The sequence below is a fragment of the Rutidosis leptorrhynchoides genome, chromosome 1 (assembly GCF_046630445.1).
Source record: "Rutidosis leptorrhynchoides isolate AG116_Rl617_1_P2 chromosome 1, CSIRO_AGI_Rlap_v1, whole genome shotgun sequence".
Taxonomy (NCBI): Eukaryota; Viridiplantae; Streptophyta; class Magnoliopsida; order Asterales; family Asteraceae; genus Rutidosis; species Rutidosis leptorrhynchoides.
Genome location: NC_092333.1, coordinates 685,495,524 through 685,567,612, shown reverse-complemented (window position 1 = coordinate 685,567,612; position 72,089 = coordinate 685,495,524). Strand labels below are relative to the sequence as shown.

Here is a 72,089-nt window from a genome sequence, read left to right as displayed (position 1 = left end):
TGACAATTAATTATAATTATATTAATGATAATTAAAATGCTAATTATAATCATAATCATGGTAATAATAATAAGAGTAATAATAATATGATGATTTTAATAATTACAATAATAATGATCTTAATAAATTTAATAATGATAATAATAATAAAAATAGTAATAATAATTTTAATTAAAAAAAAAAGTAATTTTTAGTAATCCAAATCATAATTTAGTTTACATTTTTAATTCAAATAATTATAAATTTTTGTTAATATAATTCCATTCATTATATACATATCTATACACAATTAATTGTTCGTGAATCGTCGGACATGGTCAAAGGGTAACTGATTATCCGAATATAGTTTTCAAACTTTCTAGACTCAATATAACAGTTTTTGCTTATCGTGTCGGAAACATATAGAGATTAGGGTTTAAATTTGGTCGGAAATTTCCGGGTCGTTACAGTACCCACCCGTTAAAGAAATTTCGTCCTCGAAATTTGATCGAGATTGTCATGACTAACAATAAAATATTTTCATGACAGATATGAGGTAATAATGGAGATTTATCATTATTGAGGGATATAGATAAAACGATTCGATCAAATGAAGCGCACAAGTGAAGCTATCACAAAAGAGTGAAATGAGTAAATAAATATATTCGTTTCAACTGATGACGTAGTTACTATTGACTTTTGGGATTTAATGGATTTTAAGAAAATCTTACGTAATAAGATTTGGTTCTTCGGCGATTTAGAAAAAAAAAATTTAGGATCTTCTTTGATTTAACGAGGCAATCTGTTTCGATTTCACTGTCGGATATTTCACTATAATTCCACCCCCTTCTCTTCCTTACTTTTCGCAACTCACACTTTTATTCCTTCTTCCTTAATTCATACTTTAAAGCATTCATCAATATGCTCCATCCAGTCCTGATTCTTGATATACTCCTAACTTTCGTATCTATAATTCTTCTTTTTCATCTACCGCCAGAAGAATCTATTTACTTCTACTATACTCTTGTGTTCATAGTATTTCTAGTTCTCCCGTGTCTCTATATTACTATCTGCATTGATTTACACGGTTTGTAGTTTCGGGGTTGCTATTGGGTTTTATGTTCTTCATTATTTTTCGGAGTTTCATGCTTTCGTTCTCTCTTCCCGACTTCGAGTCACGCGAGTAATGGTCCGGAATTCGTAGGTACGAAGTTTGGAATGAACATAGCTAATGCTTTTAGAAGGAAATGGTAATGACACGATTTTGATTTGTCTAATTACTAGAATATCCTGGAAAAGACCGAATCATCAAGAAATATTTTCTTAATATTTTTGGAATTTGAATAGAATGTGAGAGCCGTATAACATGGCACATGATGATGGTACTGTGAATCATCACATTCCATTAGAAACTTAACATAACTTACTGTAATATAATGAAGTTGATCAAGTTTCATTATATTATACTAATTCATGCGTCAGTTCCTAACACTACTTCAAAACATTCATATTTTAAATTCGAAGGTTTCAGAATTTAGAAACTAACACAGTTTCTTTTATGATGTGATACAGATAGCGCGAGAAGATAGATGATTTTCGATAAGAATAGTTATAAAAATATCTTCAGAAACATTGAGGATATTTGTAATGAAAGATATAATAATATCTTGGAACTTCTAATGCCGAAGGATGATGATGAAGAATAGTGTCAGCAAAAGTTTTAGAGTAAGGAGTAGGGTATGTACTAAGGATTTCAGCAGGCACTGAATCTTTTAAATTCTTTGAAGTCAAACTTATTCTTTGTGATTTGTCCACGGCTTACTTCATAGTTTCGCATAATCCGCTTTTTGATACTAAATTTTCTATTGAGTGTTTCCAATACTCCGTTCTTTATCATCAACTTTTGGCTATTAAGACCATTTACAACATGCTGCTTCATCAGCATTCTCAAAATTAACGGATCTGGGTCATCGGTTATCAAACTGAGGTGGTTTCAGGAGAATTGTGTTTTTAGATGGTTAAACGCTGATGATGGAATATAAAAGATTCTCCGGTAACGACAGCGAAAGAATAACGTGTATATATATCGAAACTAACCTTCCTGAGAAGTCGAGGTTAACTTGCTGGAGCTGTGACAAAATTGGCTAATTTGAAAAAGGATTGCAAAGTTATTTTGGGTAATAATAACACTAAAGAAATTAACACTGCTGCGTGTTAAACGTTGACTCAGTCTCCGAGAGTCTTACAGGAGCATAAGTCTTTTCTTCCGTAGATGAAACGCGGTTGGTTCATCCTCTCGATTGAGGGGTTTTCAAGAATCATGAAGATTTGAACACGCATTGTAATTGTCGAGATACAAATGAGGTTTAAGGTGAAATCAAGTGGCAAGCTTGAAGAATTATTTAGTTTCATATGCTATAATCAATATTTTAATTTAATTCATTTTAATTGTCCAAAGTTAGCAGTCCAATAGTCTGATGGTTCAATGATTCATATATAATTTAATATATAATATTCGAATTACATAATACGTATCGTGACCCGTGTACCGGTCTCGGTGTCGATCACAACTCAAAGTATATATATATTTTGGAATCAACTCCGACCCTGTATAGCCAACTCCAACATTCACATATAGAGTGTCTATGGTTGTTCCGGAATATATATATAGATGGGTCGATATGATAGGTCGAAACCTTGTATACGTGTCCCGTTATTTAAAGTGCGTAAAATAAATAACAGAACTTAAATGACAATAAACTAAATTGCGATAAAATGTAATACGGAATTAACAGTTAGCTGGGAACAGTTAACTAGGAACAGTTAGCGTGGAATCCTTAACAGATTTCAATTAGTTAATTCGTGTGTTTCTAACAATTTTTAATTTGTCCAATGTTTCTTCTTTATGCCACTTGTTGGATTCTGATAGGTAAAAATCCAAATTTGAAATTGAAATGGAAATGGTAAATCTGGGGTGAACAGATACGTATATCGGTGATTGTAAGTAGGATAGCAAATTTCCGTTGAATCAAATTCGAAGAATGTACAGTGTAACTTATTAATGTGAATTCTAAATATTCCTCGGGTACTACCCACCCGTTAAAATATTTTCATCACTAACGGTTTGTACAAAAGAATTTTTAATTACAATCTTTATGAAAATATACTTGCATATATATTTTCATCGGATGTAATCATGGATTTAATGAGTCAATAAGATATTATACTCATTTGATTTATTGTTAGCACTTGATTACATGATCTCTAAAACATTAGAGATTACATAATTGCCATATCAAATGAAGGTAAATGAGGTAGAACAATACGTAGAACGAAAATAATGTAGATAGAACAATACGTAGAACGGGGATTATGCTTGAGGTATAGTTTGTGACGTGGAGATTTACGACGCGGTTGTGATTTGGGAATAATAAGGATACCGTTGACATTGATGATGGTGGTGCTGATTATGCTGCTGGTGTTCGTAACCTTCGTACCAGTTTCTCCAAAGTCGTCACACGAGCGCGTAGTTTGTTAATTCCTTCTAGTTCTACAGGATGATTGACGGTTGAAGCGAGCGAATAAACAAGATTTGTGATATGGGATATTATGTAATCGTGACGAGATATTCTAGGAATGGGCGAGAAAATGATGTTTCGAATAGGTTCGCCGGTAAGTGCTTCAGGTTCATTGCCAAGGGGTAATTGGATGGATGGAAAGGATCTTCAATGTGAAATGATTTCCGGATATCGGATGATATTCTAACTATATAGAATATCTATATGTAATACTAAAGATTTCGTAGGCTACAAAAGATGTTACGGCATATATCAGGCAAATCTACAGATACGCCAAGATAGGAATTATTAGATACGCTAAGATATGAATTTCGTCTATACACTATCGATGCACTAAATGCAGTAGAGCGTCTCTAGACTTGAGAATGATAGGCAGGCAATTTCCTAAGGATAATAAGCAGATGATTTCCGACTAGAAATAATAAGCAAAATTTTTGACAGGCAGACACGGTCAAAGTCCAGACTCACTAATGTATCCTAACAACTACCAGTTAGACACACTAATGGGAGACCTGGTTCTCTAAGACCAACGCTCTGATACCAACTGTAGAAACCCGAACTAATCCTCCCGGACGGAGTCTTCAACAGTTGGTTCCATTGCGATGATCGACTCCAAGTAAGGTCCTTAACATGAGCAAATGCACAGCGGAAGACTTAATTCATACCTGAGAATAAACATGCTTTAAAAGTCAACATAAAGTTGGTGAGATATATAGGTTTGATGCTAGCAGCGTTATAACTATGGACCACAAGATTTAAAGTTTATAAACATAATACACTCGCAAGTGTATGAAAAGCATTCTAAGCAGTGGGCACCCGGTAACTAGCCTTAACAAGAGTGTGTACCCCTGAGTTATAATAATATGTGCACCGAATCAAGTGCGTTCCGTTAACCTCGAAGTACTAAACACCCGTTCTTCTAGATTACTAGAACAACATCTGGGTGGGGGTGTAAAACCCGATAGATCTATCTTTAGGATTCGCGCCTACCAGTTCATAAACCAATAGTTAAAGTTACCAAGCTAGGGGATTTTTGATTCAAACCCATGTAGAACGTAATTTTAGTCACTTGTGTCCATAACGTAAATCATTTATAAAAATTAGCGCATGTATTCTCAGCCCAAAAATATTTAAAGTTTAAAAGGGACTATATACTCACCATACTGTATTTTGTAGTAAAAATACATATAACACCATTAATCACGCATAAGGTTGGCCTCGGATTCACGAACCTTGAAAAGCTTTTTCAAAAAAAAATGTCCCAAGCAGGGATCGAACCCGCGACGCCTTGAATATGCATAACCCATCTAGACCAACTGAGCTAATGCTCCTTTTCTGTTTTAATGTAGCACTAAATTTTATTAACCCGTTTCTTATTCATTTCGGCCCAATCTTAATATCTCGGCCCAACTAGCTAAGAATGTTTTATGGCCCGTCATCTTACTAAGCCCCATATTGCAATTCATTAAAATCCCATGTGGCCCAAGAACATCAAATAATTAAAAGGGTTTACAGTATGTGTCGATGTCCCCTTTCTATTTTTTTTTAAACAATCAAATTAAAAAGGAATCCTAGGCGTGCTTTGTAACTTTTCTTTATAAACCGACCGAAATTTCATAATCACAGTTTTGTTATCATCTCTTTTCTCATTCACGTTTTTAAATATTATAGAAACATTAATTAACAGATCCCGTTTGGAAAAAGATGGGGTTTGGTTTTCGTTTGGCTTCAACAGACAACAACTCAGTAGCAGCCGTTTTCTTTTCGAACTCTAATGGGTTTGGTTTGGTTGTGGTGACGAGGAAGTAGGAAAAACCATCGCAGGAACTGCTGCAATTACAAAGAAATATAGCAGCATGTCTACAAGGTTTTAAGTGATGGTTTGGGTTGTTTGATCCGTGAAGAAAATAGAAATAAATAACAGCGGTATGCGAGTAATAAGAAAGTGTTTATGGTGATTGAAGTGGGTTTGTGGTGGTGATTTGAGAGAAAGCCGATGGTAGTGGTTTAGTGGTTGCTATGGAGGTTTAATGTTGCCTTTGTTTCTAACTATCGTCCAACACAAAATTACAGTTGAGTAGTAATGGTAGTTTTTAATGGAAATTGTGTTGAGTTGTTTTGGGTTCACGAAGTGATAAACAAGAAACAGAAAAATACGACAGGTGGTGGTTTTGGTCATGATGAGGAAGAGGTTAGAGAGATATGGAGAGGTACAAGATGATGGTTTACAAGTTATTTAAAACAGAAACCATGGTGCAGTTTGGGTTGAAGATCGATGATAAGTTTATGTGATTTTGTTTAGAATCTGTAGCCTTAATAGTAATCGAGTTCAGGTGATATTTCATAGAAGACGGGTCGATAGTGGCTGTAGCAGGTAAACCATCATGGTGTTTGCAAGAAAATGGTGATCGTGAGTGTTGTAAAGAGTTTCGTAGGTGATGATTGTTTGATGAGTGAAAACTTGTAGGTAGATGATGATAGTGGGTGTACATATAATCATATACAGAAAGAGGTGGTAATTGGTGATTGTTTGTAGGAATGAAGGATTGCCGTGGATGGTTATTCGTGATCATGAAACAGAAGAGGGATAGATAAAGAGAGAGAGAGGAGATAATAATTCATAACTTACAAAAGTTCTTAATTTAATAAGATGAGATGTAGTTCACGGACGAATAGAATACAGTTATATATAATAATATTTTACTCTTATACGTCAATCATTTGAGATTGTGAGAAAGGATACAAGAAGAAACAGTAAGCCAAACAGCGTTTCGATTATCTACAGAATGATTGCAATCATAAACAAATTATGATTCTAAAGTCGTATATACAATTTTATATAAATAAATTCATGACAATTAATTATAATTATATTAATGATAATTAAAATGCTAATTATAATCATAATCATGGTAATAATAATAAGAGTAATAATAATATGATGATTTTAATAATTACAATAATAATGATCTTAATAAATTTAATAATGATAATAATAATAAAAATAGTAATAATAATTTTAATTAAAAAAAAAAGTAATTTTTAGTAATCCAAATCATAATTTAGTTTACATTTTTAATTCAAATAATTATAAATTTTTGTTAATATAATTCCATTCATTATATACATATCTATACACAATTAATTGTTCGTGAATCGTCGGACATGGTCAAAGGGTAACTGATTATCCGAATATAGTTTTCAAACTTTCTAGACTCAATATAACAGTTTTTGCTTATCGTGTCGGAAACATATAGAGATTAGGGTTTAAATTTGGTCGGAAATTTCCGGGTCGTTACATTCTCCGATCTGATAGAGGTGGTGAATATCTTAATGATGAATTTCGTGATCATCTACGGGGTTGTGGGATAATCTCACAATTAGCTCCTCCTAGAACACCACAACATAATGGTGTGGCTGAAAGGAGGAATCGAACATTACTTGATATGGTTCGATCCATGATGAGCCGCACAATACTTCCAATCAGTTTTTGGGGTTACGCCCTACAAACTGCCGCAAAGATCCTTAACCTCATCCCAACCAAGAAAGTTTCCAAAACACCTTATGAGATATGGCATGGTAAAACTGTGTCTCTCTCATATCTAAGAATCTGGGGTTGTGAGGCTTACGTTCGTCGTGAAGCTCAAGATAAACTTGAACCCAGATCTGAAAAGTGTTTATTTGTTGGTTACCCTACTGATTCTTTTGGATATTTGTTTTACAACCCTACCGAGAACAAAGTCTTTGTGTCTCGAAAGGGAGTCTTCCTTGAAAAGGATTTCATATCAAAAGAAACCAGTGGGAGCAAAATAGACCTTGAAGAAATTCAAGAATCAACCGACATGGAAACCGATATTGAAACTGATTCTCCTCAAGAGGTCGACGAACCTGCTGTTGAGAGAGAAACTGACCTACAGCCACCACCCATACGTAGATCTGATAGAGTTCGTCAAACACCAAAGAAATATAGTTTACACATATTTGAGGGTGATGATGAAAATATAGATTCTGATGAACCTATTACCTATCAGGAAGCGATAACAGGCCCTGAGTCTGCCAAATAGAAGGAGGCTATGGACAACGAGATCCAATCCATGCATGATAATCAAGTCTGGACCTTGATTGATCATATACCAGGTATTAAAACCATTGGGTGTAAGTGGGTCTTCAAGAAGAAGACCGATATGGATGGAAATGTACACACATTCAAAGCCAGACTGGTGGCTAAGGGTTACACGCAACAATATGGTGTAGACTATGATGAAACTTTTTCACCAGTAGCTATGTTGAAATCTATTAGAATACTTCTTGCCATAGCTGCATTTTATGACTATGAGATATGGCAAATGGATGTAAAAACAGCTTTCCTTAATGGTAAACTAACAGAGGATGTGTTTATGACACAACCTGAGGGTTATGTACATCCTAAGTATCCTAATAGTGTGTGCAAGCTTCAAAGGTCCATTTATGGACTTAAACAAGCTTCTCGTACCTGGAATCTTTGCTTTAATGAGAAGATCAAAGAATTTGGTTTTATTAGAGGCGAAGATGAGCCATGTGTCTATGTTAGGTCTAGTGGGAGTGTTGTAGTCTTCCTTGTACTATATGTCGATGACATATTACTCATGGGAAACGATATCCCGACATTGAAAGATGTCAAAGCTTGGCTAGGGAAATGTTTCTCCATGAAAGACATAGGAGATGCATCATATATTTTGGGTATAAAGATCTATCGAGATAGGTCAAGGAGATTAATTGGGCTAAACCAAAGTGCATATATAGATAAGATACTGAAGAAATTCGGTATGCATAACTCCAAGAAAGGGTGCATTCCTATGAACTCTGGAATGATATTGAGCAAGTCTCAATGTCCTAATTCTGACTTGGAATCGGCTACCATGAGTCGGACTCCATATGCTTCAGCTATAGGATCGATCATGTATGCGATGATATGCACTAGGCCTGACGTGTCGTATGCACTAAGCATGACTAGTCGTTATCAGGCCAATCCTGGTGATGCTCATTGGATAGCAGTCAAGAACATTCTAAAGTATCTTAGGAGGACTAAAGAGATGTTCTTGGTCTATGGTGGGAATGACGAGCTGAGCGTCAAAGGATACTCTGACGCTAGTTTCCAATCAGATAGAGATGATTGCTCTTCACAATCAGGATTTGTATTTATGTTGAACGGCGGAGCCGTCACATGGAGAAGTGGCAAGCAAAGTACTATTACTGATTCTACGACAGAAGCCGAGTATATAGCGGTAAATGAAGCTGCTAAAGAGGCCATGTGGATAAAGAAATTCATCGGGGATCTAGAAGTGGTTCCTACAATCCATGATCCTATTGAGATTTTCTGCGACAATGTGAGTGCAGTTGTCTTGGCTCAAGAACCGAGGTCACAAAAGTGCACACGGCACATACTCAGAAAGTACCATTACATCCGTCAACTTGTAGCAGAAAATGACATATTATTAAGTAGAGTAGACACGACTAAGAACTTGGCTGATCCTTTCACCAAGCCTTTGCCACAGACTAAGCATGATGCTCATAGCATGTCTATTGACATTCGTGTCATCGATGATAAAGTTTGATTGTATTTATTATGTTAAGTTTGAAACTTTAAACATTGGGCAATAATATATGTTGCAATTGATCTGATGATTAATATATTGATATTATATTATACGCACGATGCGATCATTTTATTGTATATTGCCATGTTTCATTTTGCATGTTTTAACTTCCAATGAATATTATTTCATAAACTTCCACAGTCGATCATTCTCTAAGGAAGAGAGAATTGAATTAAGGCTGCTATGAAGTGTAGTAATATAGGCTTATATGAAACTACATTCATGAGGAACTTAATAGTTGATTCAAGGTTCTGGAATGACCACACTTAGACATTACTTCATGGTTTTAAGTCACAAGTAAGCTCTAAGATGGCAATATCATTTATCCTATAGTGGATATGTATGAGGAATCCTGACACAAACTATATTCTACTTTGACCTGTATTTAACGTTGTGCGTAAATGCCAGTCATAAGGGTGCAGATCAGGTACAATATGGGATGTGGTGGATGTCTATACAGTTGAAGCAATTTGTTCCTTCTTCTCATAGCAAGTTGAAGCGATATCTCTGGGCCCCTCGTTGATTTGTGCTGCATTAAATGCATGGCCATGCTACGACTGAATTGATGCAATAGCAGTCTATTTGATCACCACAAATCTCTATCGGGAAACATAATCTTGAATGATGATGATTGACACTTAACCATGTCACACGTTCATATAGATATCTTGAACAAAAGGATGACTGATATAAATCAAAATATAGGAGTGTAACGTAGCAGACTAGTTGTTACACACGGTGTGTCTTTTAAGACATGCCAATATTATTAATGTCAGTGCAAGTGGGAGTCTGTTAGAAATATGTTCTCGGGTTGGCTACGGTTCGATCGTGGTTTGACCGTGGTACATATATTCCAAAGATATGCCCATGACATTAAATAATAAAAGTCCATTTATCCTATTCGGTCACACACAAAGGCCAATCGTAAATTGTTTGATATACCTTCTAATCGGAAATTAATTTATTAATCATTAGTTAATGGTTTAATAAATTAAGTAAGTTTTTTTTATGTGTGTACATATACTTACAAATCTAAATATATAAGATTTGATTTGATATAAATAAGATTTGATTTGATTTGTAAATCTTATTTTATATAAAGATTTGTACTATAATCATATTTTATATAATATATAAGATTTGATTTGATATAAATAAGATTTGATTTGATTTGTAAATCGTATTTTATATAAAGATTTGATTTTGCAAATCTTTTAAAATCTTTCCAAATCTTTATATTTGTATTAGATGTATCAATTTTATTCTATATAATACCAAGTCTTGGTATTAAAAATATATATGTAACTTGATATACAAAAACACACATACAAAATGCTATTTCTCTTTCTCATTTTCAAGTAACCAAAATACTTTATAATTGGGTTCGGGTTTTGGTGGAAATAAGGAAAAGAAAAGATCCGTTAAGTAGAAGGTATAGATCGAAGCAAGGTTGGAACTTTGGGTGTCTACCGTTTAGAGGAACTTTTCTTTGGGTTTTCAAATTCGATCTTCAAAAGAGCTACAAAGGTTGTATTCTAATCTTCTCTTGTTCAGTTTCGTTAATTTGTTTTGTTTACTAAAGTTTTGTACAATAATCCGTGAAAGAGTATGATTTTGTAAAGTTTTAAAAATGCTTCCGCTCGCTTTGAATTTGTATCATACTCCAACATACACAACTTTCAACATTTTTAGTATGAAATGAGTTGATATAATTTTGATAAGAATAAAAGTTATAAGACTTTTATCATATTTATTTCAATAGCCACTTGAGATTTTAATAAACGGGCAAATGTTTAAGGTTTCTTCTTTCAGAGTAATCGGAGAGGAGAATGTACATTGCTTAACCAGTTTTTCGTGATCGTTTGTTACGTTTTCTATAATAATTTCAAAATATGTTGTTGGTAAAATTTAAACTTAATCATAACTAGTTGTGGAGCCCTCGCTTCGCGCCGGGGGCTCCATTTTGAATGCGAGTTAAAAAAAAAAGTCTTGATCTATTTTGTAAAAAAGAATTTTTTCTCGACATCTAACATTGAAGGGTTGTTCCTTTTGTGAAAGTTGTTTATTTTAGCGTTAAAGTTAGTTGATCTATTTTGTAAAAAAAATGTTTTTCGACATCTTTTGGTAGCATTGAAGGGTTGTTCCTTTTAAGAAAGTTATTTCTTTTATCGTTGAAAACAAAAAAAAAGTAGCGCAGTAGTGGCCTATGTGGGTCCTACTGTTTGAGCGCAATGCACAAGTCGGTAAAGCAAGGTGGGTGTTATTATTTAGTATTTTCGGTGTTAGTGATGGGATAAATAATAAGTTAGAATATATGTATAAAGTGGGGGTTTGATTTGTATTTCAATGGAAGTTAAGGGGTTAGGTCTGTGAAAAGTGAAAAATTGAATAGTACTATTCATAACAAATAAGACAAATTTTGTCTATTAGTTATATTGGTAATGGTAATTAGTGACCATACTACTCTTTATCATGTAAAAATTGTTAAGGTGATCTTAGAAATTTAAGTCCAATCTGAAAAAAAGTCTTTTTAGGTGAGCTATATTTGCTAATCCAACTTAAAATGTGCTAAGACTGTTTCTAACCCTGCATGTGACATCACAGGCAGATTTGTACTTTTTGGCTCAAAAAGTGCATCTGCATGTGACATGGCAGTGTCAAATTTTGACCCCCCAATAACTCAAGTGTCAAATGCCAGTGTCAAATTCAGTAGGGTCCACCCGTTTTTTTTTTTTTTCAAATGATTTAAAATGGTAAATAAATACAACAAAATAAAATAAATTACATTAAAATGGTAAATAAATACAACAAAATAAAATAAATAACATTAATAAAAAAATACATAATTAATTTTTGATAAGAATTTAAAAGTACATAGACTGACGATTACATAGATTCAAAAATAAAAAATAAAAAAACTAATTCGAATTGCGAAAAGTCGGTGGAAGGTTCCAAATGTGCTCGACTAAATCCTCGGTGAGTTGGTTGTGCAAATCTCGATCCCTTATTTCTCTTGCGATGATATCTCGATCCCTGTTTCGTATACGTTCCATACCATTTTCCATTTCTTCGGTAGTGAATCTTTCTTCCCATTTAGAAAGTGCAAAACCGTTATCTTCAAGTATCATGTTATGTAATATGATACAACATTCCATCACTCTTCGCATCCTGTTAACGCTCATACTTCGTGAAGCTAGGCGTATAATATGAAAACGACCTTGAAGAACCCCAAATGCCCTCTCTACATCCTTTCGGGCACTAGCTTGAAATCTTGTAAACTTAATCGTTGGTTCTTCAGTAGGACATGAATATCCTTTAACTAAAGTTGCCCAATCAGGATATATATCATCCGCAAGGTAATATCCTTTGCTATATTCATGCCCATTTACCTCAAATGGTGCGGATGGAAATGTTCCGTTCTTAAGTTTATCAAATATAGGTGATTGGTTCAAAACGTTGATATCATTGTTGGAACCCGCCATCCCAAAAAAAGCATGCCAAATCTACAAGTCATAAGAAGCAACAGCTTCAAGCATAAGGGTCGGTTTCTTGTGATCACCCCTAGTATATTGTCCTTTTAAAGCAACAGGACAATTCCTCCACTCCCGGTGCATACAATCTCCTCGTGAGCACTATACAATCTAGCAACATCGTGTGCATTCGGAGATCGCATGTATTCTTTTTTGTACAATGTAATAATACACATACAAAAGTAATCTAGACATATTATTGATGTTTGCTCACTCATTTGCAAATATTGATCCCACATATCGGGAGCGGTGCCATACGCCAATTGACGTATAGCCGACGTACATTTTTTTAAAGTAGTAAATGTAGGCCTACCGATAGCATCAAATCGTTGAGAAAAGTAAGTAAAATATTCTGGCATATTATCACTTTGGAAAGTAGTAATACCTTGCACTATCTGGAGAAATAATTGTATGCACATGCGAAAACGACGTTTAAATTTTTTGTGTGGATATTTTGGCGTCTCACAAAAATAATCATCCCACAAACGTTGTGCAGCAACCTCCCGTTCCCTAGGGATGTAACCTCTAACTCTCAGAATAGATAGTGCCGATTCGACTTCGGAATCATCATCTTCTATTTCTTGAATTAATTGAACAATCCGCAAATCTTCGGAGTCAGAATTAGACCCCCGTAACCTCGAACCCATTTATAAACTAATAGACTTTTGTAAAAAAAATAAAAAGTAGAAAGAAATAGAGTGAGTAAGAATGAATTGTGTGAAAAATGATATGATTGTTGGGGTTTAAATAGGAGTAAAATGGAGTAAAAATTGAATTTAAAAAAAAAAAAAAACCAAAAAACGGGTATATATCCGTTGGGTAACGGATATATTACCCCACCCAATCAGATCAAGCCAGCACACCATTTGAAGCCCGTTTTTTTCAGTCAAATCGTCGACTGACGCCCCCCAACGTCAAAAACTGACGCCCCGTTAATGGCGTCAGGGGCGTCACTTCCTGCCAGCGAGTCTGACGCGGGCCCATCTGACGCCGCGTTGGAAAGAATCTAATGGAAAATCACATCACATTTCTGTTTTCATGTCTTATATAAAGAAAACAATTGAAAGTTCTAATTATGTCTACTATCTTTTGACGTATACTACATTTTTACGTAGAGCTGTAGACATCGTAGGACAAAGTTCACTTTTACAGTTTTTTCTATATTTTGCATTTAAAAGAAAGAGATTCTCTTAAATAATCATTAGTACAAATTGATTAATATACAATTACAAAGGGAGAACAATATTAGATAAAAAAAAAAAAAGTTAGCAAAAGTCGGTGAAGAGTGATTTGGCAAAACAGAAAACCATTTTGACACCAAGATTTTGGTTTTGCTCTCTTGCTTCCTACTACACACCCTTTCCCCCTTTCACTCATTTCCTTTTTTTTAAGCAAACAATCTTTTATTAGATTAATATTAATATTAATATTATGTACAATGGGGATCTATAGCTAAACAGCCAGAAACAAACAGAAGGTATGAACATTAATTTTGACAGAATGGAGTAGATTATTAACATTTTTAGGCGTCAAATTCTTCTTCTATCATTGATCAGCGATCATCGAACATACTTGAGATTATTCGATTCCTTCTTTATTTGGAGGGTTTGCATCAAAGATCTTTGGGTTTGTTAACCAATTTTGCCAATCTAGGTTACCTTTTTTCCACCGACAAGAGATCCATTCAAACTTTTTCGATTGAATGTCAGCAACCATTTTCGCGTAGCGTACACGACTTTTTCCCAAAAACACGTTCATTGCGGTTCTTCCAAATTATATATCTAGTTGTCCCCTTTCACTCATTTCATTACTAATTAGTTACTCCCTCCGTCCTCCCATAATTATCCACATTAGTATTTTGAAATGTCATGTTTTAAGTGTCCACTATGTATTTCAATCAATCAGAATAAGTTATTCTGAGAGAGGGATGAAATCTGATTAGTGAACAATGAAGTTATTGAGATTTTCTAAAACCGTGTACAAAAAAATTGTGCATTTATAATAGAACATACGTAGTATTAATTATTTAGTTACTATTAAGACATACGACCGAGAGAGAAAGGCTCCGCATTCTCCAGCGACAACTTCTAAAGAATGTCTTCATTTATTTTTTACTTTTTTTTCTTTTCATAACATGACATTTGTAAGAACTGGCATTGCCGGTTTAAACACCAACAGTATGCACATTTTCGATCCAATAAGTATATCCATTCACGTATCCATTTTCAGAAAGACAAATAAGTAATGAGCATAAGCAAGACTTAGTGTCAGACAAAATGGTAAATGGTTCATGGGTTTGGCATTGGTAAATGGTTCATGGGTTTGGCATTGGTCAAGGGATGATATAGGGGCTCGAAATGCTTCGTTGTTATCAAACTTGGAACTTGAACTTCAACACGTTCAAATGTCGAATCGAGAAGATAGATGGGTGTTTGCTCTTAATTCGGATGGGTTATATACCGTCAAAGACACGAGGGTTAATATCGATAAACAGTTGCTACCATGTTTACAAGTCGCTACCACATGGATAAAGTTGGTCCCGAAGAAACTTAATGTATTTTGGTGGAGATTCAAGCTCGATTCTCTTCCTCTACGTTGGAACCTTTCCTCTAGAGGTTTAGAGTTAACGTCGATATCATGCCCAGTATGCTCACAGGGAGTCGAAGATCAAAATCACTTGTTTTTTGATTGTGAGATTGCTAGTGACATATTGAGGTTGACACGTGTTTGGCTAAACTGCGGATTACCTCACTGCATTTCATGGATAGACGTCACAAACTGGATCGATGGTTCGTCTATGTCAAACGATAACAAGTTGCGGCTGACCGTGGTCATCATCACTCTCTTTTGGGCGCTTTGGCGATTTAGGAACGGCATTGTATTCAATGATATTGTAATTCGTAGATGTAGTTTGTTTGATTCCATTCAATTGTTTTCTTTTCGTTGGTTGAGAAACAGAGGTCATAGAGTTTTTAACTGGAACTCGTGGCTTCAAAACCCGTTGTATTTTTCTCTCTTAGCGCCTTGCTAGAGAGCGTTTTTTATTTCATATTCTATTGCCGTTAAAAAAAAAATTGAGCATAAGCATTCCAATTGAAAGAGAGTATTAATTGAAGGTATATATTTTTAGCTTTAATCAAAAGAAACCGATACCACTAAATTTAGTCAATTACGGAGTATAAAAGTTTAAAATCGAAAAAAACCTATGTTAGTAATTTAAAATATTAAAATATAAGATTATATTAAACGATGCCTTTAAAATTTTCATTCTATACCGTATATATTTCAAATAGAGCAAGCTATACCTCGTGCAAAAACAGCTGTAATATTTAAAGAAATTTATTAAATTATGTTCTTGTCTAATCCAAGAAAGTTAATAACGGAATAATGGCACTAATTACAACAACTGTAATATGATGAATTTAATAAATACATCGCAACACCTTTCTAATTTAAGGTCTACATCTTGTCCCAAAGAGTAAAGACAAAGAAAATTGAACCTTACAGTTGAATTTGATGCTCCTGACAACTAAAATGGTCATGTTTATTTTTATGGGATGTCTATTTTTATAAGGACATTTGGAGATTTGGAGATTGATTTTTCTTATTGTAGTCATTGTGTTTAGGGTAAAGATTAAGGTAGGCAACTATCGAGGCATTGCCTGAGTGATATAAGTTCTGGGTTGGATATGAGTCATAGTTGGCGCAGCTTCGAATTCAAGAGAAAGTTTTTTCAAAGATTATGTTGTGGTAAATAAAGGTGTATGCTCTAAGTCACCCGGTTCAATCCAAAGCACATCGGGTAACCAATGTGGCGATGATGTGTTAAGAGTTTCCTCCTAACGCGCGTGTGTGTGACAAACTGATTTAAATTTAAGTACCTAGAACGAGACCAAAAAAAAGACCTTTAGACTCTAACGAACAATAATAATAACCTATTTAAAAAAAAACGTCAACTAACGTCATATCAATAAACATAAAGACTATAGAATTAGAATTACATACCGTATTTGCTAACATATGATTCTTGAAGTTCTTCACGCATTCTTGTTAGCAAGTTGTTTAATCATCTCTTGACAATTTATACTCTCTAAAATTTCATTCTCAATGGTCAACATCGTCAATCCACTCGGCCTTATATCTTATCATATAAATAGAATGGCAAATTGTCCAGAAAGGTAACATAAAAATCACTTTTTCCCGATAACGGGTATATCAATTTTTTCTTTGCCCATAAAGGAGTGTGATTTCAGTTTAATGCTTAGAAAGGTGTGTGATTGCAAAATGGTTGCAATTGAGGTATAATTTGACACCTTAGAATTTTTTTTGTATTTTTTTGTTGACATGTAATTCCATGTCATTTTTTATATATTTTTTTAATTCCGTATCAATTTTTTAATTCTATCTTCATATTCTTCAATTACAAGCTCAAAATAAAACCATTATTAAAATCACAAATCAGTTAATATCAGCAAAAAATTCGCAACAAATTCCGGCCAAAAATATTGAATGTCATTTTTCTCGTCATTACATCAACAAGACGAACAACAACAAATTGGATATGAAAAACTTTAATATGAACAACAATGATCAACATGAACAAGAATAATATGAACAGCAACAATTCTTGTTCCTTTTCAAACCCATTAAATGGTGAACAACAACGATATGAGCAACCACAGTATGAATAAACAACCATCGTTATCAACAACCTGAAAGTAATCAACTGTCAATCTGATTAACAACCCGGAAGTAGCCAACCGTCAACCGTTATCAACAAGGAAGTAAGAACTAGATCTGATATGGACGATTTTAGATGAACAACTACAATCGAAATCTAAAAACTAGATTCGAAATTAATACACTTTATATGAACAACTACAATCGAAATCGAAATGGACGAGATCTGATTCCGGTGTTGTTATCTGATTCCGGTGACCATCATCTGATTCCGGTGTTGTTCATCTGATTCCATGAAACTACACTCCTACTAAGATTTTGTTCAGGACCATTTTAAGCGACTTGAATCGGGAACGAATTCAAATAAGAGTTAATCTCCAGTGTTCTTAATTGAAGATAATTTCATATATGAGTTAAAATATTTGGATCCTGAACATTCTGAATGATTTAAACGAAGGAGTATAAGTAAAAATTAAATTAAATAAAAATTAATGATGTGGCAATAGACATACACACATGGAATATACACATCACCAAAAAGAAAAATTAAAATTGCCAAATGTCAAAAATTACCCCAATTGCAACCATTTTGCAAGCACACACCCTTCTAAACATTAAATTAAAATTACACTCCTTTATGGGCAAAGAAAAAAATCGATATACCATTTATCGAAAAAAGTAGTTATTATGTTACCTTTTCTAAGCAATTTTCCCTAAATAGAACAACATACAAATCAAAAATCAGAAGTTATTAAGATTCACCAACAATCAAAGATATCAAAGACGCTAACATAAAAACACATAATCATCTACATTATACAACATCTATAACTTCGATGAATTCAAATAAAAGTAATTAAGTAACAAATAGAATACAGAAAGACAATGGTGAGTACTGAGTGCCAACATAACTACAAACTACTTAAATTAGGCATTATCATAATTCATAAATTGTAAATTGTAAATGACTTCAATAAACCATGTTGTAAATTCATTGATTAACAATTAACAAACAATTTTGAAATACGAAGTAAACATTTGCATAATTGTTTTAGAAAATTAAATAACACTTACTAATACATGTAACAATAATAGAGATGAGAGATCGATAAAAGTCATGAAACAAATCCATGAAGCGGAAGTAGAAGGCAGAACGGCCAGAACCAATTGAGAGTTTAAGACGATGAAGCAAGTTGAGCGACCGTAGCTTATTGCTTAAGCTTGAAGCCTGGAACTGTCGTTGCTTTTTCTTATTTTTGGGCCTTAGTATAGCCGGTGACAAATGAGAGTATTTAATGTCGAAATAGCCGCTCGAAAAAAAAGATTACGGTAGGTAGAAAAAAATTAAAGAAAAAAAGGGTAATTTTTAATGTTTGAATATAGTAAAAACTAGAAACAAGTCCGACGGCGCGATGTTGCGTGTGCATTTTGGTTGGCTATTTGTGGACCACCACTGCCAACAACATCTAGACTATCACTTCTGACGGTCGAAATTTCCGGAACCAATTATAATTTTGAGTGGTGGTTGTGGTTGGTAGATAAAATGACAAAAAGCAAGTGAGAATGTAGGTGGGGAACCATTATAAATATCTAGAAATCGTTAACCGACAGCGTAATATTAGTGTCTGTAAATGTTAACGTAATGTAATTGCGCCTAGGATAGCATTTATATGATTAAATTGCAGTTGCATACATACAAAAGATAGAGTGAGCACATTTGATGTTGGGCGCACATTTTGAAAATAAAGAGATAGATCCAAATCACAACTATAATGGACCGGAATGCAAGTCAACCTTATAACGGTCAATTTGACATCAGATACCATGATAACTGTAACGCCCCTAACTTACAAAGCTCTAATAATTGATATACAAAGGAACTCAAAGGACAAAAGGGCGTTAACCGTATTCAAAGTCAAACCATAATCTAAGTCAAAATCAACCGACGTTAAACTAACGGTACTAAAGTTAAAAAAAAAAAAAAAAAAAAAAAAAAATAAGGCAAATGTGCTAAGTCCACTTCATGTCCACACTCTTCCCTCGTTCCTAACCCCCATCTGGTAATTAGTTCAGGCGCAACTAGATCGTGCTAACCTTCAGAATAACGACCATGAGGAGACTATTCGTTCGCTACGGGCACAGTGCGCCGAATCGGAGCAGCGAGCGAGGTCGGCTGCTCACGAGTTCGAGGTGTTAAAGGCAGGTCTTCCTCGCATAGTGGATCACGCTTTAAATCGCTCCGCCGTAAATGATCGCCATGAGAGTGCTTTAAAAGCTATACAGGATGTCGAGCGCCTTCACTTTTGAGATATCGTGAAAGAACATATTCAGGTGCCCACCATCCTTCCTAAAGCTATCCGAAATTGCCTCATTCCTGGGGCGTGGAAAGTCGCTAGGGAAGCTTACAGAGCCTTGCACCACATCCCTATTCCCCGGCTCGAGGAGTTGTTACGCATTCCGCGAGTGACGGCGCGAGAGTTAGTAGACTCTAAGTTGTAATTTTGCTTTGTAATGTCATAATGCGTTACGACGCGCGTAACATTTTGTACTATGTGTATATTTCGGAATAAATAGAAAATGTATTATCGTGATGTAAACTTGTGACACGCTTACTGCTTGTATTCTTGATTCATTACTGGTAATCATTGTTATTTTGTACTCTCGGCGTGTCGTCGCTAACCTTTATGTGTGCTGATGTGCACTCAACACACACTTGGATCGCGCGCTCATAGTCGCTTCAAAGAGCCTTCCAAACGTTAGTTTCGGACTGTGGTCAAGCGCGACCAACGCTTTTTTGTTTATAGTCATGGCTTGCAGATCCCTAGGTCTGCTCGGGTGGAACTAGGTCAACCCAATGACCGTCGCTCTCCGGTAATTAGTCTAGTCTGTCGCCAAACAGACTTCTGCCGCGTGGGAGCTAGGGAAAGTCATCACTTAAGTAGGCAGGAATGCGCTAGTATTTTACTGTGCGCGCGCAGTTCAAATCATAAAGCTATTCAGCTCCGAGAGGCACATGAAATCATAACCGAAAATGACTTAATGCTTTAATATAATCGAAAAATGAGTTTACAATAGTGCAGCACACGGTCGACCTACAAAGGCGCGTTGTTTAGTAATTACATGTAAATCTAGACAAAGTAGGTGATTGATCAAGTCTCCTATTTTCTATATTACATGTAGCATTTTTTAAGCACGGTAGCATGCCGGGTCCGCTTGATTGGATTTCCCTTAAGCTCTTCCAGTTTGTAAGTTTCAGTGTTACTGATCCCAATGACCTTGTAAGGTCCTTCCCAGTTTGGCCCTAACTTCCTAGTGTTTTGGGCCCTGCTTGCTTGGTTGTTGCGCCGCACAAGATCTCCCACCTTGTAAGTTCTTGCCCTTACACGCTTGTCGTAGTATATTGCAATGCGCTGTTTGTTTACGGCTTCTCGGATTGCTGCCATTTCCCTGCGCTCCTCCGCGTAATTTAGATTAGTGCGCAACCTTTCGTCGTTTTCGCCCTCGCTGTATGACAAAATTCTTTCTGTTGGAACTGTTATTTTCGCCGGGATTACTGCCTCTGAACCGTATACCAAACTGAACGGTGTCTCTCCTGTGCTGTTCTTGTGCGTTGTTCTGTGCGCCCATAGGACTTTTGGTAACTCATCCACCCATCCACTGCGCTTCATTCCCAACCTTTCTTTGATGGCATGCACAATATCTCTATTCGTAACCTCACATTGACCATTAGCCTGAGGGTGCGCAACGGAGGTGAAGCGTTGTTTGATATTCAAATCCCGGCACCAGCTATGGAAGGGGTTACCTTCAAATTGTGTACCATTATCACTAACAATCTCGTTAGGTACACCGAATCTGCATACGATGATTTCCCAAAAAAAATCTCTGATCTGCTTACTGGTGATGGTGCGCAATGGCTTCGCTTCCACCCATTTGGTGAAGAAGTCGATAGCGACCACTAGGTATTCGGCGTTTCCCGCGCCCTTTGGGAAAGGTCCCACTATGTCAATAGCCCATTTGCAAAATGGTCACGGCGATGTAATAGGTATCATAGGGTGTTGAGGCGCTCTGCTAACGGGTGCGTGCAACTGGCACTCCTGACAAACTCTTATCCTTTCAGCTGTGTCAGCGTACATTCTGGGCCAATAATACCCTAATCGCTTGACCCTCTCGGTGACTGTCCTCCACCCAGACTGCAACCCGCAGGATCCCTTGTGAATCTCATCGATGATCATAGCAGCTTCTTTAGGTCCTACGCAGCATAGGGATGCACCTAAATAAGACTTTCGATATAGGACTTCTCCTCGTAATTCGTAGTTCGGCACTTTCACCTTGATCTTCATCGCTTCCTTCTCCCCTTCGGGCAAAGACCCAGTTCGCAAGAATTCTATGATGTCTATCATCCAAGTCGCTTCTTCTTCTTCAACGGACGCAATCGTGGTTTCTGGCTCTGTGGACTTCTTGAAGACTTACTCTACTAATATTTTCTTTTCCAGATGATTGAAGGTGAGGGCCGCCAGCTTACTGAGTACATCCGCCTGCTTGTTCTGGCTCCTGAGGATTTGGTTGATCCTGAAGTCAACGAACGTATCGGCTAGAGAGTGGACCAGAGCCAGGTATGATTGCATAGATTTGTCGTTGGCGTCAAATGTGCCATTTATCTGGTTGGCGACTAGCTGTAAATCCACGAAAGCTTGCAGCTTCTTTACTCCTAACTCTCGAGCTATACGCATCCCTGCCAATATCGCTTCGTACTCTGCCTCGTTGTTTGTCACTTTAAAGTTGAACCATAACGCATATGTATGCTCTTCATGATGCGGACTGGTGAGGATTAACCCTGCGCCTGTACCTTCAGAGCTTGCTGCACCGTCGGTATAGAGCTCCCATAATTCGAGTGGAGGTACGGGAAGTTTGTAACGACCCGAATTTTTCGACTTATATTTTTGTGCTCTATACTTTCACGAAACTGCGTATTTGTGCATACTGAGCTATATTATATTCTGGGATCATTATTCATGTTGATTACTTTCGTTCATATTTTAAAACGTGTTATTAAGTATGTACTTACATAACTTGATCCTCGAATGCTTTCATGACCATTAGTGTCACCGGACGTTTAGAACGAGCTATGTACCTTGTACACGATTAATTTTGGTCATAATTGAAATATTATGACTACGTAAAACTAATTGTTATTTTCTAATGACGATTACTTGGCTTATTAGTTGCTTAATTACGCTTAGTAATTTACTAATGCACACTAGTTAGTCTTGTTGGACTTTCTACCTTATTGGACTTAAGCCCACCCTACTCTAGTTAATGGACCATTAAAATTTGCCCAACTTTAATGGATTATGACCCATTAAGAAGTAGGACAAAAACCCATTTATATGAGCCAACATACTAGCATTTTTGTTAACCATTACCACACATGTTGCATGGGATCCCAACAATAAGCACCACCTTTAGACCACCACTAAGCAAAAATCAAAAGTTGTCCCCCTTTTGTCCCCCCCCCCCAAACCCACGGCCAAACACCTCCACCAACAATATAAATATCAAGCTCATTTATCCCATTTCACACTTGATCTCATTCACATTTTACACACAACTGCTCTCTAATTCTCTCTTTAGTCTTTCTCACACTAAAAATTGTAAGTTTTAAATTTTCTTCTTTTTCTTCTTTTCTTCTTATACACGACATCATCATCATCTTCATAAGATCAAGCTTTTTAGCTTCTTGATCTTGTTATATCTTGAAGATTCAAACTTTGATTTGAATCCTTCAAGAACATGAAAGATTCAAGCTTTCTAGCTTTGAATCTTCATTATTTTGATGGATCTAAGCTTTATAGCTTAAGATCACTTTATTTTTGTTAAAAGATCAAAACTTATGTTTATGATCTTCATGTAACTTGTAGATCTAGATTTTTGCTTTAAGGATCTTCAAGAACATTAAAGATCCAAGCTTTCTAGCTTAGGGTTTCATTATTTTGTTTAGATCTTAGATTTTTAGCTTATGGTCTCATTACTTTTACTAGATCTTAGTTTTCTAGCTTATGGTCTCATTAATCTTGTAAAAATCCAAGCTTTCTAGCTTAGGGTTTCTTAATACTTTAGATCTAAGCTATTATTGTAGATCTCATTTACTTGGAACCTTTTATGATTTTTATGGTGATAAAAATCAAGTATTCATCATCTCATATGATGAAGATGCATAAACTTGTGTCAAAAGGACAAATGTTGAAGCTTTATTGTGTTTATGCAATAAAGAGACAACCTTGATGTTCAAAACTTGTAGAATGTTAGCTTTTACTCTTAGTTGTTTGTTGATGGCTGTAACTTTGTCAAAGTGATGCTAAAACATCAAAGAGTTGTACACTTGAAGCTTACACGCATCAAGGATGAGAACCGTGATGAGCATCAGGCACCAAGAAACCCACCGGAGCACTTGTTTGCTGTTTTTCGGGATCTGATCGGACTTCTGGGGCTTCTGGAAAGTTGATTTCAAGATAGTTCGGTTCGAGTAGATGACTTTCCGTTTAAGACTCGCCTAAATCCGATATACGGTTTAGGATTTATAGCCTTCCGAAAGTCACTACGCCTTTGTAACGTGCTGAAAATTCTGACCTACTCGCGCTTGAACCGTCGCCACGGTCAAACGACATCGAGTTAGGATCTAAAAATTGGATAGCGGTACGAGTACTCACATACGGAGCCTTGACCACTAACCACACGTCTTTTCAATTTGTATAGAGATCGTAGCAGCTGTCCGAAGTCAGCCTTTTGTTTCGATCTCTATTCTTGTTGAAAACTTACTTTATCTTTTACGAATGATGATGATGATGATGATGATACTTAAACTTAATTTATTTACTTTTAAACTTTTGGGGACAATTTACTGACCTAGTAACCTTTGACTTAGGTTGAGGACCTTTCGGAACGACTTACTACTTGTATACTTTTCATAGCGACTTTTACCGCACATTCACTATGAGTTATAGCTCCCTTTTTACTTTAACTATTTTTGGGACTGAGAATACATGCGCTATTTATGTTTTACATAATAGACACGAGTACTTAAACTTTATATATGTGTGGGTGACATAACGGCACAAAGATTCTGAAAGGACCCGTCCTAATCCACCTGGACGAAATCTTCAACAGTTAGTCCCATTGCGATGATCGACTCCAAATAATATCTTTAAAATGAGCAAATGCACAACGGAATGTTTCTTTCATACAATATTGTATTTTGTAGTAAAAATACATATGACGACATTGAATAAGTGTAGGGTTGGCCTCGAATTCACGAACCTCAAAAGCTTTTCCCAAAAACAAAATGCCCAAGACAGGGCTCGAACCCAAGACCTCTTGCTAACCACATACAGCACCAAACCACTCCTCTACCATGGCTTATCTGATCTAACAAAGGCCTAAATCTATTTAACCACTCCTCGGCCCACTCAAGAATATACCATATTTGTAAAACCCATTAAATCAAAAACGGCCCAATCATCTAGATTTTGACCCAGCCACAATTTAAAGGAATTCTCGGCCCACTACTTACTATCTTGATCTTTTACAGCCCAAACTTGCAAACCCAATTTAATTGGCCTATTAACTCATTGAGTGGGTAATGATATTAGCTTCTCCAAATATTGCAGTCACGAAAGAAGAAAAAAAAATTAATCCTTTCCACTTTATCCCTTATCCCTTTTAACCGACAACAATTCTATTTAGTAAAAAGCAATTGGTGGTGGTCGTTATAGAAATAGAAAGACATTGCAGCAGCACCCGTTAATGAGTTTGAATGAGAGGGTTTTTCGAATAGCAGTAAAGCAATAATATATGCAGCAACTTCATCATCATTAATACATCTGTTCGTTATCATCATTCTTATTTTCTTCCTACATCACAATCATCAATTCATTGCTCATCATCTTTATAATCATCTTCCTCGCTTATCATTTCATCACTATACCTTATCGTTATTCTCGCTTTCCATTTCTCTATAAACTTTCACTGGTTCAACATATTCTTCAAACCCAACGTCATCATTGCTCACAATAAATCGTCACCGTTGATCGTTCCCCGTTTTCTCATGTGGACACTTAACAGAAAACTTCACCATGAAGAAATCAATAAATTCTGATACACACACCCGATAGCATGATTTTATGTTCGATGGTATAAGGTGGTAGTTGAGAGAGAGAAAGAAGTGTTTGTTATTATTGATCTTCGAAGATGATAGAGATCATGGTGATCTAAACTGCAAGCAAAAAAATAATGATCGAGTGGTAATGGTTTTTGGTTTGTTTTGTGGTTGCAACAACAATCAAATAGCAGAAAAAAAAACGACGGTAGTAATACAGGAAAGGGAAAATGGTTCGAAGAAAGAGAGATGTGTGAGAGGGAAAAAAATGGTTTTTGTTGTGATCGACTTAGAAACAGAAACAGTAGGTTGTAGCAGTTTTTTTTTTTTTTTTTGATGGTGGTGGTGGCGGTATGAGGGTGTCAGTAGGAAGTTGAAGGATGGTGGTCGTGAGGTGGTTGATTGTGGTGGTTGTCGGATGGTCACGGGGTTGAATAAAAATGGTGATCGAGTTCATAAAGAGAAGTAGAGAGAGATATAGCGAGAAGAGGTATGTGTTTATTAATGGTGGTTTAGTTCAAGGTTGAAGATGGTGATGGGTTTCATCGTATTGGAGTAGCCGAAGGTGATGAATTGAGGTGGTTTTGTTGTTCGAAGAGCAACATTAACTACCTTGTAAATGTTGATGTTAATCGAACAAGTTTTGGACATAGAAATAAATAACATGATAATGGTGATAGAATCGTAGCTTGGTTATTATTAGTTTGGTCATCAGAACATAAACAGATAGATAATGGTTCATCATGGGTATTGACCAACTAGTTGTTTAATAAAGGTGATGAATTTATTTGTGGTTATGAGATGTATGTGTATATAGATGTCATGTATCTATATTCTATAAGTTATAATGCAGAGAAACAACAAAAGGTACTCAATGATTTGTGATATTTGTCAAAATAAAAACAGTAATTAGAAAAAGGAAATAGTAAAATTTGTTTCATGTTTTGTAAGAATTGAAACGGTTAAAGTATATATATATATAATAAATAAATACTAATAATATAAGAAATGAAAAAAAATCATGTGAGATAACAATTTGAACTTCTTTTGGATTTGTTTTATCGACAATCTTAATAGTATAGTATTTCCTAGTCCGTTGTTAATAAGGAGCGGATAAAAGGTTCTCAGAAAAATCTCAAATTTTTACAGTAACTATATTTATTCATTTTAGTCATTAAGGTATAAAATTCGGTCCTTAACTATTAAATAAAAATTACATTAATTATTCACTCCCAACCCTAAGTAAAATATAAAAAGTTTTAAAATAATTTAATAACTAGGTCCTATAGTAAGCCTAAAATTTATAGAACTCATTTTCGTATCACCGTTTATTTTAAAATCATATAAGTTTGATTTAAACTTCTCTAAATAATAATCGAAGCGTCCAACGAGTATTACAATTATTAAATATTTATTTTTAATATACTTTTATTTATATATAGGTATGTTTTTAAATAATAAATATTATAATATCATATTTCATAACAACAACATTTTATATTTTAAAATATACATCCAATTATTATTTATATATATACACACATATCTATTTACAATTAGTTGTTCGTGAATCGTCGGGAATGGTCGAAAGTCAAATGAATATATGAACATCGTTCCAAAATTTTCTAGACTCAACATTATAGACTTTGCTTATCGTGTCAAAACCATATAAAGATTAAGTTTAAATTTGGTCGGAAATTCCCGGGTCATCACAGTACCTACCCGTTAAAGAAATTTCGTCCCAAAATTTGAGTGAGGTCATCATGGCTAACAATAAATATGTTTTCCTGACGGATATGAGCTGATAAATAGAGTTTTATCAATATTGAATAATACAAATAAAATAATTCGATTATTCGAAGAGCACGAATGAAGTTATTACAAAAGAGTGAAATGAATAAATGAAATTTAGTTTTAACTTTTTGACGTTGTCTTGGTTGAATTCCGGAATTCAAGGGATTTAAAGAAAATCTTGAAAATCTAATAAGATATGATTCTTCGGCGAATAAAGAACTTAAGATCTCTATAATTAAATACGGTGATCTATCTCGATTACTCTGTCTGATATTTCCATTATAAATTAAACTCTTCCGTTCCATTATTCTCACCATTCCTGTACTTTCTTTCTTAGTTCATACATCCAAAAGATTGTGAAATGCTTAATCCAGTTCTAATCCTTAATATCTTCTTGATTATCGTAACAATCACTCTTCTTTTTCAACTACCACTAGAGGAATCTATTCTTTTCTATTATTACCTTGAGGTGATATTATTCTTAACTATACCGTGTCTTTATCTTGCTATTCGTATTAATATCCACGGTTTGTAACCTCCGTGTTGTTATTTGGCTTTATATTTTCTCTTATATTTTGGAGTTCTTTGCCTTTTTATTATCCTCCCGACCTCTAGTAAAGCGAGTAACGGTACAGAATTCATAAGTATGGAATTTCGAATAAACATCGTGTTCTAAATAAGAACTAATGTATTAGCACGATTTGATTTATCAAATTACCAGAATCACTGAGAATAGAACTATCAAGAATATACTTTCTTGATATGTTCAGAAGTTATGCAGAATGAAAGAGTTATGTAACATGACACATGATGATGTTAGAATCTGTGATTCATCATGTTCCATTTAGAAACTCAGCATGACTTACTGTAATGTAATCACGTTGATCAAGTGTCATTATATTATATTAACTCATGCTTCAGTTTCCAACATTACTTCAATAACATTCATATTTTAAGCTCGAAAGTTTACAGAATATAGAAACTAACAGTTTCTATATGATGTAATACTGATAGCACGAAGAGATTAATGATTTCAGATAAGAATAGTTATAAAAATATCTCCAGAAATATGGAGGATATTTATAATGAAAGATACGATGATATCTTGGAATTTCTAATATCGATGGATGATGAAAAAGATTTATCCGTAAGGGTTTAGATTCGGAAGCAAGGTATTCGATAAAGGTTTCATCAGAAATAGAATCATTTGGATTCTTTGAAGTCAAACTTATTCTTTGTGATTTATCCACGGCTTTCTTCATAGTTTCGCATATTCAGCTTTTCGGTACTAAATTTTCTATTGAATGTTTCCAATATAATGATACACAGGAAGCACGAGGAGGTATATAATTTCGAACGAGAATATTTATGAAAATATCCTCAAAAATATCGAAGATATTGATGATGATATTTTTGGAATTTCTAAGTTCGATGGTTGATGAGGAAGATTTTTCGCAAGATTTTAACATGAGTACAGAGCAAGATATTCGTTGAAGGTTTCATCGGATCCAGATTTACCTGGATTCTTTGAATATATGGTATGGTCCTTGTATGTCATGACCCGTCCTAATCCTCCTGGACGAAGTCATCAACATTTGGTCCCATTGCGATGATCGACTGCAAGTAATGTCCTTAAAATGAGTAAATGCACAGCGGAAGACTTAATTCGTACCTGAGAATAAACATGCTTAAAAGTGTCAACCAAAAGGTTGGTGAGTTCATAGGTTTATCATATACAGTCATAAAATTCAGTAATTTTTGATAGACCACAAGATTTCAGTTTCATAAATATATGTACACTCGCAAGTGTATAAAAGTATTCTATAAGTTGTAGGCACCCGGTAACAAGCCTTAACGTTCATGTTTTACCCTCTGAAGTACACCAGATCAGGTGTGTTTAAAATAACCTCGAAGTACTAAAGCATCCCATAGTCAGGATGGGGTTTGTTAGGCCCAATAGATCTATCTTTAGGATTCGCGCCTACCGTACATAGACAAGTAGTTTAATGTTACCAAGCTAAGGGTATATTTCTGGTTTAAACCCACGTAGAATTAGTTTTAGTACTTGTGCCTATTCCGTAAAACATTTATAAAAACAGCGCATGTATTCTCAGTCCCAAAATATATATAAAAGGGAGCAAATGAAACTCACCATACTGTATTTTGTAGTAAAAATACATATAACATAATTGAACAAGTGTAAGGTTGGCCTCGGATTCACGAACCTAAATTATTTATATATATTTACATGTTGGTCAATATTTGTCTAACAATTTAGGTTAAGTCGTAGTGTACCACAATCCTAATGCTCGAGATTATCATGCAAAGGTTAACAACGAACGTTTTGACCCAAAATGTCTTCAAAATATATATACATGTTTAATATATGACTTAAATATAGTCATACTATATAATTAAATAAGTTTATCAAATGTTTATTAAAGTAATTAATAAAAGTCATTTGTTAATAATAATTTATACCAAAGTCTATATATGATAAAAAAATATATTTTTATACATTTAAATAATAAATTTTTATAAGGTTCACTTAATATCATAAAAATATAGTGATATGTATTATTAATTATGTTACGAGTGGTAAAAGTATCTTTGTATTACATATTTATTTGATAAAATAATATTGATAATAATAATAATAATAACGATGATAACAATAACGATAACGATAATTATTTTAACAATAATACTTTAAAAATATAGATATTTCAATTGAAGATATCTTTTAATCCATTCATCAAAACCATACGATATCTAAATGAAAAGTTTATAGTTTTTCGTCAGCTTTCCAACGACATGCATATCTTATATCTTATCTCAACCGCATACATAATTAATTCAAGATTCAACATAACCTATCTAGGGGCAATATCAAAAGTACAAGCATGCATAATTCTATTTTCTCGAGCACTAGTCAGGGATACACTATTAATATGTAAAAATTAATTTACGAGTACTCACGTATCAATATTGAGATTCAATATTGTAGGAAAGGTAATTGCTAAATTGACCTCCCGAGCATACTCATGAACCAAACCCATCACCTCCATAGCTATAACCCATAATTTCCTTAGCTCTATCCCGCTCGAAAAACAATTTCAAAATCACTCGGACAGCACTCCGTCGTAATATTTTATGTATAAATATTACTAATAATAATACTACTTAATAATAATAATAATAAGATTGATAATAAGTGTAATAATAATAATAATAATATAAATACTAATGATAATATGCGTAGTAAAAATTTAATGAGCCGGAATGAGAAATTGATCATTCATATATATAGATTAATAAAATAATAATATAATAATTTTGAAAAGAAATATAATAATATAATAATATTGAAATAGAATATAATAATATAATATTATAATAAAGTAATAATATAATAATATTAAAATAATATAATAATAAAAGGAATCAAACGTGTTTAATTATAATAATATAATAATATAATAAAGTAATAAAATAATAATATAATAATATTGAAATAGAATATAATAATATAATAATAAATTTAGAATCAAATTTGAATCGTAAATTTTTAAAAAGTCGTATTTATTAAATACTTCAGGGGTATATTATGTAACTTATAATTAATAATTTCTATCATGTCACTTTCATGTGAATAGTAAATTAATTAATTTCATTTCATTTACTATTCATATAAATAGTAAATGAATTAATTTCGATTCAACTATTTAAGCTATACATTGTTGTACATTGTGCTTTACAAATTGTACATTTTTAATTTAACTTCGTTTCTTAAAAAAAATTACAAAAATTATATCATAAAAATAAAACGACTTAATACGTAAAATTTTAATTTGAAATAGCATCGTTTAAGAAGGTAAATCATATATAAATCATGACGGGTTCGAGTTTTAAATTATAGGTTGTTCGTGAATCGTCAGGCATGGTTAAAGGGTAATTGGTTACCTGAATATAGATTTCAAACTTTCTAGACTCAATATTAGGGTTTTTGCTTATCGTGTCGGAAACATATAGAGATTTGAGTTTAAATTTGGTCGGAAATTTCCGGGTCGTTACAGTACCCACCCGTTAAAGAAATTTCGTCCCCGAAATTTGTAGAGGTTGTCATAAATAACAATAGGAATGTTTTGATGACGAATAATAGAGTTTTATCATTATCGGAAGATATGGATAAAACGATTCGATCATGTGAAGCGCACGAGTGAAACTATTATAAAAGAGTGAAATGAGTAAATATGGAATTGTTTTAACCGATGACGTGATTGGGATTGATTTCCAGAATTTAAGGGATTTAAAGAAAATCTTATGTAATAAGATTTGATTCTTCGACGATTTAGGAAACATGATCTCCTTTGATTTAATGCGGTAATCTGTTTCGATTTCTTTGTCGGATATTTCACTATAAATCCACCTCCTTCCCTTCCTTACTTCCATACCTCACATCTCCTTCTCTTCCTCCTCTAATTCAAACCTTAAGGTATTCTTTAAAATGCTTCATCCTGTTCTGATTTTTGTTATACTTCTAACTTTCATATCTTTCATTCTTCTCTTTCATCTACCGCCAGAAGAATCTATTCACTTTTATGATTTTCTTGGAATTATAATGTTTCTAATTCTCCCGTGTCTTTACGTCGCCATACGTATTGATATACACAGTTTGTAGTTTCTGGGTGGTTATTGGGTTTGATATCTTTCCTTATACTTCGATGTTCCTGCTCCTGTTTTCCATAATCATTGTCATCCATAGTTAATACTCTCTTCTATTTGCTGCGATTTATACTCCAATTTCTATTTCGGGACATTGTCCTTTCGTTTCTTCTTCCCGTCCTCAAGTCAAATGAATAATGATCCGGAATTCGTAGGTATGAACATAGCTATTGCTCTTAGAAAGAAATGGTAATGGAACGATTTTGATTTGTCAAATTACCAGAATGTTCTGGAAAAGACCGGATCATCAAGAGAATATTTTCTTGATATGTTTAGAGATTAGATAAAATGTAAGAGCCGTGTAACATGGCACATGATGATGGTACTGTAAATCATCACATTCCATTAGAAACTCAACATGACTTACTGTAATATAATGAAGTTGATCAAGTTTCATTATATTATACTAATTCATGCATCAATTCCTAACACTACTTCAAAACATTCATATTTTAAACTCGAAGGTTTTAGAACTTAGAAACTAACACAGATTCTTTTATGTTGTAACGCAGATGTTACGGAGAGATAGATGATTTCAGATAAGAATAGTTGTGAAAATATCTCTAGAAATATTGAGGATATTTATAATGGAAGATACGATAATATCTTGGAATTTCTAATATCAAGGATGATGATGAAGATTTACCCGTAAGGGTTTAGATTCAGAAGCAAGGTGTTCGCTAAAGATTTCAGCAGGCACCGAATCATTTGGATCCCTTGAAGTCAAACTTATTCTTTGTAATTTGTTTACGGCTTCCTTCATAATTTCGCATAATCCGCTTGTTGGTACCAATTTTTCTATTGAGCGTTTCTAATACTCCATTCTTTATCATCAACTTTTGGACAGTGAGACCATCTACAACATGCTGCTTCGTCAGCATTCTCAAAGTTAACGGATCTGGGTCATCGGTTATCAAACTGTGGTGGTTTCAGGAGAATTGTGTTTTTAGATGATTAAACGCTGATGGTAATTTGATAGGATATAAAAGGTTCTCCGGTAACGATGGCGGAAGAGCAATGTATATATATCGAGGTTATACTAAGAGTAATCTTACTGAGAAGTCGAAGTGGAGTTATGACAAAATTGGCTAATTTGGAAGGGAAATGAAAAGTTATTTTGGGTAATAATAACACTAAAAGAATTAACACTGCTACGTGTTAAACGTTGACTCAGTCTTCGAGAGTTTTCGAGTGCATAATTATATGCAAGAATCTTTTCTTCCATAGATGAGATGTGGTTGGTTCAACATCTTGATTGAGATATTTCCAAGAATCATGAAAAGATTTGAATGCGGATTGTAATCCTCAAAATACAAATGAGGTTTAGGATAAAATCAAGTGGCAAACTTGAAGAATTGTTTAGTTTCATATGTTATAATCAGCATTTTAACTCATTTTAATTGTCCAAAGTTAGCAGCCCAATAGTCCGATTGTCCAAGGGTCCAATAAATTCATATATAAATTAGATATATAATATTCGAATTAATTAATATGTATCGTGACCCGTGTACCGGTCTCAGTGTTGATCACAACTCAAAGTATATATATATTTTAGAATCAACTCCGACCCTGTATAGCCAACTCCCACATTCACATATAGAGTGTCTACGGTTGTTCCGAATTATATATATAGATGGGTCGATATGATAAGTCAAAACCTTGTATACGTGTCCCGTTATTTAAAATGCGTAAAATAAATAAATATATATCATGACCCATTATACAACGTGTTGTCTCAGAATTAATCCGACGTGTTGTTGTACATGTGTCCCGACGGTATGCAGAAATTAAATGACGATAAATAAAATTGCGAGAATGTAAATTGCGATAAATTAAATGTTAACTAGGAACAGTTAGCGTGGATTCCTAACAATATTTCAATTTATTAGTTCGTTTGTTTCTAACACATTTTTATCATGTCCAATGTTTTCTTCATTATGCCACTTGTTGGATTCGGATATGTAAAAATCCAAATACTAGATTTGAATAGAAATGGTTATTCTGGGGTGAACGGATACATATATCAGTGATTGTAAGTAGGATAGCAAAGGACCGTTGAATCAGATTCGAAGAATGTACAGTGTAACTTATCAATGTGAAATCTAAATATTCCTCGGGTACTACCTACCCGTTAAAATATTTTCATCATTAATAGTTTGTACGAAAGAATTTTTAGTTACAATCTTTACGAAAATATACTTGCATATATATTTTCTTCGGATGTAATTATGAATTTAATGAGTCAATAAAATATTCAACTCATTTGATTTATCGTTATCACTAGATTACATATCTCTAAAACATTAGAGGTTACATAATCGTCATGTCGAATGAAGATAAATAATTTAGAACGATACGTAAAGAGAAGGTAATCGGTGTAGAATGATATGTAGAACAAGGATCATATTCGATGTTCAAATGATGATGTTGCTGGTGGTGCTGGTTATGCTGCCGGTGCTGCGGCTGGTGTTTGTAACCTTCGCACCGTGTTCTCCAAAGCCGTCACACGAGCGCGAAGTTCATTAACTTCTTCTCTTACACCGGGATGATTGACGGTTGGGGTGAGCGAATGAACAAGATCTGAAATGTGGGATAGTATATAATCGTGATGAGATACTCGAGAAATGAGAGAGAAAATAGTTTCTCGGACGGGTTCGCCGGTAAGGGCTTCAGATTCATCGCCAATAGGGCAATTCAGTGGATGGAAGGGATCACCTTCTTCTTGTCTCCAATAATGTACTATATTACGAACCCATCCCCAATTCATCCAGAATAGATGATGAGAGATTGGTTGATCCATTCCGGTGACGCTGCCTTCGGAGCTCGAATGAAAATCCATATCGGCATAACTGTCAGAATCGGAGGAATTCGAACTAGATGCAGAATCCATCTCGTATAGTCGGGGAAATGAATTTTTGGTATAGAATAGGTTGTAGGATTTAGATTTGGTATTCTTCAATACATAGTTTACATATGTATATATATTACCAAAATCCCATAAATTACGGAGGAATCTTTGAAAAATGTCATTCAAAGTTCACAGTAGCAGATATGCCAGGATAAAATTTCGTCTATACACTATTATGTAATAACTGCAAGAAAACGCGTTTAGACTAAAGAATAATAAGCAGGTAGTTTCTTAGGATAGTAGTAAATGATTTCCGACTAAAAATGATAAGCAAAACTTTTGACATGCAAACACGGTCGAAGTCCAGACTCACTAATGTATCCTAACGACTTATCAGTTAGACACACTAATGCAGACCTGGTTCGCTAAGACCACCGCTCTGATACCACCTGTCATGACCCGTCCTAATCCTCCTGGACGAAGTCATCAACATTTGGTCCCATTGCGATGATCGACTGCAAGTAATGTCCTTAAAATGAGTAAATGCACAGCGGAAGACTTAATTCGTACCTGAGAATAAACATGCTTAAAAGTGTCAACCAAAAGGTTGGTGAGTTCATAGGTTTATCATATACAGTCATAAAATTCAGTAATTTTTGATAGACCACAAGATTTCAGTTTCATAAATATATGTACACTCGCAAGTGTATAAAAGTATTCTATAAGTTGTAGGCACCCGGTAACAAGCCTTAACGTTCATGTTTTACCCTCTGAAGTACACCAGATCAGGTGTGTTTAAAATAACCTCGAAGTACTAAAGCATCCCATAGTCAGGATGGGGTTTGTTAGGCCCAATAGATCTATCTTTAGGATTCGCGCCTACCGTACATAGACAAGTAGTTTAATGTTACCAAGCTAAGGGTATATTTCTGGTTTAAACCCACGTAGAATTAGTTTTAGTACTTGTGCCTATTCCGTAAAACATTTATAAAAACAGCGCATGTATTCTCAGTCCCAAAATATATATAAAAGGGAGCAAATGAAACTCACCATACTGTATTTTGTAGTAAAAATACATATAACATAATTGAACAAGTGTAAGGTTGGCCTCGGATTCACGAACCTAAATTATTTATATATATTTACATGTTGGTCAATATTTGTCTAACAATTTAGGTTAAGTCGTAGTGTACCACAATCCTAATGCTCGAGATTATCATGCAAAGGTTAACAACGAACGTTTTGACCCAAAATGTCTTCAAAATATATATACATGTTTAATATATGACTTAAATATAGTCATACTATATAATTAAATAAGTTTATCAAATGTTTATTAAAGTAATTAATAAAAGTCATTTGTTAATAATAATTTATACCAAAGTCTATATATGATAAAAAAATATATTTTTATACATTTAAATAATAAATTTTTATAAGGTTCACTTAATATCATAAAAATATAGTGATATGTATTATTAATTATGTTACGAGTGGTAAAAGTATCTTTGTATTACATATTTATTTGATAAAATAATATTGATAATAATAATAATAATAACGATGATAACAATAACGATAACGATAATTATTTTAACAATAATACTTTAAAAATATAGATATTTCAATTGAAGATATCTTTTAATCCATTCATCAAAACCATACGATATCTAAATGAAAAGTTTATAGTTTTTCGTCAGCTTTCCAACGACATGCATATCTTATATCTTATCTCAACCGCATACATAATTAATTCAAGATTCAACATAACCTATCTAGGGGCAATATCAAAAGTACAAGCATGCATAATTCTATTTTCTCGAGCACTAGTCAGGGATACACTATTAATATGTAAAAATTAATTTACGAGTACTCACGTATCAATATTGAGATTCAATATTGTAGGAAAGGTAATTGCTAAATTGACCTCCCGAGCATACTCATGAACCAAACCCATCACCTCCATAGCTATAACCCATAATTTCCTTAGCTCTATCCCGCTCGAAAAACAATTTCAAAATCACTCGGACAGCACTCCGTCGTAATATTTTATGTATAAATATTACTAATAATAATACTACTTAATAATAATAATAATAAGATTGATAATAAGTGTAATAATAATAATAATAATATAAATACTAATGATAATATGCGTAGTAAAAATTTAATGAGCCAGAATGAGAAATTGATCATTCATATATATAGATTAATAAAATAATAATATAATAATTTTGAAAAGAAATATAATAATATAATAATATTGAAATAGAATATAATAATATAATATTATAATAAAGTAATAATATAATAATATTAAAATAATATAATAATAAAAGGAATCAAACGTGTTTAATTATAATAATATAATAATATAATAAAGTAATAAAATAATAATATAATAATATTGAAATAGAATATAATAATATAATAATAAATTTAGAATCAAATTTGAATCGTAAATTTTTAAAAAGTCGTATTTATTAAATACTTCAGGGGTATATTATGTAACTTATAATTAATAATTTCTATCATGTCACTTTCATGTAAATAGTAAATTAATTAATTTCATTTCATTTACTATTCATATAAATAGTAAATGAATTAATTTCGATTCAACTATTTAAGCTATACATTGTTGTACATTGTGCTTTACAAATTGTACATTTTTAATTTAACTTCGTTTCTTAAAAAAAATTACAAAAATTATATCATAAAAATAAAACGACTTAATACGTAAAATTTTAATTTGAAATAGCATCGTTTAAGAAGGTAAATCATATATAAATCATGACGGGTTCGAGTTTTAAATTATAGGTTGTTCGTGAATCGTCAGGCATGGTTAAAGGGTAATTGGTTACCTGAATATAGATTTCAAACTTTCTAGACTCAATATTAGGGTTTTTGCTTATCGTGTCGGAAACATATAGAGATTTGAGTTTAAATTTGGTCGGAAATTTCCGGGTCGTTACATTGTATTTGTCCTTGGTCTCCTTCGTGATTAGCTCAATCCGTTTTCCAGTTCCAACTTTTCTGAGCTTTTCCAACATACTATTCTTTATCATCAAACTTTCGATGATTATGGTCGTTTACGGTTGTCTATGGTTTCTACTGCTTCATTCAGTTTTTTTTTCTTCAAAGTTCAACATATTAATTCGTAGGCTGGGTGCTTTTCTAAATTTCAGAATGGAAGGTCATTATTCTAAGAGATAAATGTTATACATATAACTGTTGATGTAGATATGCTGTGAGTTTTCAAAGTACTGATTGCCGATTCCTCTACATTTACAGCTACCATATCTGAATCATTGGTTATCGATCCAAGGTGATTTCAAGAGAATTGTGCTTTTAGATGATTAAACGCTGACGGTAATATGGTGAAATATAAAAGGTTCTCCAGTAACAATAAAACATTACACATATATATCAAGGTTATAATAAGGTTGTTTCGAATGAAAAGTCAAAGTTGACTTGCTGGAGCTGTGACAAAATTTGCTAATTTGGAAAGGGATTGCAAAGTTATTTTGGGTAATAATAACACTAAGAAATTAGCATAGCTAAATTTTAAACGTTTACTCAGTTGCTGAGAGTTTCTCAGGTGAAAAGTTATATGCATCAATCTTTTCTTCCGTAGATGAAATACGGTTGGTTCATCCTCTCGATTGAGGTGTTTTCAAGGATTACGAAAGGTTTGGACGCAGATTGTAATCGTCAAGATACAAAGGAGGTTTTAGGGTGAAATCAAGTGGCAAACTTGAAGAATTGTCTAGTTTCATATGTTATAATCAATATTTTAATTCATTTTATTTGTCTAATGTCATTAGTCCACAGTCGATAATCCACAGTTAACAGTTCAATAATTCATATATAGTTTAATATATAATATTCGAATTAATTAATACGTTTCGTGACCCGTATACGTCTCAGACTCAATCACAACTCAAACTATATATATTATTGTAGAATCAACCTCAACCCTGTATAGCTAACTCCCGCATTACTGCATATAGAGTGTCTATGGTTATTCCAAATAATATATATAGATGCGTCGATATGATATGTCAAAACCTTGTATACGTGTCCCGATATTTAAAGTGCATAAAATGAATAATAGAAATAAAATGACTATAAATAAAGTGCGTAATGTAAATAACAGAAATTAAATGACGATAAATAAAATTGTGAGAATGTAAATTGCGATAAATAAATTGCGATAATTAAAATGTAATCAGTTAGCTAGGAACAATTAGCTAGGAACAGTTAGCGTGGATTCTTAACAAAATTTCTCATAGTTAATTTGTTTGTTTCTAACAAATTTTATTTTGTCAAATGTTTTCTTCATTATGCCACTTGTTGGATTCTGATAAATCAAAATCCCAATATGAAATTGGATGAATATGGTTATCTTGTGGCGAACGAATTTGTATATCGGTGGATGTAAGTAGGATAGTAAATGACTACTGAATCTGATTCAAAGAATGTACAGTGAAACTTATTAATGTGAAATCTAAATATTCCTCGGGTATTACCTACCCGTTAAAATATTTTCATCATTAACAGTTTGTACAAAAGAATTTTTAATTACAATCTTTATGAAAATATACTTACATATATATTTTCTTCAGATTTAATCATGGATTTAATGAGTTAATATGATATTAAACTCATCTGGTTTACGGTTAGAACTAGAGTACATAATCTCTAAAACATTGGAGATTACATAATCGCCATGTCGAACGAAGATAGATGAGGTAGAACGTCATGTAGAACGAAGATAACCGATGTAGAACAAGATTATGCTCGAGGTATTGATTGCGATGTTGAGGCGTGTGATGTTGAAACTTGGGTTGCTGGTGATACTGGTGTTGCCGGTGATGTTGTTGAAGCTGGTACGTTTTGCACCAATATCCCCAAATTTATTTTTCGAGCTCGAAGTTTGTTGACTTCTTCTATTATTCCGGGGTGATTGTCGGTTAGAACGAGCGAATGAATAAGGTTTAGAATTTTAGATAGAATATAATCTTGGCGAGATATTCGGGAAATAAGAGAGAAAATAGAATTTCGAACAGGTTCTCCGGTAAGTGCTTCAGGTTCATCGCCAAGAGTTAGATTCAGTTGGTGGAAGGGATCACCTTCTGCGCGTATCCATTGATTAAGTCGACTACGAACCCATCAAATGAATTGAGGATGGATGATTGGTTGATTCATTCTGGTGACACTGCTTTCGGAGCTTAGGTGAAACTCCATATCGAAATAGCTGTCGGAATCCGAGGAATTTGAACTGGTTGAGGGATTCATCTCGTACGACCAGATGAAGGATTTTTTATAAAAAATAGTTTATAGGATGTAGCTTAGTACCCTGCAATACATAATTTACATATGCATATATAATACTAAAATCCCATAAGTTGCGGAGGAATCTACGGAATATGTCAGGCAAAGGTGACAATAACAGATACGCTAAGATATGAATTTTGTGTATACACTATTCATGCAATCATTGCAGTATAATGTGTCTAGACTAGGAATGATAAGCAGGTAATTTCCTAAGGATAATAAGTAGATGATTTTCGACACGAATGATAACCAAAACTTTTGACATGCAGACACGGTCGAAGTCCAGACTCTCTAATGCATCTAAACAACTATCAGTTAGACACACTAATGTAAGACCTGGTTCACTAAGACCACCGCTCTGATACCAACTGAAAGGACCCGTCCTAATCCACCTGGACGAAATCTTCAACAGTTAGTCCCATTGCGATGATCGACTCCAAATAATATCTTTAAAATGAGCAAATGCACAGCGGAATGTTTCTTTCATACAATATTGTATTTTGTAGTAAAAATACATATGACGACATTGAATAAGTGTAGGGTTGGCCTCGGATTCACGAACCTCAAAAGCTTTTCCCAAAAACAAAATGCCCAAGACAGGGCTCGAACCCAAGACCTCTTGCTAACCATATACAACACCAAACCACTCCTCTACCATGGCTTATCTGATCTAACAAAGGCCTAAATCTATTTAACCACTCCTCGGCCCACTCAAGAATATACCATATTTGTAAAACCCATTAAATCAAAAACGACCCAATCATCTAGATTTCGACCCAACCACAATTTAAAGGAATTCTCGGCCCACTACTTACTATCTTGATCTTTTACAGCCCAAACTTGCAAACCCAATTTAATTGGCCTATTAACTCATTGAGTGGGTAATGATATTAGCTTCTCCAAATATTGTAGTCACGAAAGAAGAAAAAAAAATTAATCCTTTCCACTTTATCCCTTATCCCTTTTAACCGACAACAATTCTATTTAGTAAAAAGCAATTGGTGGTGGTCGTTATAGAAATAGAAAGACATTGCAGCAGCACCCGTTAATGAGTTTGAATGAGAGGGTTTTTCGAATAGCAGAAAAGCAATAATATATGCAGCAACTTCATCATCATTAATACATCTGTTCGTTATCATCATTCTTATTTTCTTCCTACATCACAATCATCAATTCATTGCTCATCATCTTTATAATCATCTTCCTCGCTTATCATTTCATCACTATACCTTATCGTTATTCTCGCCTTCCATTTCTCTATAAACTTTCACTGGTTCAACATATTCTTCAAACCCAACGTCATCATTGCTCACAATAAATCGTCACCGTTGATCGTTCTCCGTTTTCTCATGTGGACACTTAACAGAAAACTTCACCGTGAAGAAATCAATAAATTCTGATACACACACCCAATAGCATGATTTTATGTTCGATGGTATAAGGTGGTAGTTGAGAGAGAGAAAGAAGTGTTTGTTATTATTGATCTTCGAAGATGATAGAGATCATGGTGATCTAAACTGCAAGCAAAAAAATAATGATCGAGTGGTAATGGTTTTTGGTTTGTTTTGTGGTTGCAACAACAATCAAATAGCAGAAAAAAAAATGACGGTAGTAATACAGGAAAGGGATAATGGTTCGAAGAGAGAGAGATGGATGAGAGGGAAAAAAATGGTTTTTGTTGTGATCGAATTAGAAACAGAAACAGTAGGTTGTAGCAGTTTTTTTTTTGATGGTAGTGGTGGCGGTATGAGGGTGTCAGTAGGAGGTTGAAGGATGGTGGTCGTGAGGTGGTTGATTGTGGTGGTTGTCGGATGGTCACGGGGTTGAATAAAAATGGTGATCGAGTTCATAAAGAGAAGTAGAGAGAGATATAGCGAGAAGAGGTATGTGTTTATCAATGGTGGTTTAGTTCAAGGTTGAAGATGGTGATGGGTTTCATCGTATTGGAGTAGCCGAAGGTGATGAATTGAGGTGGTTTTGTTGTTCGAAGAGCAACATTAACTAACTTGAAAATGTTGATGTTAATCGAACAAGTTTTGGACATAGAAATAAATAACATGATAATGGTGATAGAATTGTAGCTTGGTTATTATTAGTTTGGTCATCGGAACATAAACAGATAGATAATGGTTCATCATGGGTATTGACCAACTAGTTGTTTAATAAAGGTGATGAATTTATTTGTGGTTATGAGATGTATGTGTATATAGATGTCATGTATCTATATTCTATAAGTTATAATGCAGAGAAACAACAAAAGGTACTCAATGATTTGTGATATTTGTCAAAAGAAAAACAGTAATTAGAAAAAGGAAATAGTAAAATTTGTTTCATGTTTTGTAAGAATTGAAACGGTTAAAGTATATATATATAATAAATAAATACTAATAATATAAGAAATGAAAAAAAATCATGTGAGATAACAATTTGAACTTCTTTTGGATTTGTTTTACCGACAATCTTAATAGTATAGTATTTCCTAGTCCGTTGTTAATAAGGGACGGATAAAAGGTTCTCAGAAAAATCTCAAATTTTTACAGTAACTATATTTATTCATTTTAGTCATTAAGGTATAAAATTCGGTCCTTAACTATTAAATAAAAATTACATTAATTATTCACTCCCAACCCTAAGTAAAATATAAAAAGTTTTAAAATAATTTAATAACTAGGTCCTATAGTAAGCCTAAAATTTATAGAACTCATTTTCGTATCACCGTTTATTTTAAAATCATATAAGTTTGATTTAAACTTCTCTAAATAATAATCGAAGCGTCCAACGAGTATTACAATTATTAAATATTTATTTTTAATATACTTTTATTTATATATAGGTATGTTTTTAAATAATAAATATTATAATATCATATTTCATAACAACAACATTTTATATTTCAAAATATACATCCAATTATTATTTATATATATACACACATATCTATTTACAATTAGTTGTTCGTGAATCGTCGGGAATGGTCGAAAGTCAAATGAATATATGAACATCGTTCCAAAATTTTCTAGACTCAACATTATAGACTTTGCTTATCGTGTCAAAACCATATAAAGATTAAGTTTAAATTTGGTCGGAAATTCCCGGGTCATCACAGATTCCCCTTAGCTCGGTAACATTTAACTATTGGTTTATGAACCGGTAGACGCGAATCTTAGATATGGATCCATAGGGTTTGACATCCCCACTCGGGCTAGTCGCGCTAGCATTCAACGGGTGTTTAATACTTCGTAAACATACACACTCGCCAAGTGTACTTTAGGGGGTGATATATTACTTGTTAAGTTAGTTACCGGGTGCCCACGGATAAGCATATACTTTATCATACTGATTTGAGATACTGTTTTGAATACGAAATCTCGTGGTCTACATTACATCGTTGTTTACAAACAAACTATAGCTCACCAACATTCGTGATGACATTTTAAAGCATGTATTTCTCAGGTGCTTAGACGTTGTTGCTTCCGCTGTTAGACTTGCTATTTTAGTCTTGGTGTTAGACTTGCTGTTACAGACTCGCTGTGTTAGACTTCCGCTGCATTACTTAGAGATGTCTCAATCATGAAACTTTTACTTTGCATTCACAACTTATGTTACATTTGAACAATGGCTTTGTAATGACCTTTGTGTCACGTACTTATGGTAATGCTTTCTATTCGTAGAAGCACGTTATCTTTGTAAAACGTTTGACGTTGGTAAAGCCGCCACCTTTTCAAGAATGCAAAACTTGTTTTAAAACAGCATGTAGTATTGTACCGTTTAATGGACCTGTTATTGATGATCCGTACACGTTGATTTTGTACGGGGCGTCACAAAGTTGCTTAGGGTCACATATTGCCGGCATATCAGTGGTCGTTTCTGCCAAATAATCGGCCATTACCTGCCCCTGTTAGCGCTTCTAGCGCAGTACGCGATTTCGTGCTCACCTAGCTCTATTGCCCATTTGGTTAGCCTGCCCGATATCTCGGGTTTATAGAGTAGCCGTCGAATAGGTTGATCAGTGAGTACCGTAATCGGATGTGCTTGGAAGTACCTGCGCAAACGTCGAGCAGTAACGACGAACGCGTATACGAGTTTTTCTATGGGGAGATAATTTAGCTCGCTTCCGAATAGCGCTTTGCTGACGAAGTACATTGGCATTTGAGCGTCCCTCGGTTCGGCGACTAAGATGGAACTAACAGCTTCCTTAGACACCTCTAGGTAAATTATCAAGGTTTCGCCCGCAATTGGCGCTGTTAATGTGGGGAGGTCTTTGAGGAGTGCCTTCATCTCCTGGAATGCCTTTTCTGCCTCGTCTGTCCATTTGAAATCCGACTTTTTAGCGCAGTCCTTCAAGGTATGAAAGAACGAGAGCGATCTTTCAGCGGCCTTAGACAGGAATCGCGTCAATCCGGCTAATTTTTCATTGAGGCTTTGAACTTTCTTTTTCGTTTTAGGGGAGGGCATCTTTTCAATTGCTTCTATCTTCTTCGGGTTAGCCTTGATTCCACGCGGAGTTACGATGTGCCCTAAAAAAATTCCTTCTTCTTCCCCAAAGCTACACTTGGCAGGTTTGAGCTTCATGTTGATGCTCCTGAGTGTGTTAAACGTTTCGAGTATATCGGCCAACAACTGTTCCTCGGTATCGCTTTTAATGATGAGGTCGTCAACATACGCCTCAAGGTTGCGCCTAATTTGCTTAGCGAATGCTGAATCGATGGTACGTTGATAGGTAGCGCTAGCGTTTTTCAGTCCGAAGGGCATCTTGGTGTAACAGTATATACCTTGGGCTGTGTGGAACGCGGTCTTCTCTTCATCTTCTTCTGCCATTTGTATTTGGTGATATCCTTTGTAGGCGTCTAGGAAGCACTTGAACCTAAAACCAGCGAGCGACTCTACTTTCCAGTCTATCTCTGGCAAAGGATAGTTGTCTTTGGGACAAGCTTTGTTAATATCTTTAAAATCGATACAGAGCCGCCACGTTCCATCAGACTTGGCTACCAGCACAGGGTTAGCTACCCACGTCTGGTAGTTCACTTTGCACAATATGTTGGCTTTAACCAGCTTATCCACTTCTCTGTGCAACCATTCACTTCTTTCGGGCGCCATTGGCTGCTCCTTCTATTTGATAGGGGTCAAATTGATGCTGGCGTGGAGGTAATGCTGCGCGATCTTTCACGGTACTCCAGTCATATCAGCATCGTGCCAGCAGAACACGTCAGAATTGGAGATGAGGATATTCTTCAGCTTTTCTTTAGTCTCGTGCGTGAGGCTCCCCCTATCTTTACCTTCTGTTCCGGATACTCGGGATTAACTATAACCCACCACTGATTCGCGCCCTTTTCTTCGGGAGTAGCGTTACCCTTGTCAGTAACAGATGCACACAAGACGTCCAGCGGCGTTGACTCGAGGGTGGCAACTCCTTGATCCGTCAGGAATCAAACCATCCCGTGAATTGTGGATGGTATAGCGCCGAATTTCTGAATGGAGGTTCTTCCTAGTATAGCATTGTATCTTGAATACGAGCGCACCACACAAAATTCTATGCTCTCAGTGCGCTTTTTTAATTTATCCTTGCTGTCTCTCAGCTCCAGCTTCAAATCTAAAATCCCAATAGGCCACGCTGATTCTCCTGAAAATCCGGATAAGGCCGTAGTCCGAGGCTTGATGGTTCGCCTCACCGTTGTGGGTAACTGTCGGAAGCAATGCTCGTACATGATGTCAACGCTACTGCCATTATCCATGTGAAGGCGCTTAACGCCATGACCTGACTCGGGCAGATATCCTTGCACTACAATGGGGGCGCAGGAAGTGTCGAATGTCTGAATGGCGGGGAACGATATCTCCGTCATCCTCGAGCTACCGTCAGCACAAGCTTTGCGCTTTGTTCCTAGCTGTGGTCGGCAGTTGGCCATTAAATGCACTTATTTTTTCGCGACAGGTGCCTGTATAGAAAAAATAAATGAGTAGTGGACATATAGAGAAAAGATCAAATCAAAACCTTTTAACTTGTATGTCCCACGGATGGCGCCAAATGATCAAGCATAGAATAATCGGGTCGGGTTCGGTCCATGCTTGACATCATTGAAAGGGGATTTAAGGGTCAATTGAGTTTAACTCTCCGGTCCAGAGTGCCGTGAATAACCCGTCGCGAGATGAGGATCTCAACAGGGGTGGTTAAACGTAGACCCGCCATCGGCGGGTAGTCCGGTCAGCAATGGCTCGCGTTGAAAATAGGGTTTATGTTCAAGGAACGTTACCTGTATATCCAGAATATCTAGTGAAATGCTATGAGTCCGGTAGTGCGGGTAGGGGAGGCGCTATGTAGATAGCGCAACTGGTTCGTACGTAGATACTAAAAATAGTATGTGTGTAACTTTCCAAAAAACCAACTCCCTGCCTTGTGATTCGAGTCCGTTATTTATAGCTACAGTGCTGTTCGTTTATTGGAGCCACGTGTTCCACGTTGCTTTCTTGTCTGCACTACCTGACCATTCCATAGAGGGGACCAGGGAACAGTACTATTACCTTTTTCGCTAGCTGTCGGCCCTTGTACAGAGATCGTGGTAAGTACAGGACACGTCATCTTTATGCAGCACACCATCATCAAGCTGGCGCCCCCTAGCGCACATTTACTTTCGCCAGAAGTGCTATAGCATGGAGGATATGCACATGGTGCAAGTGCGATGCGCAACACGAGCCAATCGGGTATGCGTATCATTAGATTGCCTGAGTGATATAAGTTCTGGGTTGGATATGAGTCATAGTTGGCGCAGGTTCGAATCCAAGAGAAAGTTTTTTCAAAGATTATGTTGTGGTAAATAAAGGTGTATGCTCTAAGTCACTCGGTTCAATCCAAAGCACATCGGGTAACCAATGTGGCGATGATGTGTTAAGAGTTTCCTCCTAACGCGTGTGTGTGTGTGTGACAAACTGATTTAAGTTTAAGTACCCAGAACGAGACGGAAAAAAAGACCCTTAGACTCTAACGAACAATAATATAACCTATTTAAAAAAAACGACAACTAACATCATATCAATAAACATAAAGACTATAGAATTAGAATTACATACCGTATTTGCTAACATATGATTCTTGAAGTTCTTCTCGCATTCTTGTTAGCAAGTTGTTTAATCATCTCTTGACAATTTATATTCTCTAAAATTTCATTCTCAATGGTCAACATCGTCAATCCACTCGGTCTTATATCTTATCATATAAATAGAATGGAAAATTGTCCATAAAGGTAACATAAAAACCACTTTTTCCCGATAAGGGGTATATCAATTTTTTCTTTGCCCATAAAGGAGTGTGATTTCAGTTTAATGCTTAGAAGGTGTGTGATTGCAAAATGGTTGCAATTGAGGTATAATTTGACACCTTGGACTTTTTTTTTTGTTTTTTTTGTTGACATGTAATTCCATGTCATTTTTTATATATTTTTTTAATTCCATATCATTTTTTAATTCTATCTTCATATTCTTCAATTACAAGCTCAAAATAAAACCATTATTAAAACCACAAATCAGTTAATATCAGCAACAAATTCGCAACAAATTCCGGCCAAAAAATTGAATGTCATTTTTCTCGTCATTACAACAACAAGACGAACAACAACAAATTGGATATGAAAAACTTTAATATGAACAACAATGATCAACATGAACAAGAATAATATGAACATCAACAATTCTTGTTCCTTTTCAAACCCATTATATGGTGAACAACAACGATATGAGCAACCACAATATGAATAAACAACCATCGTTATCAACAACCCGGAAGTAATCAACCGTCAATCTGATTAACAACCCGGAAGTAGCCAACAGTCAACCGTTATCAACAAGGAAGTAAGAACTAGATCTGATATGGACGAGTTTAGATGAACAACTACAATCGAAATCTAAAAACTAGATTCGAAATTAATACACTTTATATGAACAACTACAATCGAAATCGAAATGGACGAGATCTGATTCCGGTGTTGATATCTGATTCCGGTGACAATCATCTGATTCCGGTGTTGTTCATCTGATTCCATGAAACTACACTCCTACTAAGATTTTGTTCAGGACCATTTTAAGCGACTTGAATTGGGAACGAATTCAAATAAGAGTTAATCTGCAGTGTTCTTAATTGAAGATAATTTCATATAAGAGTTAAAATATTTGGATCCTGAACATTCTGAATGATTTAAACGAAGGAGTATAAGTAAAAATTAAATTAAATAAAAATTAATGATGTGGCAATAGACATAGACACATGGAATATACACATCACCAAAAAGAAAAATTAAAATTGCCAAATGTCAAAAATTACCTCAATTGCAACCATTTTGCAAGCACACACCTTTCTAAACATTAAATTGAAATTACACTCCTTTATGGGCAAAGAAAAAAATTGATATACCATTTATCGAAAAAAGTGATTTTTATGTTACCTTTTCTAAGCAATTTGCCCTAAATAGAACAACATACAAATCAAAAATCAGAAGTTATTAAGATACACCAACAATCAAAGATATCAAAGACGCTAACATAAAAACACATAATCATAATCATCTACATTATACAACATCTATAACTTCGATGAATTCAAATAAAAGTAATTAAGTAACAAATAGAATACAGAAAGACAATGGTGAGTACTGAGTGCCAACATAACTACAAACTACTTAAATTAGGCATTATCATAATTCATAAATTTAAAATTGTAAATGACTTCAATAAATCATGTTGTAAATTCATTGATTAACAATTAACAAACAGTTTTGAAATACGAAGCAAACATTTGCATAATTGTTTTAGAAAATTAAATACTCCGTAACACTTACTAATACATGTAACAATAATAGAGATGAGAGATCGATAAAAGTCATGAAATAAATCCATGAAGCGGAAGTAGAAGGCAGAACGGCTAGAACCAATTGAGAGTTTGAGACGATGAAGAAAGTTGAGCGACTGTAGCTTATTGCTTAAGCTTGAAGCCTGGAACTGTCGTTGCTTTTTCTTATTTTTGGGCCTTAGTATAGCCGGTGACAAATGAGAGTATTTAGTGTCGAAATAGCCGCTCGAAAAAAAAGATTACGGTAGGTAGAAAAAAATTAAAGAAATAAAGGGTAATTTTTAATGTTTGAATATAGTAAAAACTAGAAAAAAATCCGACGGCGCGATGTTGCGTGTGCATTTTGGTTGGCTATTTGTGGACCACCACTGCCAATAACATCTAGACTATCACTTCTGACGGTCGAAATTTCCGGAACCAATTATAATTTTGAGTGGTGGTTCTGGTTGGTAGATAAAATGACAAAAAGCAAGTGAGAATGTAGGTGGAGAATCATTTCTAAATATCTAGAAATCATTAACCGACAGCGTAATATTAGTGTATGTAAATGTTAACGTAATGTAATTGCGCCTAGGATAGCATTTATATGATTAAATTGCAGTTGCATACATACAAAAGATAGAGTGAGCACATTTGACGTTGGGCACACATTTTGAAAATAAAGAGAGAGATCCAAATCACAACTATAATGGACTGGAATGCAAGTCAACCTTATAACGGTCAATTTGACATCAGATACCATGATAACTGTAACGCCCCTAACTTACAAAGGTCTAATAATTGATATACAAAGGAACTCAAAAGACAAAAGAGTGTTAACCGTATTCAAAGTCAAACCATAATCTAAGTAAAAATCAACCGACGTTAAACTAACGGTACTAAAGTTAAAAAAAAAAAAAAAAAAAAAAAAAAAAAAAAAAAAAAACTTTAAGGCAAATGTGCTAAGTCCACTTCATGTCCACACTCTTCCCTCGTTCCTAACGCCCACTGATCACATGTCATATAAAAAAGAAAGAAAAACGGTATAGACTGAGCCAAAGCCCAGTGAACGGATATAACAAACACAGGAGTATAGTATGACAAGCAAAGACTTATTTTAACAAACGCTTATTTTTAAAAAAGACTTATTTCAACTCAACTTATTTTCAAAATGAAACATTTTCAAAGCAAAGTACGAATATGTATTAATCCACAATATCAAATATGCCAAAGAATAGTACAAAATCAAAGCGCATTTGGCCCAGTGGTATCGTGGTGGCCCTCCAACCAAGAGGTTGAGGGTTCAGGTCCCACTTGGGACATATTCATGGTTGTAAATATTCGTGTTAATGGTGTGTGTGTGTTTGCCTTTAAAAAAATAGTACAAAACACCAATTTCATAAAATAATGCACTAAGAGTTATGAATAAATAATGATCTTGATATGTATGCCAAATTATGCGTGTGTATCAGATGTCGTGAGCGTATGACTCGGTTCTGTGAATGGGTTAAGTGACATATTAACCCTTGTGGCGTATTTAAATGTTTTAAATTATCATTGTATTAAAACATAATTTGGAAAAGTGTGCTAACTCGAGATATGATATTCTCAGGTGATAAAGGAAAGAATAAGGCTCAGTAATATTAGAAATCTGAGTTCTTGTTGATATTATGTGAGTGGGACTATCCTTGTGGATGTGATTATATAGTGACAAGTATAGTGACCAGTGTCATGCTTATGCTTAGACTGTGTAGTGTGAGTCTGTGATCAGTGCTAGTATTCTATGTGACTATGTGCACCCAGTGTTACCGTCATAGTATTCTATGTGTCTTTTTGAAGGAAAGGTGCTTGGTCCAAGTGTTACTGATTAGTGGTATAGTTTAAATAAAAAGTGTTCCACATCAGGAGAACTATACTAGTGATTCAATAATAGGGACTATCGGTAGACTCTAGCCCGATCAGCTAGTAGTTAAAGGCCCGTACAAGTCGCCGTTCCTCTTATTGTGTTTATGTACTTAGTGACCCGTGCCCTAAGGTGTGTTTGAAGCTTATAGTGATGTACATCTAGTTATCTTAATTCACTTAGCGGTGCGCTAATTCTACCACAAGGTTCTTTCCCTGCAGGTGATGTGCAACATGTTTTTAGGCAGGGTGAAGCAGGGTCTGAAGTGTTATTTGCCATTATTATAAACTCTGATGTTTTGTGTGAACAATTAATGTATTTGATTTGTGACTAAGTAACACATGTGTTATTATAAATAGTATATTTTGTGTAATTAATATATGATGCGCTTTAAAGACTTCTGTTGTGATTAAAAAAAGTACGGTGTTACAATTTTATTCATACACAACCAAACATACTTTATAATATTGTACAACACAACACTTTAAAACATGTTTGGTTGTGCATATAGATAAAAGTTGATTGTGTACGAAACATCACTTATTTTACAATTGTATGTCAGATATAAATAGTAATGTGTGTTCATTTGTAATATTTGGTGTTAAGTTAGGTTTATTCCCAAACTTGACAAAACCTAACGACCGATTACTTACACTACAGGAAAATCGTACATTAGGAACGACAGGATCTGTCCATTAGGGATGACATGTCATCCCTAAACAGTCGTTAGGGACGACATGTCGTCCCTAATCAGTCGTCCCTATTGCATCGTCGCTAAAGTTTTTTTGAAACGACGGTTGGGGACGACACTGGGGCCCACTTTGACTTTCTTGTTGTTAGTTGGGAAGAAACTTCGGGACGACATATGGGGACGACATGTCGTCCCTAACATATTATTTTATTTTTTTTTGATTAATAAATATTATTTTATTATATAAATGTTTGGAACGACCATTGGGGACGACATGTCGTCCCTAAAAATATGATATATATTTTAGAACGAAATTATTTAATTAAAAATATATAATTGGAAAATGGATTTGGGGACGACCAGTGGGGACGACATGTCGTCCCCAATAAACTGCTGTACAAATTTCAGCTTATTTTAGCTGTTTCAGCCCATCCGTAAAAACGACACCATACCAACAAACAAAAAACCTGCTGTAATAACATAAGATAATTCGCAAACACAACCATAACATTAAATTAAAACATGTCTCCAAGTTAAACAATTATCTAACGATTACATTAATCCAAAACAAAGTTTACACATTAAACGTTAAGCATATCCGAGTAGCAAACTCAAATACCATACTTACCCTAATTCTTCTTCTTCGTCTTCTTCTTCGTTTTCTTTAAATCAACCAACTCTGTCACCCTCGTCTTCGCCTTCGGGTTCACCATCATCATGAGTTGTACTAGGAGTTGAATTAGGAGTTGGATTAGGAGGCGCCAAAAAATGTTGCCATTGGGGTGGGATAGCCATACCATTATAGTTGAAAGTGTCGATAATCGCGGCTTTAAGTAATGGTTGTTCAGCACCTGGTGGTGGTGGTCTTCTAGCTCGACCCGTTGATGTTGCAGATGAGGAAGTACTAGCCATTCCGGGTAACGTTTTACCCACTCCTTTACGGTGCCCTCGTCTTTTGCCCAAAACTTTCAACAAAACAGCTTCATCACTCATTTCTGGATTTTTGTCTTTTGTATCCACCAATGCATCCTACAAAATTAAGAAATATTAATATTAGTACTATCATATAATAATACGACATGATATAAGCCTATTTGACCCATATATACATATATATACATATCAGTATACATACACAGCAGGTATGTCTATATATACATCTATATATACATATCAGCATACAGGAACAGCAGCAGCAACAGCAGGTATACACAGCATTTTTTTTTTTTGGAGAGGCATTACACAGCAGTCAGATGATAGGGTATATATATATATATATATATATATATATATATATATATATATATATATATATATATATATATATATATATATATATATATATATATATATATATATTGACCCATATTGACCCTCATTGACGAATATTGACCCGAATTGACCGTTTGACCCATATTGACCACAATTTACCTCATTTGACTCATTTAACCCATTTTGAATCCAATTGACTTTCTTTGACTTTATTATATATATATATACACACACACACACACACATACATACATATATATAGGTATATATCAGTATATGTATGTATGTACATATCTATATATAAACTGATATGTACATATGTACACACACACACACATATATATATATATATATATATATATATATATATATATATATATATATATATATATATATATATATATATATATATATATATATATATATATATATACATATCAGTATACATACACAGCAATATCTATATATACATATCATTATACATACACAGCAGATACACAGCAGTTCTATTTTTTTTTTTTTTTTGGAGAGGCATTACACAGCAGTCAGATGATAGGGTATATATATATATATATATATATATATATATATATATATATATATATATATATATATATATATATATATATATATATATATATATCAGCAGGTATATATATACACTGATATGTACATGTATGTATACTGATATGTATATATGTACTTACGTAGTCCTCCGCAGCTTTGTCCCTACACCATCCACCTTTCTTATAAGTGTGGATGTTCTTGAAGTTCTCGATAAGACTCGGAGGGTCCTTAGCAGCCTGCAAACACGCATCAGGTCAAATTAAATTCATCTATATACAACTATTAAAATATGACATTGATAAAAAAAAAGGATATAAGTAATTTACCAGACGGTCGGCGATAGACCTGCTTCCTTGCGTACTGGGATATTCCATTTGCGCCCTATTTTTCTTGTTAGCCGCACAACGAGCTCGATATTTTTTTGAAAGCATCAAGTCCACGAATGGGTCCCACAGATGTTGTTCAACATCTGGTGGCGGTAGGTTTCGAAGGTTGTTTGGATGTTCATACCCACCATTATCTATGAAATACTTTCTCTAATCACTCTTTGCGTTCTTCCAACGATCCCCGCACAAAGAATTTACCCCAGCTTCCACGGTTTTTTGCTTGCTCCCGCCATCTAGCCATTTGGTCATGTCAAAGAACCCCTAGAACAAAAAGATACATAGTTACAATATTATATTAGTGTAATAAGTAATATATTTTATAAAGTTTAAGTATAAATATGTAAGTAATCTATCATTTAAGGAACCGAATATACTTACACAGAGATCAAGCCAGGGTTTTTCTTTTTCATCGTCGGGAACCTTTTGCCACGTGTCGTAATGCTTTGGAAAGGACGGGTCCCTAAGAATTCCCGCAAGCATACCAATACATTTTGACTTGTGAACGCCAATTGGACGACCTGTCCCCAAAACAAAAACATCAAACTGAATAGGTACGGTCGACGGAAAATTTGGGTGTGAAGTCTTGTCGAACTTGTGGTTCAAATATGGTTCTCAAAACTTGCTTGACTGATGTTTACCAGTATGGTCGACGATATTATGGTCGTGGTGGTAGGTTCGGGAGCTTGATGGTTGTGTTCTATATATTATACGCCCTAAACACTAAACACTAAATAACCCCTATTACTTATACCCTAAACCCTAATTAAACGTCGTTAATTATCATCATCATTGTCATGATCATCATCATCATCACAATCATCATCGTCATCATCATCATCGTTAAGTGTTAGTTTCAGTTTCTAGTGCAGATATATATATATATATATATATATATATATATATATATATATATATATATGTGTGTGTGTGTGTGTGTGTGTATGTGTGTGTGTGTGTGTGTGTGTTAAATTAGTTTAAGAGGTTATGTGATGTGGATAACACATAGTTACATAACAACATTACATAACACCGTTATCGTAATCATCATCATCGTTGTCATCATCATCGTAATCATCATCGTCATCGTCGTCGTCATCGTTCATCATCACCATCGTCATCATCGTTACACCGTGACATTACACTGTTACATTGCACCGTTACATTACACCGTTATGTAACAGTGTTTATGTGTCGATGTAATGTAACGGTGTTTATAACACACAATTGTTAAGTAGAAATTATTCTCAAAAGAAAATACATCATTTACTTCCAAAAGACAATACATCAGTTACTAGAAACCGTCATCGTAATCATCATCAGTGTGATTTAATTTCAGTAACTTTATATGGTTTTCGTTTAATGTTCGTCGTTATAATGTAATTTAATTCAGTAACTTTGTATGATGTTGCTTGTAGTTGAAATGTTATAATTTCAGTAACTTTGTTAGATTTCGAATATAACTGCGATTTTTCATTCATTTAATAGAAAGTACAATAAAATATTAAAACAACGACATAATTAAATTAAAACACAAAAAAATATAAAAAAAACTACATAATTAAACTAAAACATAATAAAATAAAAAAAAAACGATATAATTAAACTAAAAAATAATAAAGGGAAATGCGATTAGAACGTCAACTCAGTGTGATTTATTCATCTTCCAAAAGTAAATAAAGAGAAATGCGATTAGAACGTCAACTCAGGGTTTCTTTTATACCGTTCCACTGATCATCTGTTCGGAGATATGTAGCGGACAATTCCGGAACACAGTCATCTTCGTAATACAAGACGTCCGTGTGTTCGAACGGAACCATTTCCTTCAAAAAGTATAAAAGGTCCTCTAAACCTACGTCACGAACATCAATTTCTTCGAACGTAGATTTCGAACTACTCGTATAATCGTAAAGTTTCATTTCATTACTGAATTTACTTTCGTAATACACTTCTAATGAGACAATCAACGGCGGAAGGGTCAACATTTTCGGTGTGTTTGATGTGTGTTTGACGTGTGCAATGTTGTTGATAATTGACTCTATAAATATGAAAAAACTGTCAAAAATGTCGTCCCCAATAGGCTTTAGGGACGACATGTCGTTCCCAAATATGGCGCCAAAATTTTTGTTCTTTTGGAGCAAATTTTTTCCCCACCGACAAAAATAAAAAAAAAAATTTCGTTTTGGGAACGACATATAGGGACTACATGTCGTCCCTAAAAATTTGGCGCGATTTTTTTTTGCTTTTTGGAGCTAGTTTCTGGCACGAGAAATAATTAAAAAATTTAAAGTTTATTTAGGGACGACATGTCGTCCCTAAATGTCGTCCCTAACAAAATGGTCAAACTTTTGGTAAAAAGCAGCCCAGTTTTTTGTCCTTTAGCGTATTTTTTGGGACAACTTGGTGTCGTCCCTAATACCGTCGTCCCCAATGTTAGATTTTCTTGTAGTGTTAGCAAAACTATATGCATCACAAATAATCCTTTCTAGAAGGTTTGAAGCATGAATGTCAATACTATATAACTTATATTAATATTATTAGGGGTAAATTTGGTAGTAGTACAACATGTTGGTAAAAGTATTTGTTGCCACTTAGTACATGTATCTAGTATGTAGCCGTGACATGATATCCAAAAAAAATCATGTTTGAAGGGTATCATTCTCTTTTTCAAATCTATTTCATATCATATACTCTGAAACTAAATTAAAAATTACGAGTACATGTGAAACTTTAAATGTATTACTTCACTACAACATTTTTTTTTTTTTTTTTAATTTCTGAATCTTTAACTAGTTAATAACAACAAATGAAGCAAGTGAATTGTTAAATTATGTCCACTATACAAAGAGTGTATAGTGTACCAAATACGGCATACCACGTTGAAACATACTTGAATCATTTATATTCCTTTTCCATTATTCACTTCTATCATAGGAGTATATCATATGCATCATACTTTATAAATCCAAAATTTTAAATATAATAACAACTTCAGTGCTTGATCACAATAAATTGTTTTTAGAATCATCCGTGGCGATTTAGTTTGTTTCATATATCATAATCACATTAAAATTGAGAATTCTTTGTGTTATAATAATGATAATGATAATGATAATGATAATATTAATAACTTTTCTAAATATAACACTTAGTATTATTGTTAACACGTATAGAAAATGACATAATGTAAGTTTAATGGTTGAAGTTCTAACTAATAAACCTATTTAGAAGTTAATATTTAACTTCGATATTTAATTCGTAGAGTGTTGTTTTGTATGTCGTTCTCTGCCATTCATGTTTGATGTCATGTTTATTTTGCTGATGTTTGTTATATTCGGGTTTGGGCAGTTCTAGTGTATAGCATTGCGTGTAGTCTGCCCCTGTTGTATATGTACTGTTCGTGTGGTTTTCGTATTGAAATTTGGATTGCTTTTATGTTAAATTATCAAGCTTATTTTCTCTATTTCTCATGTCTAACTTAATGTGTTTCTGTTGGTTATGTAAGGTTTGGTGGTGCTGTTTTTCCTATGCTTGAGGGCTCTTTTGCTCATGTACTAAAGTTTAAGGGGGCTGTTTGCTCATGTGCTAAAAGTTTAAGGGGGCTGCTGTTCGTTTGCCTTTTATGGAGGGGGACACTCTGCATTTTTGAGACTTTATTTATATGGCTGTATGTGTAGGGTTAGAGTATTACACACACATTCAGCAATTACAGTCGCTGGTCATCTTCACCTACTCAATCCCTAAAATCCAAATCTCTTTTATCAATTGTTTGAACCTGCTATTAGTATTGTTCTTTTACGATTGTAATCTTGGTTCTTAATTTTGGCACACATATTTGTTTCTGCTGGTACTCCGATTGTATGTTGATGTTTTCATGGTGACTGATTTTGATTCATAAGTTTGAGTTGCTGTTGCTTTATCCGTTCTTTTCATGGTATCAGAGCTTAGGCTCGTGATCTGCTGCTGGTGAATCGACTGTTTGAAAGAAACCCTAATTTTAAAATTAGGGTTAGGGCTCGATTGGTTATTGATCCGATTTTCTGCACCAGTTTGTTGATTGGTTATTAATCGTGCTCTGCTGCTAATCACCTTCCGCTGATCTGTGTTACTGTGATAGAGTATTATTGCTCTATAGGGGAGTACACTTCCTTTTCCTTTTTTATTTTATCTGTATCACCCCTTATTGACCGAATCCCAGTGCCCAACTCTTGATCTACGTTCTTGAAACGTGTGAATACCTGATCAAGCACTTGGTTGATTCGTGACCTCTCTTGCTTATTATCTGTTTTGTCTCTTTATCCTTACAGGTATTCTTGGTCTGTTATTTTGGGATTTTGTCTGTGTGTTATGTGTTAATTTTCTTATTGTGTGTGGTTCTGTTCTACTGTTTTTTGTGTTTTGTTTGCTCTTGCTGCCCTCATGGGGGATACTGAAGCTTCTGCTGTTACTTTGATTACCAAACTGGACTTTGGGGATCCACTTTACCTTCACCCTAGTGACACCTCCACTACACCTTTAATCTCTTTAAAACTTAAAGGGACTGAAAACTATAAAATATGGAGTAGATCTGTGTTACTTGCTCTTGAAACTAAAAACAAAGTTGGCTTTATTGATGGCACTTGCATTAAAAATACCACTGATGAAGTTTTGTCTAAACAATGGGATAGGTGCAACTCTGTTGTCCTGTCCTGGTTACTTGGGTCAATAGCTGATGAACTTTACTCTGGTCTCATTTTTTCAAAGAATGCTTCAAGTATCTGGACTGAACTAAAGGAAACATATGACAAGGTTGATGGGTCTGTTATTTTTAATGTTCACCATAAAATCAACTCTTTAAAACAAAATGGATCCTCTTTGTCTGAATATTATCATAGTTTGAATGCCTTGTGGAAACAATATGAAACCTTAGTTGTCATACCCACCTGTAACTGTGTTGCTGCAACTCACATTGCTGATCACAACAAGACCCTCAAACTTATGCAATTCCTCATGGGATTGGATGATTGCTATATGTCTGTTAGGAGTAACCTCCTTTTAAGAGACCCTCTTCCTGATGTCAAGACTGCCTATGCTGTGGTATCAAGGGAAGAATCCCACAGGGGTTTCTCCAACAAAGATATCACAACTAAACCCCAAACTTCTGCTTTCATTGCCCAAACCTCTAATCACAGATTTCAAAATAATAATGGTAATAATAATAGAGGTCCTAACACCAGTCTTAAGTGCAAAAAGTGTAGCAAGGTAGGTCATACAATTGAAAGATGTTATGAAATTATTGGATACCCACCTGGATACAAAAGAAATGGACCTAGTTCTGGCAGTTGGAGACCCACTGCCCCTAGACCTTCTGCCAATAACAGTTTTTCCAACCCTCCTGATGAGGGTAACCCTCCTGGCACACCCATGTCCTTCTCAAATGAACAAATGCTCAAGCTTCTCAGTCTTATCAATGATAAGCCTGCTGCCACATCCAGTCATGCTAATGCTTCAGGTATCCTATTCAATAATAGCAAAAAATTTAATTCCAACTTTGATAAATTTTTCAACTTTAATTGCTCTCAAAACAAAGTTATATATCCTAGTTGGATCATTGACTCTGGTGCAAACCAGCACATGACCATGTCTGAAAAACTTCTTTGTGATGTCATTGATGTGTCAAAACTTAATCTTTCTGTTGGTCACCCAAATGGAACTAAGGCCAAAATCAAGTGGGTTGGGAATTTAAAGTTGACAAATGATTTGACTCTGTTTGATGTTCTTGTGGTTCCTGAATACTGTGTCAGTCTCTTATCTGTGCACAAACTTTCAAAAGATAGCAATCTAATGGTTAGCTTTAATGACTCTAAATGTTATATTCAGGACTTGAAAAAGGGGACTATAAAGGGGACTGGTAGCCAACATGATGGCCTGTACTTGTTTGATTCTGTTCCTTATGTGAGTAATTGTTATGTGTCTTCTAAACTTTGGCATTCTAGACTTGGACACCCATCCAATCAGGTTCTAAATGTTTTAAAACAAAAATTAAACTTAAAAGATACTCTTGAAAATGAACCTTGTGATATTTGTCATCAGGCAAAACAAACAAGGGACCCTTTCCCTTTGAGTAATCATAAATCTAACTCTCTTGGTGACTTAATTCACCTTGATTTATGGGGTCCCTTTAGAATCCAAAGTAGAGAGGGCTTTAAGTATTTCTTGACTATTGTTGATGACTATTCCAGAGCTGTGTGGCTATATATGCTAAAATCTAAAGATGAAGTTTATGATAATGTTAATATCTTTGTAAATCTCATTGAAAATCAATTTTCTGCTAAAATCAAAATCTTTAGAAGTGATAATGGAACTGAGTTCTTGAACTCTAAATTTCACAATCTTGTGTCAAACAAAGGAATTATTCATCAAACTACATGTGCCTACACACCACAACAGAATGGAATAGTTGAAAGGAAACACAGGCACCTGCTAAATGTAGCTAGGGCCCTTATGTTTCAAGGGGGTTTGCCCCTAAATATGTGGAGTGAATGTGTTCTAACTGCTTGCTATTTGATCAATAGGACTCCCACTGCTGTGCTTTCTGGAAAGACCCCCTATGAAATGATTTTTAAAAGTGAACCCAATCTCTCCCATTTAAAGTGTTCTGGATGTTTATGTTTTGCTGCTGTTTTAAATCCTTCTGACAAATTTCAAAGTAGGTCCTTAAAATGTGTTCTCATTGGTTTTTCAAATGAAAAAAAAGGTTATAAACTTTATGATATTGAGTCAAAAAATATTTTGTTTTCTAGGGATGTCAAGTTTTATGAAACTGTGTTTCCTTTAAAATCAAAAGAGTCTACAACTGATGCAAATGCTTTAAACCACAAAAACTTTTTTAATAGTGAAAACTTTACCTTTTTTGAAACTGACACTGAAAGTCCCAATGATGAAGGGAGAGATGTAAGTGATAATGATGGCAGTAGTGATAATGATCATGGTGCTAGTCATTGTAACAATGACCATGAACCTGATTGTAGTCCTACAACAACTTTAAATGATCACTCTACTTCTCCTGAGGGCAATACTGATAACAATAATGATGGGTCACAACAACCTGAGGTTCATAATGAACATGAAGTCCTAAGGAGATCTTCCAGAAACACTGCAATGCCTAGGAAATTTGATGACTATGTGATAGAGGGTAAAGTTAAGTATGGGATAGAAAAGGTTGTTAACTATTCTTTGCTAAGTTCTGATAATTTGTGCTTTGTGTCCAATCTGAATAAATCTATTGAACCTAAATCTTATGAGGAAGCCTGCCTTGATCCCAATTGGGTTGAGGCTATGAACCTAGAAATGGAAGCTCTCATTAGAAACAACACATGGGTTATCACTGACCTTCCTGATGATAGGACTCCTGTTGGGAATAAATGGATCTATAAAATTAAATATAAGTCAAATGGAGAGATTGAGAGGTACAAGGCCAGACTTGTAGCTAAAGGCTACAGTCAAAAGGAGGGCATAGACTATGATGAGACCTTCTCTCCTGTGGTAAAACATGTTACTGTCAGATGTTTTATTACCATTGCTGTTCAAAATGGGTGGCCCTTATATCAACTTGATGTTAACAATGCTTTTCTCTATGGTGACCTTCATGAGGATGTTTACATGACCTTGCCTAAAGGATACTATAGTGACTCTGATAAAACCAAAGTGTGCAAACTGTCCAAATCTTTATATGGGCTTAAACAAGCACCAAGGCAATGGAATGAGAAGTTGAACTCTGCCTTGGTTGAAAATGGTTTTACTCAAAGTGAATCTGACTACTCTTTGTATGTGAAGAATAATGATAATGTGTTTATTGCCCTGCTTGTTTATGTGGATGATATTGTGATCACTGGGAATAACCCTGATGAAATTGACCAAGTCAAAAAAAATTTAAAATCCAAATTTATGATTAAGGACTTGGGAAAACTGAAATATTTCCTTGGTATTGAAATTCTGGAAAATAATGATGGTATATGCATGTCTCAAAGAAAGTATTGCCTTGATCTTCTAAATGACTATGGCTTGCTTGGGTGTAAACCTGTGTCAACCCCCATTGAACAAAACTTATGTGTGGCATGTGAACCTAGTGACAAGGATAAACCCATTACCAATCTCACTGAGTATCAAAAGCTTGTTGGGAGATTAATCTACTTATCTCTCACTAGGCCTGATATTTCCTTTGCTGTCCAGGTGCTCAGTCAATACATGCATGCCCCTCTGCAATCTCACTTTGACCTTGCCATTAGGGTTCTAAGGTACCTAAAGGGTGCTCCTAGCAAGGGTATTCAAATGATGAAAGGCAAGGGGTACTCCCTGCATGCCTACTGTGACTCTGACTGGGCAAAGTGCAAGCTTAATAGGAAATCTGTTACTGGATATCTTGTGTTCTTTTGTGGGTCACTTGTCTCTTGGAAAAGCAAAAAACAAGCTACCATCTCCAGGTCCTCAGCTGAAGCTGAATAAAGGGCCATGGGGTCCACTGCTTGTGAAATTGTGTGGTTAAAAAACCTTCTACTTGACTTTAATATTAAAGTCAATCTTCCCGTTACCCTGTTCTGTGACAATAGCTCTGCAATTCAAATTGCAGCCAACCCTGTCTTTCATGATAGAACCAAACACTTTGACATTGACCTACATTTTATAAGACATAAAGTTACTTCTGGTTTAATCAGAACCGAAAAAATTGAGTCTGCAAATCAACTTGCAGATATTCTAACTAAAGGTTTGGGTACTGCTCAGCATAATCTCCTTTCAAAAGGGTTGGGACTTGTTGACATGTTCCAAAATAAGCTTGAGGGGGGATGTTAAATTATCAAGCTTATTTTCTCTATTTCTCATGTCTAACTTAATGTGTTTCTGTTGGTTATGTAAGGTTTGGTGGTGCTGTTTTTCCTATGCTTGAGGGCTCTTTTGCTCATGTACTAAAGTTTAAGGGGGCTGTTTGCTCATGTGCTAAAAGTTTAAGGGGGCTGCTGTTCGTTTGCCTTTTATGGAGGGGGACACTCTGCATTTTTGAGACTTTATTTATATGGCTGTATGTGCAGGGTTAGAGTATGACACACACATTCAGCAATTACAGTCGCTGGTCATCTTCACCTACTCAATCCCTAAAATCCAAATCTCTTTTATCAATTGTTTGAACCTGCTATTAGTATTGTTCTTTTACGATTGTAATCTTGGTTCTTAATTTTGGCACACATATTTGTTTCTGCTGGTACTCCGATTGTATGTTGATGTTTTCATGGTGACTGATTTTGATTCATAAGTTTGAGTTGCTGTTGCTTTATCCGTATAAAATAAAATATGACATAACATAAGTTCTCATTTTCCATATAAAAATATAAGAGATACTATGTTTAGCGCGTAGCTTTTTAGAGCTTTCTATAGATTTTAACTTTTAGCTTTTATGAAAAAGCTTCTATTTAATTAAAAACTTCGTTTGGTTAAAGGAGATTAAAACTTTTATATAGAGGAAAAAAACTAAAAGCTACTAAAAGTAGCGTTTAGCTTCTAGCTTTTAATCATTTTACTCTTTATTTAACAGATTCAGCTCCTCTACCAAACACCAAAATATATTTCAAAAACTAACATCTACCAGCTATCAGTTAAAAGCTACCAGCTACAAGCTAAAAGCTATCAGCTACCAGCTAGTTTTGCCAAACATACTCTTAATATGACAATTTTGTTATCAAAAACATACCTATGTTTTTTGGTAAGTTTTCATAGTGATATAATCACAAAGTTTATGTACACAAATTAATACCCTAAAAAAATGTAGCAAATATATATGTGGGGTGGAATGATTCAGAGGGAAGAAAAATTTCGTAGATAAGGGGAAAACATATGAATATTATATTATATCAAAATTAATACAAATATAAAAATAAAAAGTGAAATCTAATAAATATTAATTAAAACAATTCTTTTTGAATGTTAACCTTTTTTGATAATTTTTTTAGTGGGTTATAACTCTAATTGATGAATATTATATCTAGAGTCGGTAATATTCATATGATGAATATGTTAACATTTTGGAAAACTGAATTTTTGAGCTAGCATTTATCTACACATTAAATAAAGAGTGTTCTCTAGCGGATCGATTTGTTAACAGTGTTTGGTGTTGGGATTAGAGACGTGACTCAATCGGTGATCGGAACAATGAGCTTGTCGCTAATATGATTAGTACTATCGGGCAACTTCATCTCGAAGACTCTGTCGATTCGTGGATGTGGGGGATTTCAAGAGATGGGTCGTTCAAGGTTTGTGATACTCGGACGCACATTGATAACATTGCTCTTCCTATGTCTGATCCGTATACTAGGTGGTGCAAATGGATCCCGCGGAAAATTAACGTGTTTGAATGGAGATTAGCTTCGAACCGGCTCCCTACCATATTAAATTTGTCGGCTAAAGGGATGGAAATAGAACATATTAATTGTTTTCTTTGCAATCGTCGAGTCGAGTCTCTAGATCATATTATGTTTTCATGTGAGGTTGCTCGTGACATTTGGAAACGGGTTCGATTATGGTTGGATGTCCAAATCCCAATCGTTTTGTAACAACCCAAACCAATAACCAACCGATTACGTGAAACAATAATTTTTTTTTTTTTTTACAACAGGAGAGTGCGCGGCGCGCACAAGCCCCAACAGCTTTTGTCCGGTTTTGTCCATTTTCAAATAAAGATCTCCCACTTCCCGACATTTTTAGACGAAACGCTTTTCACAACATGTTCTAATATGAAAAACTCATACGATTCAATCATAAAATGAGTTTTACAAAACGGGGCCCACATCGGCCGTTTTACGAGTTTCGTACAAATCATGAGTTTCGACCACATTAGTTTAATTTCCAAACGACACTATGAGCATGGTGTTTGAGGGTTAAACTACCCAAATCTCGGTCAAACTCCAAAAGCTATAACATCCAAAAGAGTCCCATAACAAACAAGCGGGATCTCTAATCCATACGAATGCCCTTACCCTTGTCTCCACCGGAGCCTATAAAAAGATAAACAACGAGAGGGTAAGCAAAGCTTAGTGAGTGCAACAATTATACATACACATATATAACCCATCTATTTGCATTCGCACCCACCAAATACCTCATACGAGAATAATACTCAAATAGCATTCCGTCTTACTCATAATGCTAACAACTCGTACACTATCACAACATCACATTAGCATATACTCAACACAATATATATATATATATATATATATATATATATATATATATATATATATATATATATATATAGCATGCTAAACAATATCCATCAACATAATATGGTTAACCACAACGCTATGGTGCTACCGGCACGTGGTTCACACCATACGCATTTGAGTCTCACTCTTTTATAGTGCTACCGGCTCGTGGTTCACACTTTGGCGCTACCGGCACGTGGTTCACGCCTCATTTTATAGTGCTACCGGCACGTGGTTCACACTTGATGCTACCAGCACGTGGTTCACATCCAAATTTTATAATGCTACCGGCACGTGGTTCATACTTGATGCTACCGGCACGTGGTTCACATCATAATATTCGTCACATACATGTTATGGTACTACCGGCACGTGGTTCATTCCATAACATTCACAAATAAATACGCCATATACACGCACGCATAATTATTCCACTCACCTTAAAGATTTGGTGATGGTTTTATCCTTCCGCAAGCTTCAAAGCCAAGTACCTAATGCAATAAGTACTCGATCAACAAACAAACTTGTTGGACTAAATACCAACACTTCACTCATGTGCATTTAATGACTTAGATGCATTAGATGCCCCATTTTCACCAAAACCGCCCCTTAAGGGTCAAGACCATCATTAATCACTTAAAAGCTAGTGATTAAGGTCCAACAACACTAACTATTACACAATTAGGGTATTTCATACCCATATTTCCCAACTAGGTCAATCATTAGCCCTTTGACTAATTTAAAGTCAACACACCTATTTCAGGTCATCCACTAACCCATCTAACCCCCATTTACTAATTAACTAGGTGTGCTAGTGATTAACTAACCAATTAGGACTCATAAACATCAATTAACACTTTGAAACCCTAGGTTAGTTACCATTGAGTCTTCATGACTCCATCTTACCCACGAACACCCAAAATCATTAAATATGGGTTTTATGTTCATCACTATCCCAAACCCTAACCCTTAAATCAATTTAAAATAAGGAAATCAAAGTTAGAGTTTACCACCACAATCACAACGTAGCTAGTGATTAGATGAACAACTTTAATACCCGCACTTTGACCCGAAATCAACTTCTTCCACTTAGATTTGAGCTTTCTCACTCAAGAACTATCCTCTCTCTCTCTAGAATTAAAGTGGAATGGATAAGGTAGTTGATAATGGAGTTATGACTCCCCACAAACAGATCTGGTAGCCTTTAACTCGTCCCCAAGTGAAATTACCAAAAAGTCCATCCAAAATATCTCATTAAAAAAGCAGAATCCGGCTACAGTAAAGGGTGCGCGGCGCGCTCCCTTTAGTGTGCGCGGCGCGCGCTAAGTGCTGGACAGATTCTGACTTCAGTTTAATTACACAACGTCACCCACACTTCATGTACTCTATTTACAGCTCCGTACAATAAATATTAGGGTCTTACACGTTTCATGTAGGGAGGAGTTATTACATTGGTTCGACTTATGGAATGCTTCAAAAGAGAAGAAGGATATTTTGTATGTAGTTTTTGCTACGTTGACATGGCACCTATGGAGGTTCCGAAATGGAGTGATGTTCAATTCCAAGCTGTTGAAGAAGAGTACTTTATTTGATTCGATTTGTAACATGTCGTTTAATTGGATTCGTAGTAGAGGTAAAAAAGATTTAAATTGGAACATTTGGCTTGTAAAGCCGATGTAATCGTTGTAGTTGTTTTGTTTTGGTTCCCCTGGTTACTCTCTAGGGGTCCATTTGCCTATTGTGGCTAATAAAATTTGTTGTTCCAAAATATATATATATATATATATATATATATATATATATATATATATATATATATATATATATATATATATATATATATATTTTCATCTAACAAATATTATATCAAAATCGATGTAAATGTAACAATCTGATTACTAACTCAAAATTATGTTAGTCCCGTTAATAGGATGTCTGTTATGACGTCAAATTGATACTAATATATACATATAATTTCTATTTTTTCTAATATATAACTACAATTACTACGCTGTTTAGACCATGTCTTTTTTCCGAGAATGATAACTCACACATTCATAACAGACATGGAGGTGTTATATCTAAGATCATAGGAGTAGAGCAAAGTGCATACATTAAAGGAGGTCGATTCTTGATAGTGTTTTAATATTGAATAGACCTGTTGCAGACTTAAAGAAAAGAAAACCAAAAAATTTCATTTTCAAAATCGACTTCGAATAGGCTTTTGATAGTGTGGACTGGAGCTACTTGTTAGAAGTGATGGAGCTAATGGGTTTCAGAATGAAATGACGAAAATGGATTGAGTCTTGCCTTAAATCTGCTACGGTTTCAGTGCTAGTTAACGACTCTCCCACCTCGGAATTCTCACTCGAAAGAGGTATAAGACAGAGTGATCCACTCTCACCATTGCTTTTCATTATTGATGGAGAAGGACTGAACCTACTTGCTAAAGCTACGTGTGAACACGGGTTTTTCAAAGGAGTAGAAATTGGCTCGGAAAAAAGACTCATCTCTCACCTTCAATATGTCGATGACACTATGTTTATAGGTGAGTGGGGAGGAAGAAATATTCGTAATGTCTTGAAGTTGCTTGAATGTTTTGAATTAATGTCGGGTTTAAAGATTAATTTGTCAAAATGTACTTTATATGGTATCGGTGGTGTTAGTAGATCAGAGAATGAAAATTTTGCTTTAACATTGGGTTGTAAAGGACACCTCCCCATTTTATACATGGGCCTCCCGGTCGGTTCGAGGATGAATAAGTTAAACGATTGGAAGCCGATAATTGAGAAATTCCGCATTAGATTCGCGGAGTGGAAGGCTAGGTCAATGTCATTCGGGGGAAGATTAACCCTTATCAAATCAGTCCTCACTAGCTTACCGTTGTATAACTTCTCCCTCTTTCGTGCTCCTACATGTGTCATCAACTGTCTCGAGAGCCTAAGGCGTAAGTTTTTTTGGGGCGGGGCGGGTGAAGTCAACAAATGGCTTGGGTCAAAAGGGATGAAATTCTTGTTCCTTATGAGTCGGGGGTTTAAATGTGGGTTCGTTGAAGGCAAAAAACTTGGGTTTAATGTGTAAATGGTGGTGGCATTTTCGGGTCGAAAATGGGGCTCTTTGGATGAAAATCATCAAAAGCATTTATGGTAGGGATGGTGGGTTGGGTTGTAATGGGTTTACTAATCTTAATTCTTCATGGTCCTCAATTTTACGACTTGATAATGATCTTTCTAAGTTGGGTGTTTCACTTAATTGCTCTTTTGTGAAAACAATTGGTAATGGTAGTGACACTTTGTTTTAGGAAGATTTTTAGCATGGTGACATTTGTTTTAAAGATCGATTTCCAAAATTGTTCCAACTTGAAACTCTAAAAATGGCACTTGTATGCGATAGGGTCAGTTGAAATAGCGCGGGTACAAGGTTTCATTAGCAATGGACTAGATCGCTATTTGATAGACCGAGTGCTGATTGTGAGCTGCTGGAATGTCTCCTTGCGTCTGCTGGTAATGGCAACACCGACAAGTGGAAATGGCTCATGAATGACAACAGGATGTTCAAGACTAGTATTATGGCAACCGAAATTGATTCTAAACTTCTGCATCATTCGTTTCAGCCTAGCGAGACTGCAAGAAATAAACTAGTACCCAGGATATAGAAATATTTGCATGGAGGTCATTACGTAAAAGGATCCCGACGCGGGTTGAGTTAGATAAAAAAAGGTATCGACCTCAACTCGGTGAGGTATCCCATGTGTTATGACGGACTCGAGACTATAGAACATGTGCTTATGTTTTGTTAATACGCAATGGATATTTGGGTTCGGGTATTTAATTGGTGGGGACTTGGTAATGTGACAACACTCTCAATCGAAGAAATATTCAGAGACTCTTCTCCACTACATGGTTAGGGTAATGTTAATAGACTTTGGCAAGTCGTCAAGTGGGTGAGTAGGTACTTAATATGGAAGAATCAAAATCAAAAGGTCTTTCGCAACAAAGTATCATCAAGTCCTGATGTACTCATCGAGATTCAATCCAAAAGCTTCGAGTGGTTAACCAACAGATCAAAGAAAGTGAACTTCGAATGGCAACAATGGTATACATGCCTCGGAAGTTGCAGTTTTTGTGTTCCAGATTGTGATGGGATCGGTTGATGGCTCTAGTTGCGGATCAGCTCATAGTCATCTTTGAGTAGGACTTATGTTCGATAGGGCTTGTTTGTACATTTGTATTAGATAGTGTGTAGCAATTAGTTTAGATTTCAAATGAGGTTGCTTGGTTACTTTTCTTCGTATCTCCATGTACTGTTCGTGGTTTTTTCGTTGATATATATACAAACATACCTTTGCTTTTCAAATAAAAAACCACTTTTTTAAGAATATATACATATTATCCACTTTTGGACTTGAACACGTAACTTAAGGCCGTATACCTTGATATCGCTAGGCAAATGTAGATCATGTTTCTTCTCGTTTTGAAGCTTGTTGAAATGTGCCATCATGAATAAATGAATATATGTATATTATATATATACACGTACCTAATAGATCGATCTAACATTGTGTTGTAACTCATGTATTAGTGGTCTGCCTCTCTTAGCGAGAGGTCAGGATTTCGACTCCTGTGGGGTGCAGCATTGCACCTAATGTTGCGCCTTTATCCTTGAATTCCACCCAATGGTGCCTTTCGCACATCGCGTTGCGAGGGCAGTGGGGGAGAGGGGTTTTACCGCGCATGCCCTCGGATTGGGCCGGGTTTCGTCCTGGGCAACAGTTGGGGGCGGGTTATGCAACTGCAGGGAGATGAACGCGTGGGTGGTTAAATCCCCCTGGGTGATCCCTGTTGTTCAAGAAAAAACCTAATAGATCGAACTCTACATATATATAATTATCAATCAAATGATTAATATAAAATCATGATCTGAACCTGTATTAAAATAAGACTATGGCTCAAATATGATCAGTTGCAAGACTTGAGAAACTTGACATATGTAGACTTGTCAAGCCACTTGGCCCAAACTAAAGTAGGCTCAGTTTCTATTACAAATATGAATACGCAGCATGCATATGGTTTCTTAACAGTTTAAACCTTGAAAATTGCAAATTGTAAAGAAACCATATATCTATATTAAAATTTTTTAGTAATTCTTGTCAATAATATATCAAAAAAGGCCCAAGAATATAATCATGGACTCATAAAACTAGGTTCAAAGTTCTCCCATATGAAACTATCACCTTGTGATACATTTAAAACACCATCTTCAATAGTACTTTCCCATGTTGACTCGTGACCATACTCAAACAAGCTTTGATTACTCAAGCCAAAACCATTACTTGGACCACCCGGTTCCAACTCATACGACTCGTTGACCAAAGGGTTGTTCTCTTGTGCTACAAAGGGTTGTGAAGATTCAACTGGGATAATTTGTTCTTGATTTTTGATGAAATTGTGTGGGAAATTAAGGCGAGCTTTATTTCCTCTTAACTTAAAAGCCTCGTGATCATACGCTAAAGCGGCTTCATGAGCAGTATCGAATGTTCCTAACCACCGTCTACTTCTGCTTTGTGGGAGACGTATTTCTGCAACCCATTTTCCCCACTGACGTTGTCGAACCCCTCTATATAGCTTTGGAACGGGCTGATTATTAGGCTCATGGTTCTGACCCGTTTCCTTGTCGGTTGATCTAAAAGAAATCATTTGTTGATTTTTTAAAGATTCGGATCGAGGGTTGTCATCAAGAGAAAACGGAAACACAAATCTTGATTGTATTTGTTGTTTTCCTGACCCTCTGATCTTCTTAGAAGAAGTTTCAGTATGATCGTGCTCCATTAGATTGTTAACTAAATCGATACGTAAAAAAAACGTTATATATACACAATGATTTAATCAAGTGCCCTTTGGATGAGTTGGAAACTAATTAAGGACATATATCTTGACTGTGTAATGTGTTGTTTCATAACACGCATGCTTAAGTTACCAAAAGAGTTAGTAAAACTGTCACTTTCATTCATAAGTCATAAGCATGCTCAAGACTTAAGTGCAGATGATTTTTCTATTTTATGACTTAAATGATGTTTACATCATATAAAAAATATAAATATATGATCTGGTCAGCTGTTATACAACACATATAGAGATAGCACACAATGAGCCACCATACATCATATTAGAAAACAATTTTTTTGTTGCTGTGTTTGCCTATGAATAACACATGAAGAGTGATGTACGTGAACAGTTTCTATCTGACCCTTCAACGCGTCTAAAAAACTAGAACTGTCGCGGACACTAAATTACCTAATTACTTCTAGAAATCGAACGAGTCTCAAACCTGCTTTTAGATAAGACTTAGTAGCTTACTTTGAACCTTTGAGGTATGATTTCTTATGGTATATTATTAGTATGTAAATGTAGATAGTATCTGCTACAAAACTGTTACAACTAACTTAACTTTCAACAACGTTTAAAATTAAAGAGATTGTTACTACAAAATGCTAGACATAAATACGCGTATAACAAAGTATATATCAATACTAGATTTAAGAGCCCGTGCGTTGCACGGCAGCTCTATAAAATAGCATTTGAAAACGTTAGTATAGAGACAAATTAGCTTAGTTGTATGATAAGAAACCTTTCAGTATTGATATCATTTGTCTCTGTAATGAACTTGATGACTTGACTTTCAAAAAGTGTCAACGTCGTTGACACAAACGCTAACTTTGAACCTATTAAAGATTTGTATGAGTTGTTATTGATACAATACAAGAAGATACAAAAGTAATAATAAATTAAGTAATATGTTTTTGTGTTACCTTAGACTATTGAATTATTGTCACACTTATCGCAATACCGTTTCAAAGATAACAGCCCATTTTTAGCTTAGACAGACTGTTGGATTATTGATACAAACACCAAGTACAATGAAGTATTGTATGAAAAGTATCAAGTAAAATAAATTGATGAAAATAAAGTTCA

The 72,089-nt window shown here is 34.8% G+C and overlaps 3 protein-coding genes across 3 annotated transcripts; 1 reads left to right on the top strand and 2 right to left on the bottom strand.

Annotated features, from left to right (window-relative positions):
- Positions 1-12,111: 12,111 nt before the first annotated feature.
- On the bottom strand, positions 12,112-13,370 carry LOC139852328 (uncharacterized). The gene is made up of 2 exons (XM_071841605.1): positions 12,810-13,370; positions 12,112-12,696 (listed from the first exon to the last, which is right to left on the bottom strand). The coding sequence occupies exons 1-2, from the start codon at positions 13,368-13,370 to the stop codon at positions 12,112-12,114; spliced, it is 1,146 nt and encodes a 381-aa protein (XP_071697706.1).
- An 8,499-nt stretch (positions 13,371-21,869) lies between these two features.
- LOC139852313 (uncharacterized) lies at positions 21,870-44,112 on the bottom strand. Its single transcript, XM_071841589.1, has 2 exons — positions 44,025-44,112; positions 21,870-22,261 (listed from the first exon to the last, which is right to left on the bottom strand). The coding sequence occupies exons 1-2, from the start codon at positions 44,110-44,112 to the stop codon at positions 21,870-21,872; spliced, it is 480 nt and encodes a 159-aa protein (XP_071697690.1).
- A 23,613-nt stretch (positions 44,113-67,725) lies between these two features.
- On the top strand, positions 67,726-68,199 carry LOC139852291 (uncharacterized). Its single transcript, XM_071841562.1, has one exon. It carries the CDS (start codon positions 67,726-67,728, stop codon positions 68,197-68,199), a length of 474 nt encoding a protein of 157 aa, XP_071697663.1.
- The last annotated feature ends 3,890 nt before the right edge of the window (positions 68,200-72,089 follow it).

Excerpts from the sequence above, each read along its gene's own strand:
- LOC139852328 (XM_071841605.1), bottom strand. The coding sequence starts at position 13,370 with ATGGGTTCGAGGTTACGGGGGTCTAATTCTGACTCCGAAGATTTGCGG. Across the intron at positions 12,697-12,809 it reads ATAGTGCTCACGAGGAGATT|ATTTGGCATGCTTTTTTTGG; the intron begins GTATGCACCGGG and ends TATGACTTGTAG.
- LOC139852313 (XM_071841589.1), bottom strand. The coding sequence starts at position 44,112 with ATGCCGGCAATATGTGACCCTAAGCAACTTTGTGACGCCCCGTACAAA. Across the intron at positions 22,262-44,024 it reads AATAACAGGTCCATTAAACG|CAAGCTCTGAAGGTACAGGC; the intron begins GTACAATACTAC and ends CCGACGGTGCAG.
- LOC139852291 (XM_071841562.1), top strand. The coding sequence starts at position 67,726 with ATGTCGGGTTTAAAGATTAATTTGTCAAAATGTACTTTATATGGTATC.